The 72089-nt window shown below is 46.1% G+C and overlaps 2 protein-coding genes across 2 annotated transcripts in view; one reads left to right on the forward strand and one right to left on the reverse strand.

Moving 5' to 3' along the window:
- Positions 1-11637: 11637 nt before the first annotated feature.
- Positions 11638-57162, forward strand: LOC8030089 (solute carrier family 13 member 2). Its single transcript, XM_042290488.1, has 15 exons — positions 11638-11739; positions 12304-12453; positions 23553-23668; positions 24473-24618; positions 25769-25788; positions 32773-32804; positions 33016-33054; positions 33972-34103; positions 38732-38851; positions 38945-39025; positions 39138-39245; positions 40314-40494; positions 47543-47704; positions 49876-50013; positions 56983-57162. The coding sequence occupies exons 1-15, from the start codon at positions 11644-11646 to the stop codon at positions 57160-57162; spliced, it is 1701 nt and encodes a 566-aa protein (XP_042146422.1). The 5' UTR covers positions 11638-11643.
- An 8048-nt stretch (positions 57163-65210) lies between these two features.
- The window catches only part of LOC121046219 (cytochrome P450 2J2), a 22355-nt gene continuing 15476 nt past the window's right edge, over positions 65211-72089 (reverse strand). The window contains exon 6 of the mRNA XM_040500220.2: positions 65211-65392. Within this exon, the coding sequence (XP_040356154.2) occupies positions 65211-65392 (182 nt within the window). The remainder of the gene's footprint in view (positions 65393-72089) is intronic.

Raw genomic sequence — 72089 nt, forward strand, 5'->3', positions numbered from 1 at the left:
CCATTCTATCGCAGAAATAGGCTATAACCATGGCTGCCTCAAGAAGCTCCTTGACACAAACAAGGGATAGATTTGCAAGACAGACTGAGGCAGTCATTACCTTTGCGGCACGCTTTGCTTTCATGTAACTGAAAAGGTTTTGAAAAAATGTGTCAGTAAGTTTCGGAGCCAATCGCACCTCATTGCATGGGTAGAATGATAATATGAGACGACGCAAGGACCTCATTGCCAATGCAAGATTTGTGTGCTTGGAGATTGTTCCTGGTTGTTTTGATGAGGTGCGGCACGTCAAAGATAAAGTAAACATATTCGTTCTCAATTTCGAAAAATTGCTTACCCACAGATACCCCAAGTTAGTTGGCCAAGCTTATGTTTGAAGCCCCCTGATCACAAACCAAAACCTATACTGTGAAGCCAACAGCCTTAAGCTCCCGCAGTGAGAAAAATGAGGAGACTGCGGATGACAGACGACGGTGTTGAAGTCGTTGAAGTGTGCACAACAGTGTATGCAAGGGGCTGAACCCACCTCCTGCAAATTCGAGAGAGCACAGCAAGGAAGGCGCTATCTGCAACACCGTTCAACACCGTCATCTGTAAGTCCATGGGCAATGTCGTTCGCAGGGTCATAAGTCAAGTCCTTTCATCGAAAATCAAGGTGCACATACGATCGCAGCCCGACAACCCGACGGAAACAACAGCGTGAGAAGCTCAAGCCGCTCGGTTCAACAAACTCACGCCGAGAATGCAAGCACGCGGGCAGTCACGCGTCACCTTGTTTGACGCAAAGTCGACCGAACATGCTGCAGCAGAAAGCACAGACGGACGGCACGCACGGCACGGACGAACGACGCACGGACGAGCAGAGGCCATGCAGAACGATGCTGAGGCGACGGCGTGCAGGCAAGCAGGCACACGGCAGGCCGTGGCAGGCGCCATTCCTCACGGGATTTTTGTGACGTATTAAATTAAAACTATTTAGTCGTTTTAAGTACTTTAAATAATTCTAAAGCTTAACAATTTCAAAAATGAGTACTTCCCACGTAAAGAGCTCTAACTAATTTTAACCAAATTACAGAAAAGCGCCACGTAGCGCAGGGCATTAAACGCATTATCTGGGCCGTGAATCGGCTTCTGTGTCCTCTTTTTACGTTTACTATATTACTTTATGGTGCCTCCGCCCGCCATCAAAGATGGTACCAATAAACGTGTTTCCACTCACGCTTCACCGAGAGTAAGTGCCTGGATCGAGCGCTGTTCTCACTCTGCTGCTACTCCCTGCTGAAAGCGTGGATGTGGGTTTCGATTTCGGCATCGCTTTTTATGGGCGCCGTGCCCACGTCATTGCCGGCAAATGATTTGCACATTGCACGTGAACTAGAGCGGACGTTGTTTGGCCTGTTTTTTTTAAGTGACTCAACCGCTTTCTTCATTCATGAGTGATCTCTAATAACTGCTACAAATATTAAATGGGCTGTGATTCAGCAATAAATATTGCCACCCGCAGGGCCGAGCAAGCAACGCTCAGTCACGGGCTTCTAAAAGATTCGCGTTCATTCTCGCACCAGACGCAACTTTCCCCCTGCTTTCTTGTTCTCGAAAGTGCCAGGTCATCCTCGCCCCGAGCGCACGACGCTCGAACTTTCTTTGCCGAACTTGCGAGATAGTGACGCACTGTAGATAAGCAGCTGCCTGCGACCTTGTCGAGTCGGTCTCGCTTTCTGTTACGCCGCCGAATCGCCGCCTGCTTTTCTGCTGGATTGACGCTCTTTCTTTACTTATTTTATTTGGCACAAGGTCGCCTATTAAACCTTTATTTTTCAGTTCACTGTTCATCTTCGAGCGCTTCAGCAGAAATGTCGCCTCGAATTCCAAGGGATGAGCGCGTCCAGATCGTTCTCCTTGCTCAGGAAGGACTTTCACGGCTGGAAATATCGCGCAGAGTTGAAAGGACCGTCAAAACTGTCCATAGGATTATTGCAGCATTTCGGGATGACGATGGAAGCTTGGACGATGCCCCCTATCGTCGCCGTCTCCGCGCAACTGCAGCATCAGAGGACCGTCACATCCTCGAGGCAGCCTTGGGCGACCCTTTCCGCGCTGCCAGGGATATCAGGGACGCACTGGAACTCGAGATCAGCGACACGACTGTTCGGAGACGCTTCTACGATGCTGGCCTACACAGCCGTGTAGCTTGCCAGTCACTGCTGCTGACGGAAAGGCACACGCAGCTGCGGTTTGACTTTGCCCATTCTCTTCAGAATTGGACTGTGGGACTGGACCCATGTCATCTTCAGCGACGAGTCTACGTTCTGCACCCATTTAGACCAGCAGAGGTGAGTTTGAAGGGCTGACAACTTCCGGTAAGCTCTATCAGACCTTTAGGCTAATAGACTGTATAGATTTATCTTTCCCCCTGCAAGGTCCAAGGCTATTAGTGACCAAGACTTTTTGAGAAATCATCAGGGGACGGCTACAAGCTTCTTCCCGCCGCTAAATCTTGTAAACTACAAACGAATATTAGCCATACCTGAAGTAATGAAATCTAAGTTCAGCGGTGACTAAACGAGACAACAACGCTTCCATTGCCTTGCAGATACGACCCTCACTTTATCCATGAAGTGGCCGCCAGTGGTCATAGGTGCGTGAATGTCTGGGGTGCCATATCCCGCCAAGGACTTGGCCCCATCTTCAGGATCGACGGGCGCCTGGCGTTTGAAGTTTACTCGGACATAAGTGACCACGTCTTGATCCACTACGTCCTAAATGAGCCGTTTCCGGATGGGGACTTTTGGTTTCAACACGACCTGAGTCCCATCCACACCTCCCGTTCCACCAAGACGCTTCTTGATGAACGGGGCATGCGGGAGCTGCCATGGCCTCCCAAAGGCGCAGACGTCCATATCGTCAAAAACGTCTGGGGCATCATAAAGTCGAAACTGGCCACTCAAGAGCTTCACAGAGCATCTCCAAACGAACTATGGGAAGCCGTCCAACGAGAGTGGAACGACCTGCGCAACAACGACGACCTGGTGCTGCACCTCTACGCAAGTTTGCCGCACAGGAATCAATCTTTAATTCACGGAGAGGGAAACTTCGTAAGATACTAAGGCCCCGCTCAAATCCGAGAGTTTGTCAGACGTCAAACCAGACCTGTCAAGAATGAAGAAAAAAGGGGACCTGGTTCCTGCCTCATGTTTTGCCTAACCGGAAGTCCGAATCCCATTAAAGGAACGGTTGAAATTGCGAGCTGCCCTATGTTTAATGGCGTTCGCGATCGACGTGTGCTCGTGTGACATAAGCACACGTGCTTTAAAATGAATAAGACAATCATCGCGCCATGATAGCCCTCAGTATGCATTAACGTGAATCATATATTGCAAATCATATATAATTGATTGGGGCGGGGCTCGCATGCACGTTCCAGCAGAGCCCTAACTTTTAACAAATTATTTTGGCGTTCACTGCAAAGTGTTAAGCGTCAAAAAAAGATTAATAGTGATGCCCTCTTTGTAATGTGACTAATATAACATCGTAGCCAGTGCGACGCGGTTGCTGACACATCACACAAATGAAACAAATCGTGTTCTTCTTATCAAGAAGCGGAAAGCATAAGTTACTTTATTTGTTCCGCGGCCTTCCGGTTTAGCACCCCCCATATCGCAACAAAAAAATACTAAATCATATTGTCTACTGATAGCGTCTGAAGGGCTTCTTCCCCAATCCTCGCGCTTTCTACGGCGCTCGATCCAGGCACTTACACTCGGTGAAGCGCGCGATAAGAAAGCGAGCTGCCACGGCAGCCGCGTCATGGCGCTGATAGCATAGCACGGACCGGTCGACGGTCCGGCGCTCACCTTCATATTGCCTGCGGGTGTACCAGCTGGAAAGATGTGAAATCAGTTGTTTCTTGAACCGCCGTATTGTAGGCAAACGTGACGTAGGGCAACCCCTCGTTCCACGTTTTGTGATCTACGTCGACGTACATACAGATCATGTCGGCGATTGTATTGTTGAGTCCTTCCGTCAGCCCGTACGTCTGCGGGTGGTACGCAGAGGTACGACGATGGCTGGTGTGACTGAGCCGGATGATTCCTTGGGTCAGCTGTGCCATGAACGATGATCCGCGATCTGTAATCAGAACTTCGGGAGCGCCGTGCCGGAGGACGATGGACTCGATGAAAAACTTGGCGACTTCAACAGCAGTCCCAGAAGGAGGGGCTTTCGTTTTTGCGTGCCGCGTGAGATAATCTGTGGCCACGATTATCCTCCGGTTTCCCAGGGTTGACGGCGGAAAAGGACTAAGTAGATTCATTCTGATCTGCTGGAATGGTGCAGTTGGCGGAGGAATTTGCTGCAGGAGACCAGCCGGCCTCGTCGGCGGTTTCTTGCGTCGCTGGCATTCATGGCATGATCTTATGTATACACCAACTCATGTTTACAAACAAACCGGAGCGCCCCTAGCGGACGCCACCGGCGCCGCGCATGCGCGATGGGGGTGTGGGCAAGAAGCCCGCCGTCGCCCATAAACAAACCATTGAAATGCGATGTTGTCGGCGTCGGTGTGAGTCCCCCTGCTTTTTTCGCGTTCGAATTGTTGATTCTACGCCTTCCTGGCGATGTCTGACTACTTGAGCGGCGTCAGCGAAATTACCGAGGCTCGTTACACCGGGAAACTTCGCGTGAATAATGTGACATGTGGCGATTCATTCCGCGAGGACGCCGCAGTATGTACGCTAAAGCCTGATTCGCATGATGAGATTTCACTCGCAATTTTCAGTCGCGACGCTGCTCGGGCTGCAAAAGCGTGAACCGTAGCTGAGATAGTCGACGTCGGTACAGAAAATCGCAAGCAGAATCGGACCAAGTCAATTAGGCATAGCAAGTCAGTGATGGTCACTCGTAACAATGATCAACATCTGCTTGTATTTACTGTTTACATCGAGCCTGGTTACCAACCTTCAAACTTAAGTCTTTTGAGACCTGCGCTTACTTCGTATAGCAAGTACCGGGCCAACGTTTAATCTACGGGCCGGCGTCGTCTAAGAGAGCAGACGACAAGCAGAAACGTTTGAAAGAGCAGACGACAGTTCGAACGATCAGGCGGCCGTTTGAACTTGAAGACGCACTGAACGTAGTCCGCAGGTGGTCCGCACAACTTGATGGTTTCCAGGCGTTCATGTTGGAATAAAACAAATAAATCTGATGACCACAAGTATCCGTGAATTTAACTCAAAGTGCTTCCCGCCCAAGCAATCGTTGTCCGACGGCATCTGCTTTTCCCTTTTCACGGCACATATCCAGATTTTCGGACGAACCGAGCACGTGAAAACTGACCTTCAAACGTTTCTCGTCTCTTTTGGTACGGCCCCAGTCCCGGCGTTTTGACGAGAAGGCAGGTTTTTGGCTAGTTCCCTTCAAAACAATGCAGGAATACACGTCTGGCATGGGGACTTCTGCCCACAGCCCCAGACCGGAAGTGCGACCGACGCGCCACCACCGCGCCGTGACGTCACAGAGATGAGTTGGTGTATAGGTGGACGGTCTTGGGGAGCTTGGGCCAGTAATACTTTTCACGAATACGGGCCAGCGCCCGGACGTCGGATCGTCGTGACATGCTTGAAAGATCTCCTCTCGAAGGTGGGTTGTTGTTGTTGTCCCCGAAGTTTTCTTTGGAGAGTACACCTTGTCGAATGGCGAAGGTCGGCAGGGTTCGTGAGAAAACACGGGGCACGCTACTCCCGCGCCCTTCCCTGGGTGCTCAATTAATGCGCGCAGCTCAGGATGGTCTCGTTGACGTCGTGCCAGGTCGTTGGTGGTCACTGCTCCTAGGAAGCACTCGCTGTCATTGTCCTCTTGTTAAATAAAAACGTAACCATATTTTTAGTTGATGTGCTTGAGGTAGAGTTCCAAGCGTCAGATACAAATTTAAGTTTAGAATGTACATAAGTACCAAGGACTCTCAGCAAACCATGACGCAACGTTTGCAGGGACTCGCTAACGATGGAGTCCATGTGATAATTTAAAAAAGGTGACAATCCACAAAAAAAAAAAAACGATATAACTTAGTAGTGTGTTCTGTCTAGAGTTTTACAAAAAGAGTGCTAGTGCTTTATTTCTAGAAGTGAGAAAATAACGACCGGTCAAACATGGGACCCACAAAAGGTAGGAGAAACGTCAGTTTCCACCTCGGCCACTTCTATCATCTATAACTTGATAACAAGAACGACAAAATCTGCCTAATTTGCCATTTCCGCTCTCTTTTATTTCAAGATGTAGCCTAGAGGACTGCATGGGCCTACGAAACACTTATTTTAAAAAAGAATGAGATAGAGGTTGGTTTTAGCGTATTTTGATCGCGTGAATCTGAATATCATGTTCGTTTCCCACAAATATGTAACAAAGAGCGAGAACACACGAAAAACCTCCGACCAGCCGTTACGTCATAAGAGGACATTTCGGCCGCATATCGCGTGTCGCTCGATGGCCGCGCGTGCAGTTGCCAGCTTGCCAGATATATTTCTTCGCAATGGTACCGGTCGTGACGTCTTTTTCTGGCCGCTTTAAATTATATCGAGAGTACGCGTGCATAGCTTTGACAGGCGCTGAAGATGCGCGAGAGCGGAGATTTTGAAAACTCCTTTTGTGACGTTACGCTTCGGGAAGAAGGACCCTCGGTGGTACTCTGAAAATGATTTTCTGCAGCCCGCATGCACCAAATTAAAAATAATTTCGATATTACAGATCCTGGAGGTCAAATAAAGGCGAATTAAGTGTGCTTCTTAAAAAAAAACACACACACTTTATCTTTGCCGCTCGCCGCTGCATGGGTGCATCACAGGCGCACCGCGCGGCATTATCTGTACCCAACCAGATCCTAGCAACGCGGCGCCGCGCGGAAGTGGCGTAGGGACGCCAGCACTGGTTGCTATGGATACTGCCGCGCGGCGCCCGTTTTCATCGCTCATGTGTCCTCTGCTTTAGCCAACCCAATCGCGTGCTTCATCTCCTAAATCCAAAGCCGCATTGAGAAAATGTTGGTGCATTCGATACGGTCAGGGAATACTGCTGCTTGTGCTGTTTCATTATCGGCCTGTCGCTTAAGCTGCACGCACGAGATCACAACTTTAGCTTTAGACACATCTTTTAAACTACCTTTCGTTGTTATCAGTTAGGAGGCAAACACGATTCAGTTAGATTATTGTAGTAAAAAAACAAATATATAGTAGTTCATTCGCTCCCTTTGTATGTTAATATCGATGCAGGTGCATCCCGATTCCCGTCTAAGATCCCGGTACCTGTTCGGGCGCGGGCTTTCGGATTGGCCCGGGCCCATGCAGGGCTCTCCGCAGCACTGTGTGTGTGAATATTTATAGGCGTAAATTTGTACAGGCCCTTGCCTCGCCTTCGTCCTATCAGGCTTTGATAAGAAGCTTTTAGGTCTTGGAGAGGATGATAAAGAGAATTGGTGGCTCTCAAAGCTGAAAGGGAGTCGGTTCTCGCAACCTGGCCAATCGAGGGACAAGATAGCGGCGTTTGAGTCGTAAACACACGAGCCCAGAGTTTTTCCACACACGAACTGGTTGAAGGTAAGCAGAACCTTTTTGAAAATACTTGCATTACACCCGATTGAAATAAAAGCACGGTGTATAGGAATTTCGGACGCAAGAAATCACAAAAACGACGCAACAGGGAAGCGCAGCTAGCATTTGTGCTTGGTGGTGCTGCTCTATTGCACCTAAACGATAGGCTTGTAGGTCAAGTGGCGAATTCTAGTTAACTAAACTCATAATAACATTCACTTATGTGCATTTTTTCTTCTATATGACATTTAAAAGCGATATAGCTAGTGTTCCACTGGAGCAGTATTCGTTTTATGCGCCTAGTTTTGTTTTAAAAAATATGTTTATCTATAATGCAGTTGTGAAGTTAAGTTGCGGAAAACATGAGTAGGTGAAATCGAAGCCTTCTCATTTATTAAAGGGCTACTCCACATGGTTTGTCATTGTCTCCGATTTGTTTGAAATTTTGGTAAAATCACCAACAAACATCGCTAAAATAGTATCGCAAATATCAGGTCAAAATACTGTTTTTTCGCAAAGTTATTGAGTTTACAGTTTTGGGTTCACTGCGTTTTTCAAACTGAAAGTCTCTTCTGACAACGACGAAAAAGTGACGTCAGCGGAGGCACGGGTTCACTCTGTGGACTGTACAATTTGTTCCCAACTGATTCCAAGCAGTTTCGTGGTGTCAAATGAATGATTTGGAAGCTCGCTCCTGTACCAGCGCTCCAGCACGGAACAAATGATTGGTACATTCTATTGTTTGACTGCTTGCTCGGCTGGCAAGCCTGCCTGCCCCTTACGTTACGGCACTGACAAGTGCGGGTATATTTGAATGTTTGTTTTTGCATCATTTCATTTGCCATATTAAAAAATAACTATTATGAATTCACGATATTATATAGCGTACCGGAAAGGGTAAGGGCCGGGGTGCCAGAAAAATGTAGTTAGTTGAGGTCGCTAAAAAACCTGTGGAGTACCCTTTAAGGTAGAAGCGTAGAAATCTGGGCGAGTTGGTGATGCATTGGAATGTGAATACAGCGCAAACAAGCGACAGACCAACAGAAGAGTATGCACACAACAAGGCGCTGACTTAAAACTGAGATTTAATAGGAAAAAAACATTAAGTCCGCGAAAAAACCACAACAATCCACCACACCCACGTCGTCACACACCACGTTCCCATTCGCCGAGATATTCTATCTCTTTTTGATAGAGGGCCACAGAGGGGGCACTGACACACGTGCCCTCCCTACATCGTGATATGTAAAATGCCTCCGTTATCTACCCCGTCCTTTTGTTGTGGCGTCGCATCATTATTGTTGTATGTTCAAACTTAGGGGCGCAGCCACACGTGTCGCAATCAATCGCCCAATGACCGGCAGGGGACGATCTCACAGATAATGCATGCTCTCTTAGTCTATCGTTGACTCATCTATCAGACTGTCCAATATACTGCTTACCACACGATAGCGGTATTTTATACACAATTCCCACTTCGCACTTTACGAACTGCTTTTTATGCTTCTTTTCGCATCGCGTTTCGTGTACTAGCTGCTCCCCTATCGATTCTACCACAAAGCTACTCCAGTTTCTTGGGAGCGGAGAAAAGAACCGAGACATGATGTCTCTCCGCCACCTTCTTAATCCTGTGGCTGACCTTGTGTATGTAGGGCACAACTACCGATCTCACTGTCGGCTTGCACTTCTCTGGCACCACGGCCGTCCCCCGAAGCCTTTGCAGTAGTGATTCACCCACTCCTGTAAATAGTGCTGATGGGTAGCCCCCCCCCCCCCCCCCCCACCCTCTTCAGCCTGTTCACCTGGGATGTAAAACCCTCCACCATCGTGTATGGAGGGTTTTACATCGCTTCAGCAATCACATGTAGGCTGGTGTTATGCTCCCAGACCAAAGAAATTGCTGCTCCCTCACAGGTCCAGCCATTCTAAGGTGGTTAAAAGAGGTATAGTTTTTACCTGTCCCCGCGGATCCTTGGCGAAGTCTTGTCCACACAGGATGGTGGAGGGTTTTAAGTCCCAGGGAAACAGGCTGAAGAAGGGGGGAGGGGCTATGATGAGTCCTCCTTACAAAAGTGGGTGAATCACTGCTGCAAAAGCTTCGGGGGACTGCCATAGCGTTGCAGCTAGCACACGCAACGCGATGCGAAAAGAAGCATAAAAAGCAGTTCGTAGAGTGCGAAGTGGGGATTGTGTATAGAATACAGCTATCGTGTGGTAAGCAGTATATTGGACAGCCTGGTAGATGCGTCAACGATAGACTAAGGGAGCATGCATTATCTGTGAGATCGTCCCCTGTCGGTCATTTCGCGATTCATTGCGACAGATGTGGGTGCGCCCCTATGTTTGAAGAGACAGCAATGATGATTCGACAGAACAACAAAAGGACGAGGGTAATAACGGAGGCATTTTACATATCACGATGTGGGGAGGACACGTGTGCCAGTGCCCCTCTGTGGCCCTCGACCAAAAAGAGAGAGAATATCTCGGCCAATAAGAACCTGGTGCGTTATGACGTGGGTGTCGTGGATTGTTCTGGTTTTTTCGGTAGCCTTCATGTTTTTTCCCATTAAATTTCAGTTGTAAGTCAGTGCCTTGTCTTTGTGTATACTCTTCTACTGCTCCGTCGTTTGTTTGCGTTGTATTCCCGTTCCAATACCATTTTAAGGAACGGTCATCTACTGAGAAAAACCGGCAATTAAAAAACAAGATTGAAAACCTTTTATATAGGTAACGTAGCTCCAGTGGCACAAACGCAATCCTCGAGCTTTACTTCGTTTTACTCTTATCAGACAGCAGCCGACACTAAGAGTCGACGGGAACAACCAAGCACTGTCGCAAGCGCACCTTCCCATCTTTCGCCGTCTCTTTCCGCGTAAGCTATCGCCGGCCAGAAAGAGCCAAACCAAACAAGACAACGTTTCAGTCTGTACATTGATGTTTTTGTGTCCGCCAACCTTTGACTACGCTCGTACTTGAGGGGAAACGAAGTAAAACTTTGATTACTATTGTAGACAAAAGTTATAACCACAATTGCGCGTGTTTAGAATTTTGTTTATAGGTATTGCTGAACTTCCAGCTATCATACTTATAAATGTTCACTAGATGATTTTTTCCCAGCGTCTAAATATACAAACAAATTAATGTTGCTTCGAATGAGAAGTTAATCTTGCATAAAACTGGATGATGATCACACCACTCTACTGCGCTTGTATCTCGCACTGGGAACATGAGCCAATATACCAAGAAGGCTAGAACATACTATCTTTCCCATAGGATTTACCAGCTTCTCACTTTGTGGCATTTTTTTTTCATAGAAGTTACCTAGTGTTGTCATTTGGTCGCATCTCATTCCCACAGGCGTGTGGCAAGGCGGATACGCGATGCTCTAATCAATAATAACAAAAAACGAATTTTCAGTATCTTTTTTCTAATGTATAAATACATTTGGAGGGTATTTTTGATAATTTATCATGCCCCAATTAAGGTATAAACAAGGTAAGTAATATAAGTAAGCACTACTGAAGGATGTAGGACAGGGTGGTGGCTTGCTTGGTTAATTTATAGTCGTCTTGCAAACAATCATATTTTCAGTAAATAACAGCGAATGACATATGGCCACCCTGTCTTGTTTGTAATTGGGATTTACCCATTTTGATTACAAATGTATCAATTTTATGCTATTTTTTATGTTTTCTAAAAATGGCACCAGGAGTCTGCCCCGCCCCCTCTCCCCTCCCCCCAAACCATTATTCGTGAATTATGTACAAACGTGTCCACATCTCACAGAATTATGCCATGAAATTGATAGATGTTGCTTCTCCCTTGGTTTAGGGATACAAGAAATAGGCTGAACTTCTTTTACAGTCTAGCCAAGTAACCAGTCCAGTTTTATATGTGTAACACTTCTGATATTTTATTAACGTGTTCCACTCATCCCTTCAACGAGCGTGCATTATGAACTGTGATGGTGACTGATTGGACGGGATACTCTGAAGGATGGTGTCTCATAGGCGAAAAACCTGCATTATTTTGCTTTTCAGAAACGCCGCTTAAAAAGACACACATGTTCCTGCGGAGTTTACGACGATCATGGCGGCTATTGTACGTCATCTTAGTGCCACTGTTACTGTTGCCCATTCCATTCAGCCTGGGAGGAAAGGTAAACGTCATGGTTTATTCTTTCGCTGCGTATTTACTTTATTCCAAATGTTTTTGATTTTTTCATATATGTATGGGAATAGCTTTGTAAGGATACAATAGTGCAAACATCTTGCGTAAGCAGCACCTTGTTTAACTACATTTGAGCGACTTTACTGTAATGATAATATAAATCAAATATCTTATTTGCCAATCATGAGTCTGAAAATAATTCCTCAATGATGCGCTAACTAGGTAGAAACGGGCTGCTCCCTTGTCAGATAGACTTTGGGAATAAACACATGACTGTTCCGGGATCTTGTTGATAACGCGGTGGGACCTGTAAACTACGTCTATAATTCATTTTATGAAGCGATAAATCAGCATCATAATTGCGGAAGATCAGGGGTGAACTCATCGAACGACCACTTGACTTCCCTCACGACTAAGCTGTCATCTAGGTGGTGACCATGAGATTGTCGCATGGTGAAGCCTATTATCAGAGGCCTAATTATCCCATGGTGCATTTAAGAAGGCCCATATAGAGCTTGTTGAGTTCACTAACGATGAGCTCTTTCCCGTAAAGGCCGGGTGGTGTGCCTACATTCTTCTCTGGATGGCGTTTTATTGGACGGCTGAGGCTATCCCACTTCCTGTGACGTCATTCATGCCAGTAATCCTGTTCCCACTCTTTGGAATTCTTTCGTCCGCGAAGGTGTCTACATTTTACCTGAATGTAAGTATCATCCGCCTTGAAACTGGCAAAGGCACATTCCGTTTGCTCTTGTTAAAAACGCTACCAGTACGTAGCTACAATGTTCACGTTCATTAAAATATTTCTTAGTTCCTGAAAATGTAAATTATCATTGAGTGTTGCTCACAGCTGTAATCTCAATTGTTAATAGCCTGGATGTGGGCATTATTTGTCTTAGAGCATGTCCAGATAAAGATCTGAGTCCTCCGCCAATCCACACACAAAAAAAAACTCCAGTTAGATTTGTTTAGGTGTGTCTTGTGCTATAAAAACACACATTGAAGAAAACGCCACATTATATTCCTACGTTTAGTTTGTTGGACTGTGAACGATTGTGCAGAAAGGAAGGAAAAGAGGAAGCTGTAACCAAATAGAGAAGAGCGCATTAGACGTATATAGCTTATTTTTCATCGTGGTGTATTATTTGGTCGAGGTATGAGACGCCTGCGACAGGCCCCTTGCATCAAAACGGAATTTCCGTCAGGCCAGCGACTGCAGCCATCCTCGCAGAGCGCTGGAGCAATGCCGGCCCTGACCATCACCATCCGTAAGAGGGACCTAGCCCTGTTCTTTGTCCCCGCTTACCAAGATGCCATGGACTGCCTCTGTGACTACGCCAGAGTGAGCGCCACAACCGATGGGATGATGCCATGAAGCTTGGAAACGTAAATGTTTACCTCAAAGACACGGCAATGAGTATAACAACAACCAAGATGCCTTCGCCTCTTGGGTCAGTTTTAAGGAAACATTCTTTGGACTGTTCGGAATTTTGACCCAGAGGGAAAAACTAGCCAAGGTACGCCTCGCACACCGACCACCAGGACCCAAAGAAAAGCACATTACATTGAGAATGTGCTGACGCTCTGCAAATTGGTCAACGCCACCACGACAGAGTTTGACAAGGTCGGACATATATTAAAAGGCATCCCAGAAGACTGGTTTCAGTACCTAATAGCCTGGAACGCCACGGCTGTCAACGGTACCACAGAGGCATGCTGCCGCCTCAACAAAATCAAACGCGCCTGCATTCCAACGGCAGCAGTGATTCCAACATCAGCTTTCCTGATGGCACCTTCATTGCGAGACCCCATCACCGACAACGTCGGAATCCTCATCAATGACGTCAATCTCAATGAGCTATGCCTCATGTTTCCAAAGAGTTCTCCTTCGCTTAACGGTCCCATCGACACCACTCGCCAATCTTTGAGTAACGTAATACGGGAGGAGATTTCAGCAGCCACTCCACAATTTTTTTCTATTGCCACGACCTCTCTTTAACGGGCTCATTTGATTTTGCGACCACCATCACCCCCACGCAACTTTTATCAAGCTTCCTTGTCTAGCCCACCGTATCAAAGATCTCCGAGATCAAACCCCGTTGCCAATCAGTGGTCTCCAGTCATTCGACGCCGCCCCACTTGCTTCAACCAAATATCATATAACTTCACCAATACTCTTAACTCCTCCGAAAACCCATGGGAGCGGCGGCAAACGTGACAGTGGTTACTCTAGCGGACTCGGAGTTTACGGAAGCAGACGATGCGATGGAAAAGTATAGGCTCCGTGACGTCCTCGAGCTTTGCGAGCCCAGTTTCGTCACCCCAACAGCTGAAACAATTGATTGCGGTCAGTCCGCTTCCTAAAGCGGAATCCGCTAATCGCAACTGCAACGACAATCAAATAACAGCGCACGTATAAACAAAGATAGAGCAGTTTATTTAGCGGTCTCAAACGCCACTCAGGGGATTACACGCGTTTGAAGCGCGTCTTGGAAGGGGAAAAAGGCGTTTAGCTACTCGAACTATGTCGTAAGAGGTTACTGTTGATCCATTACAAACTGAGTTGTCACAATTTCTTACTTGAATACGTGATTATTGAAACGTGTGCAAAGAACATGTTAAGACCACCAGAGCAAGCGCACCAGCCTCTGCAGCATAACAAAAACAAAAAGTAGCGAGAAAAAAGACCACAGAAACACATTACAAACTTTGCAGAAAACATGAGGTCCCCATCCCAGACGAAAATAATAAGAAATGGGGGACAGTCGTGGATAGCGGCAAATTAAACAAAGACGTTAGCAGACAATGCAAAAATACAAGTTACACAGCAAAGGCCTCCTTCAACGACGACAATCGCCGGGGGAAGTTGGTAGGAGCATTTAAAATGAGCCGGTGGTGTTCGCCGTCGGTGTTCAGTCCACAACAAACAAAACAGAAGCAACACAACAAAACTATTAAAAAATAGCATTCTTTTAGTTGCACGTGAGACGTTTGTTTATTTGCTTTCGCGGCGTTGGTAGGTACTAAAGTCAAAATAGAGGAAAAAAATACCGTAGTTCAGCTCACACTGCCCGGTAAGTCGCACGCTGCAATCTGCGACCTTTTATGCTTTCGCATTTCATTTCCCAGTGACTTCGGCAGATTGTTTGTTTGCTCGCTTGACGAAGCAGTTCAGAAGTATATTAAGTACTTGTTGACATATGTGTCGAGGCAATCCTTGCACAGCGTTCCTTTGTTTCGAGTGTCGATCAGCGGCCTTAAGTACGCCTTCAGCTGAACTCTTGTTTGGTGCAGTATATCAGTGAATTCTGTGTCGAAGGCACGGCTGATGCTACCGGCTAGATGACGAACGAAGTCGCAAGGTGGTGTCATTTTCGCATGCGAGTATTTCTCGTTCTTCAACAGAATGCATTTCGACGTGTTCCATGTTTCTGATTGCAGTTGGACATAGCAAGCATGATCCCAGATTTGACTGGCTGACCACCCGGCTACATAAAACTGAGTGTTCATTTGTGCATCTAGTGCATCGTCCGTGAAGTTTTCCGCCATCTCCGCGGAGTTGTCATAACCGTCTGTTAAGGAGTCAGTGTCGATTTTGAAGCCAGACTTGAATAGTTCGAGCAGATTAATTTTAAGTATCTTAATTACTCACGTTTGCTCGCTCTTCGGGAAGCAGAATAAGGATTTTCCAGCACATCGCAAGAACTTGTTTTTGCAGTGGTGGCCAGCACATGGCATTCCTGCCGTCTCCAAGCATGCGCTGGTGTATGCCCGAAGCCGACCGTATGATCAACAAACGATGACCCATAGCGGACATGACCACGTACCCAAATGAAATCCGAGTAGAAATGTATAACGAACTTACACTTTTTAATACATTTATTAAGTATGCGGGCATCTTCCAGCTCCGATTCCCTCAGACCCTGTCTCCGGATGAATATGACACTGCAATACTTCGCTCTCGGCAAAAGGGTTTATTCACTCACTCATTGCCTTGGGGGGTTTCGGGATCGGGGGACGGTCATCAGCGAGGCCGGGGGAGAGTCCGCTGCCCGAGCAGCTTCTCCGAGTCCCAGCGGTGGTCGTCCACACCGCGTCATGGGGACGTCGTCGTCCAGGGTCGCTGTCCGGTCCGCTTGTCGAGTCCGCCACTCGACGTAGTGCCCGCACTTCCTGCGCCAGCGTCCGGCGCCGTCCGAGCTCGCCTCCATGACCGGTCCCTTGTCAAGTCGGCAGCCCAAGCCCAAGCCCTCTTCCTTTGTCTCCGTTGCCCTTCTTAAGACCTTCCCAAGTCCTTCTCCCGCCGACCGTCCAATCGGGAACCTGCCGCGAGCCGATCCTCCGACGTCAGCGCTGGGTGAGGGGGCGCTTGCCCCGTACCTCCCGGAGAGCTCGGACATTCCGCGACAGGCCGGCGACTGGAAACGGGAAGGTCACAGGGAACGAAGGAGCGCCCGACAATACGGCGGCGGGGACCGGCAAGGTCACGGAGAGCGGAGGAGCCAGGGAGAGGGGGTCCCCACACCTCCCCTCCCTCAAGGCTCGGACCCCGGGGGGCCTGAGGTTGCGTGGTCCCCAGGACCCTTGGCAGGGAGCTCGTTCAGCTGAGTGTCGCCGATGACGACGAGCACCCTCGATGATGATGATGGCATCAAACCAAGCAGGTCAGCGGTGAACGTTGATTCACTGGGAAGCTCGTGACCGACGGAGCACGGTCCACGAACTGGTCCGGAGCACCACAGCTCACAACACGGACGGGCACTCAGGCACACACAACACGCCGGCACTTAAAGTTCACTTCCGTCCCTAATGTAACAGACAGCGAAACGCGCAAAAACGAATAGCGGCACGCTATATCAGACAGCGCGACGAAACCAAAATCTTTCGATCGTTGGACATGCCAAGAAATAAAAACGAAACTCTTCATCTCAATACTAGCACGCAGGCAATCATCAAGAACGTCACGCTACACGTTCAAGAGGTACATAAGAGGAAATCTATTCCTGAACTAAAAAGCGTTAGCACTCATTGTATACTCAAATCGTACATACGCCCACTATACAACATTTGCTCCTATCAAACTCAACCGCATTCTTTTAAAACAGTAAGCTATCTACCAGAGCGTCAGAACCGCACACCTCTGACAACAATATTAATCTCCAACACGCTCGCGAAGAACACAAAACCTCAAAAACTAAGAATAACCTTCCGTAAAACAGAAACGGTCACAAATCCAGTCCCGTTCGCGAGGTTCGACTCGGAAGGAACACGCTGCCAACAACCCATGACGGGCACTCATGCACTCGGCGTTCACGCTACCCGAGCTACAAACACGCTACAGTCAAGCTACGCAGCACGCCTTCATCAGAAGGGGTAATCACCTTACTGAGAGGCCGTTGTTCCGTGGTACCGGTTACTTACACCAGTACAAAGGGAACAGTACCTGGATCGTGCGAACAGCAGATCTCATTGGACAGCCTATTTACACGACTATGTCCGTAACGTCTGGGCATGTACCAGACGTTACCGCTTCACCGCTCGGAGGTGACCACCCAACAGGAGCGACGAGCGCGTAACGGCGGTCCGCACCGAACCCCGCACGGGCTCGATAACCGCGACAAGCGCATCGACGCACGTTAGAGTTCTCCCTCGGCCAAACCCCGACACCGCATAACTAAAAAGTCTTCCAGCTGATGTCAACGCCGGCCGGGATCGAGCAATAAAGGTACGCCGTCAACGCGTCTCGCGACTCTTCAACGTTCTCGAATCGAGCAACGTGTCCACACACAAACGCAGTAGGTTACGCACAAAGCTCGCCCCCAGCCAAGTCAACACGCCGCATGACTGAAAAGTCTTCTTGCGACTGTGAGGACAGGCAGGATTCGGACAATGTAAGTATCCCACACACGCACCTCTCAACTTCCGCGCAACGAGCGCGATACCAAAATGCCAAATTATCTAACCGGCCAGTCTTGGAGATGGACGAGCTAATAAACTATATTTGCTCTGCATAAACAGTTTCCGCAGCGTCGAAGTGTCTACAGCATTTACCGCCGCATTCCAACACCCGCTACCCATTCATGCAAAGGCTGCAGTTTGTACAGCGACGGGCTGACCCAACGCACAACAGTTATAGGCCGCCGACGGCCATGCCGCTGCCATAATTTCTAGGCTTCCCGGGCACGTACCCGCCGACGTGAACCGTACGTTTTCCCGGGCCAACCGCGCATCTGTACAGGATAAAACTATGAACAACTCGTCACATCATCGCAAGACCGCCACTCCCCTCGTGCAGGTTTTCACTGCACGAGCACAGCTCTTTCCCCACCTAGCTGTCTTTTCTCCCCTAAATCTATAATTTCACTCCAGCCCAGGTCTCTGCACGACCAATTACGCTCTCTACGCCCTCGCGTCCCAACGCGAACCAAAGCACGGCTGAGAACCGTATCCGGCGGCAGCGCAAAGCGCGCGCTTGCCGCCGCTCCTCCGGAAACGGAGAAAACGAAATTAAAGAGTAACTCCCGCCGCAAGGCTCAACCCTCCATATAGCGGTGTGAGGATCCGGAACCAACTGTGCGCACAATTAAACGGGATCAACCTCACGACTCTACAACCAGATACGCACGGGTCATGCCCATCGCGTCAGACTGGACTCCACGGAGCATTACACACGCACAGCCACTGATAAAGTGAAAACGGAAACTCTGTGGTTTTCTGGATTCCAATATCTACGCACCAGACATCGCGTACCCGGCACAATTTAGTGGGCTTAGCCCCTAAATGTAGCCTCTGGCCACAAGGTACTCGTTCAAAGCGATCTTGGTCGGAACCACAAGAGCGCATCCGTACCTTAAAACGCTGTCAACTAACGACGCTCAAAACCGCGCCGACAGCTCAAGCAAGGCCAACTGGGAGCTAGCATGCGATCAAACCGAGACGCTAGTCTCCTCCCGGACAAAATGCAATGCGGGAATAATTTTCAAACACAGTCCATGCAACCGCCATCCACAATGGGAGCGTTCTCCACCCAAAGCGATGCCTCTTTAACGCGTCCGATCAGTAACAAGCGTTACAAACCATTACATCGATACGCGAACAAAGGCGGTTAGGCGCGTCACATCCCCCGAAGCGTGAGCCGGCATTTTTCCCAGCAGACGCGGACGGCCGGAGGCGTAGGTGGGGTGAAGCCCGACGCTACAGGCCTCGAGGTGCGGTAATTTCGACGCACATAGCGCTCTTGCGCAGCAGGATCAACCTGCCAGCATCCAACGGTGCGCTGAACAGTGAATACTCGAGGCGCTTCTCGTAACGGGGGATAAGTAAATTCCTGACAGGCTGGGCAAAAGGGTTAATCCCTTAAAACAGCGGTCAAAATCCGCGCCTCCTAGTCAGACAGGCGATAATGTCAGGGCCTCCGTGCGGCGCTCCCGCAACGAAACTTCGTGCGGCGCTCCCGCGACAAAGATGACCCCCAAAAAGAGCGCGAAACAGTGCCCCAATTCAACCGGAAACAGGTTAGAAATCGGAATGCCTGCCTGATCAAAAATCAGGACCCACGTTGGGCGCCAGTTTATGCGGGCATCTTCTTGCTCCGATTCCCACAGACCCTGTTCCCGTATGAATATGACACTGCAATACTTCGCTCTCGGCAAAAGGGTTTATTCACTCACTCATTGCCTTGGGGGGTTTCGGGATCGGGGGACGAACATCAGCGAGGCCGGGGGAGAGTCCGCTGCCCGAGCAGCTTCTCCGAGTCCCAGCGGTGGTCGTCCACACCGCGTCATGGGGACGTCGTCGTCCAGGGTCGCTGTCCGGTCCGCTTGTCGAATCCGCCACTCGACGTAGTGCCCGCACTCCCTGCGCCAGCGTCCGGCGCCGTCCGAGCTCGCCTCCATGACCGGTCCCTTGTCAAGTCGGCAGCCCAAGCCCAAGCCCTCTTCCTTTGTCTCCGTTGCCCTTCTTAAGACCTTCCCAAGTCCTTGTCCCGCCGACCGTCCAATCGGGAACCTGCCGCGAGCCGATCCTCCGACGTCAGCGCTGGGTGAGGGGGCGCTTGCCCCGTACCTCCCGGAGAGCTCGGACATTCCGCGACAGGCCGGCGACTGGAAACGGGAAGGTCACAGGGAACGAAGGAGCGCCCGACAATACGGCGGCGGGGACCGGCAAGGTCACGGAGAGCGGAGGAGCCAGGGAGAGGGGGTCCCCACAAGTATTAAAAAGCACATACGAAGATTTTGGGTTATAAAATCAACCGAAAGTGAAAATAGGTTATCGCACACGACTGTAGGAAAAAAAAAACAAAAAAAAAACAAACAATAACAACAAAGTTGCAGACGACCCTCCAGATGTCCGGGCATAGAGTGGCAGACGAACCGGCGGGAGTAGTGAAGGAAAGGTAGTAAGAACCAAGCCAAACAAGTCAAAGCAAAATACGAGATGGCTCGAACGTCAAGTAATTAGAAGAAATAAAAAAGCTAAAACAACAACATAAAAGCAGGAGCAAGAAAGAATGCTGCGGCGTAGCGTCGCCCTGAAAACATAAAAAGAAAGTAGACTGAAAGATGGAGGGAGTTCCAGGACCGTACAACGGGTGCCGGCCTTTATTGTAGAAGTCGCAGAAGACGTTAGTCATCTCACCGCTAACCATCGCAATTTTGTGAACCGTATATAACGTGACCGAAATCACCGTTATTGGAGGTACGACGCTCTCCTCTTTTTTTTTTTTTTTTGCACGCGCGAAAAGTTTTGATTTTCTTGTAAATCCGCTTTTATTAGTCTCAGTAGTAGCGTCAGATTTGCATGTGCACAATCGACTCATTCCAGAGCATGCTGACACCGCAGTAACGTACGTGGTTCAAAATTGCCTTTTGCTTCTTCATCTGGAGACGATATTAATGGAATTAGCCAGCTCTGTTATTCGACCAGACGGTTTTAAGTAATACATTCATGAGAAATGGGAATTGCAACAACAAAACGAATTTATCGATTAGAACAGTAAAGTTGAATCATAGCTATGTTCTGAACTTTTTGTACATTGCCCTTTTTCAAGAAACAGGGCGAGGGTACATTGGTGTTTTGACAGGCTTACATAAGTTCTGACAAAGTGTTTTCTTCAAGAGAGCCATAAGAGTGCACCCTGAAAGCTGTATCACATTTCCCATGCGTTGAAAATGTCCTTCACTCATGAGGTGGCACCTACCTTTTAACATTCAAAGCAGAGAATACACGTGAAAATTTGTTTTCATCGGCTATCTCGCAGGGAGATAGGCAAAACCAATGCGCTGTAAAGAATTCGTCTGCTTGCAGAAACTCCGAGCTCGCCAGGGTCGCAGCGATCACTTTTCGCCTGCGCTCCGCAGGGGTTGCCAGTACAGGCCTGTTTCTCTATGCCAGGGGGCGCTGTAGTGTTCGCGAGACGCGACCACAAAAGAAGCTCCTCCGCTATAGCGTCAGCGAGACGCGACCATCTAATGCCGACGTGAAGCGGCGTCCTAGCGTCCCATCACGCACCTTCCACGGGCGTAAACTAGCGTCTGTCAGCTACCCTCGGCGTCTGCTTATGGTTCACACGCACTAACAGAGCGTTTGAAAGGACGCTACGATATGCACAGTGGAAACGCGACCTAAAAATATCCGATGTTTCTCGCCAGGGGCGCTGTTCAAAACTTGAAAGCTAGAGGTCTATTGGCTTGCATGGTATTTGCTTCAACTGTAACATCCGCGGTCATATTGCTCCATCCTAACACCACCGCATTGCTGAGGAACAGGCGAATGAGCAGTACTTTTACTCATATTGGCCTGACTAAAACTTCAGGTCACAAACCCTATGAATGCGGAGTTCCCCTATTCACCCTCGCTCACCACCTCCCAGATCGTTTCCCCGCAGTCGAATCCAGTTGCCCTATCCACGTTCCTTCACATTGTTCAGCCATTCGGATCAACCTAGAAAAATTGCGTTGCTTGTATGTTCATACAGCCTTGATGCAAGTACGCCTTGACGGGTGACCTGTTTCTTAGTTGTAGATAAGAAATTTATCCAGTAAAGTATAACAGCTAACCTGGGTTTTTTAATGTTCATCACGCAGTAGTGATTACACGACCACGTGCTGGTACGAAACTCATTCAGATCGAAACAGGCAAGGAGTGGGTATCGAACCCATGAGGTTCTGAAGTGCAAGCTTTCGCTCCACGCTCCGAGCTGTGACATGTTAACCCACTCGGTTTTGTATGGTTTGCCTGCATCGACGTTTTGACACCCTATCACTTCGTGCATAGCTAGCTGCAACAATGGTGATGTGTGCACCAAGGGAATTCATGTTTCCCCTCTTTTTCAGAATTATGATTTCACGCCGAGATTTCATGCGCACCATGTTTTGTTTCAAGATCTTTAATACCTTTTTTTTTAATATGCAAAGTGATTTGGTGCGCCAGCTATTTCGGTTTTGCCGTGATGGCCATGTTTGAGGTGGCCCTTTTAAGAAAAGGGAAGATAGCACCTCTACTGCTATCGTACACCATACACCAATTTATGGCACTCTAATTTATGGGCATAGGTATATTAACACGTATATAGGCGTGGACAGAGTTGTACTTTAAGAGGACGCCGCTTCTTCCTTCTCCATGAAGGCAACTACTATAAACTACTAGTTGCACTACAGACACCGAAAATACTGACCTAAGGCTGAGCGTCGATTAAAAACCATATTGAATTCACCTGAGACTGGGGTAGAGAAGAAACATCAAAACGTCGGAAGGAACAGAAAATAGACGCGACGACGTCTCACGTTTCCTGTCTATTTTCTGTCCCTTCCACGTGTTGATGTTTCTTCTCTACCCCAGTCTCAGGTGAATTCAACATGGTTAATATTCACCAGCTCGCCTGCACCCTTAGGATTGTTTTGTCGATTAAAAGCCATAACCTTATTATTGGCCACGCTTTCATAGATTAATTATGAATTAATCGGTCTCGTTTATGTCTATGCATAAAATTAGAAAAACAATCAAATAAATATTTTTATGCTTTTGCTGAATATGCGATAAACGGCGCAATGTACTACTCGGATTACAAGTAAATCACTATGTGTAATTAATAAGAGTTTAAAGACATAACTCACATTCGCATATTATTAGTTCAGCTGCATAACGCAGAGGGTCTTTGATATTCTTCGGCAAGAACAACCTCCTTTGATTATTCACTATAGTCTTTGCTGCGCTAGACGGACACTGGAACTGCGTTGAAACAACCGGGAAGCGTGTAACCTTCTGCACTTCTCTAAGTTAAATATCTCGCGCCTACAGTTTACTTTATTCTAAAACTTCAACTAAGTTTTTCCTTCCTGCAGGTGCACTTTTCAAGGTCTGCGTGGTGGAAGCTTTCAATTTTTACTTTTTTGAGGGGGGGGGGGAGGGGGGTTTGTCAGAACATTTACCGATTAAACGTTTAAATTGTTTTCTCGCGATTAAAACATTAATTGATTAGTCGGTAGGTTCATCGATCAATTGCCCATCCCTAGCCGAAAATGTTTTCAGTTATGGCAAAAAGATCTCAAAAGCGGACACGGGACATCGCGTTCTCAAGTGCGTATGAAGAGGGCCTTAGTCATAATCTGGATTTTAGGTTGCTCTTGTTTAGTCCTTTTTCGCAAAACTTCAATGTGGACGTCCAATATTGTCCTGTATTTATGTAATGCTATCTTGCTTAGGGTATAAGTAAAACATTTAGAAGTGTATGAAACGTGTGAAATGGTAGGTAGTAGGAAGAGGTGCGACACAACATATTCACGAACTTTATTTCACTTTCAGGAGATCGGTATCTTAATAGTGTGTTCGCTAACAATGGCGGCCGCAGTTGAATCAAGTAATTTGCACAGAAGAATCGCATTGAAATCGCTTCTAGCCATCGGTACTAGCAATCTCAGGTAAGAAAAATACTCCGACTTGACGAATGGCGCCGCACGCAAGCCTATTCCAGCGCAATAACGTATTTATTGTTCAGCCTATTATCTGTGTGAAATCGTATAAAAAATTAAAGCCATTTACAACTCCCTGTAACGCCGAATGAGAGCGCAGCCCTTGAGGAGGCGGAGGGAATGGTACTGAGGGGAGGGTATACCCCTCCTCCCTCTTCCTCACCCCCTCATCCTGCCTGCTACTCCTCCCTCCGAGTGGCGTTGGCGTCGGCGTCGCCGTCAGCGTAACCGTGAGGTCACGTGACCTTCAGGACGTCGCGTGACCCTCATGACCTCACGGGGGTCACGGAGGCCACGTGAAGGTCACGTAGCCTCCCCTCAGGGGTTTCCTGAGGACCCCCCTCAGGACCCCCTGAGACTATCCTGAGGACCCTCTGAGGGGAGTCGCGTGACTTCCTGAGTTCACGTGAACCTTCTCAGGGGGGCGACGAGGACGTTTCGGCACGGTACCGAAACGTCACCATGCCGAAACGTCGCTGCTGTTACGCCGACGGCGACAGCGACGCTGCTCAAGCCGGAAATGGGCGCCTAGGAGCTGCGCTCTCAAAATACTTTCCGCCGTTTATCAAAATATCAGATACACCGATTGACTTAGTGAGGGCATATTGACGGATGTACATTTCTGTTTAAAATTAAGGCACACTTACGAATGCTGTTGGCTTTATGTAAGAACAACAACAAGAGTGAAAACAAGGCTTAGTGGTTTAAGTGTGCATTGTCTCGTTGTTTTACGAAGGACGCTTTATATTGCAGGCTCTTACTCGGCTTTATGTTGGTGACAATGTTCCTGTCCATGTGGATCCCGAACACAGCGTCAACGTCAATAATGGCGCCCATCGTTATGGCGGTCGTCGACCAGATGCACGCCAGTTCGAAGCTTTACAAGAATCATCCAGAACGTACGTATACTTTCTCTAACGCACGAGTTCTTAAATGCCCGTTAGACTTCTAGGGTATCCTGACTGAACCTTTCGCCGTAAAATGAGCCTTAAAAATTAGCGCATGCACATAGAAAGCCAAAACTTTCACAGAATACGCACTGAGCAGGTCACGGTATAACCATGTGAAATTTCAAGGCGTAGAGGATTTGGTTTTATTTATTTTTAACGAGAAGAAAACTCCGCCTCAATATATATCATGGTAAGATTGACTTAGTGCACCTTCGGGGAAAGTATGGGATTTCTATGTGCAGGTGGCGAAATTTTCCAGCTCGTTTTACAGCGGAAGGTTCGCTCGGGATGCCTTATACACGTTTTCGTTTTACACCAACTAGAGTCACTCACAGGTTAGAGAAGGCAGAGGCGTTCCCGTTTCCCGCTTCGTTCATTGGCGTTCTTATCGACTAATGGCGTGAAATCATGCACAGCGAAGTGATAACCAAATGCTTGCCACGTCCCGCGTCCCTTAACTTATAGTTGTCTACAGTAAGGTATGTGTTTGGAATGGCGTCTCAAACTGGCATGTTTAGCATCCTATACCGCGCATGCACCAAACCTAATCCCAAAGCGGAAAAGAAAAACGAGGAAACCGGCACTTGGTCATCACGAGTTTCGGCAGAAGTACGAGCGAGCGTGAAGCTCGTTGTAGTCGCAGCGTCGCAACTCCCGGCTGTTGAAGCTTCCCTCCCAAGCTAAAGAGTTGCAGCCGAACGGGCGTCCGCCGCACCCACCTCCGCTGCTCTGCCGCCGCTTGTATCGCGGCGGGCGAAAACGTGGCTGTTTTATGACGTCATCGGGCGTAAAATCGAGGAACCACAAATGAGAAGACGTCCGATTCACCGCTCAGGGACGGTTTCAGGCACCGTATATAGTTTGTCAACATAGCACCTGATAATATGTGGCAAATTTAGTAAGGTCGTCAAGAACCTCGTTGCCGCCAAGTGCCAGGCGACATTTTCATGAACCTAGTGTTCACCAAAAAAGCCGGAGCAACATCGACAACTACTATCGCCAACGAGGTTAAGAAAAGGGCCACGACAGCCTTTCCAGGCCAGAGGGCGCGGCGGCAATTCCCCGGGTGTAATGGCTAACCCTATCACGTGTAGCTGAGCAGAAATGACTCCTTGCACTGTAAGGGTACCAGCAACGTCTGCCTTTTTTTCTTGTTGTTGTTGCCGTGCCCTCGGACTGCTGTTCCTTGAGTATATTGCTGTAACTCGCGACCTGTTATCATGCGGGGTTATCGAATCTAACGCAGGCCCGGATGATGATCATACACCTACGATGTAGAAAAAGGTCAAGGATATTTTGGCTAAACAGAATATGATCATAAATGAACTTGCTGGGATAAAAACTAGACAGAAAACGTTTGAGAACAAATTTGACAAACTGGCCAAAAAAGTTGAACAAATGGAGAATCACAGTTGAAGAGACAAAAGAGCTTAGGAATAAATGACGAGTTTGGAAAAAAATGTTACGTCAGTAAAAAGTGAACTTGTTGAATGCCAAAGAAAGTTGATCGACTTAGAAAACTGAAGCTTAGAACTTAGAAGACGCCGGTGAAACGGCAGATATATTTAAATAAAATGTACTAGAAGGTACCTTCGCAAAAAAACTCGGAATTCGTACAAACTCGGTCGAACGATCGCATCAGGTTGAACGAAAGACGAATAGGAACCGGCCTGTTATTGTTAAGTTCTTCGACTACAATGAAAATAATAATCTTCTAAAAAAAAAATTCTGACTTCTAAAAGGTAGCAAAATAACACTTGAGCACAATTAGTCATGGGGGACGCTTCAAAAGCGCAAACAGCTGTAGGAAAGTAGCAAACGAAATCGTGATAATGGGGAAACTGTTTTTTCTGGCACATGATATAATCAAAATAGGAAACGAAATTTTCGAGTGGGATAACACGAAGAGGCAATTATGTAACGCAACAAAGGTCAGCCAACTAATTGAAGGAGTTTAAAAGGACGCCAAGCACCTTTGAGAACACACCCTAAGGAATCATTGAAGATCTTGAGTTTTAATGCTCGGAGCATCGCGAAGAAACAAGATGACCTGGAACTGATCTTGATAACTCATGATCCCCATGTTGTTGTTAGTACCGAAACGTGGCTACACAGCGGTATTGGTGGCAGCGAAATTATTTCCCCCCCCCCCCTTTCATTCAGGATTATTAGAAAAGATAGAGCATCAAGGGGTGGTGGGGTCGCAGTTATATTTGAAGATTCAGTGCAATTGCCGCCATTACATTGTGTCATCAGTGCCGAGGTATTATGGTGCAGGTTGACGTTGCATGGAAACGTTTTTACTTTAGGCGCCGTTTGCTAGCCACCAAATACACCGCCAAAACGTTTAGAAAATGCATTTGATTACATGGCTCTGCACTTCCCCGATAAAACTAAGATTATTCTCATGGGAGACTTCAACCTACCTAATATTGATCGGACATCCTGTAAAGTAGGTAAAACAGAAGTCGCATCCTCTGAACTTCTGTTAGATATCTCTATTTCAATATGCGACAGCTAGTGAGCGCCCCAACTAGAGCATCAGACATAGGCCATTCAACGTTATATCTGCTTTTTGTTAGTAATGCGATCGAAGCTGATGAGGTCGATGTATTGACCGGTTCTCTGATCATAAAATGCTCGTATTCAATATCCAACTTTCTAAACCGGCGTCACAAAGCATTCGTCCGGGAAAAGTGGTTCGAGATTTTCAACACTCCGTTGATTTTTCTGTTTTTGACTAGCCAGAATGACATTTTTTATGATTTTATTCAACTTCCTTACGTCAGTGAGCTATGGGAAAAATTTAAGAATATTGTATCCCACTGTGTACATCATTTCTTTCGCGTCGAGAGACGTGAGAGCAAAGGGTGTCCATCCTTGGATTACGAGGCAAATCCTACAATTAAAACAAAAAATAAAACGCCAAAGTTCTTATGCCGAGTGAAAACTTCCACGGAGATAGCCGATTTAGGGCGGAAGCTAAAGCATCTTACCACACAAGCTAGAGAAAGCTACTATGACAATGCACTCTTGCGGTTCTTGAAGGAATTCCCACAAAACGTTTGGCGCTTCCCATCACTTAAGAAGGTGACTTCGCAAATCAAAGTTAATAATTAAGCTATTTCTTGTCCCCTTCAAATTGCAGCTGATTTTAACATATTTTCAGTCCGTTTTTTCTGTGTCACGTAACCCATCGGAAGACTTTGCCTATGTTTCTTATCAGCCAGAAATGCCGGATCTCGTTCTGTCGGAGAGTGGTATAGTTAACTTACTTTTGAACGTATACAATAAAAAAAGGCATCTGTCCCAGACAATATTCCGAATGCGTTTCTAAGACTATACGCAGAGTAGCTGTGTCCCGGTACTTAATTGTAATTTTTCAAGCTTCTCTTCGGCAGGGCAATTTACCGGCAGATTGGTTATGTTGGAAAGTTGTGCCAATTTACGATTCTGGGAACAAGATGGCAACTGAAAATGATCGTCCTATATTTTTAACAGTGACATGTTCTAAACTCCTAGAACATATTTTATCGAAACATATTATTCATTACTTGTGACAAAATAACTTACTGCATAAGCATCAGCACGGGTTTGGGCAGGGTCTATCAACGGTCACGCAGATACTTGAATGTACGCAGGAGTTTGCGTCTGTTATAAATGAACGTGGTCAAGGTTATGTAATATGCATGAATTTTTTAAAGGCCCTTGACTATGTCCCGCGTGACAAATTGCTTTAAAAGCTACGTAAATTCGGACTGCATTGGAGTTTGTTAATTTAAATACGTTCTTATTTAAGTGACCGAACGCAATATGTGAGTTATAACAATCTATGCGCTTCCCCATTGGCAGTCTATTCAGGAGTACCCCAAGCTTCGGTTCTAGGACCTCTCTTATTTTTAGTTTATAATAATGGCATGGCGTCGAATCTACCTTCTTTGGTACTTGTTAAACTTTTCGCGGATGACTGCATGCTCTTTTCTAAAATTACTGCAGCTCGCGATCAAGAGTTACTAAATCCGTCTTTGGTTGTAATCAGCTCATGGGGCATGGCTATTAATTTTATTAAGAGGGTGTTTAGGGAGCAGAGAACTTACAGAAGTAGGTGAATTTAAGTATCTAGGTGAGATTTTTAGCAATGCGTTACACTGGAATAGTTCTGTGGACTGTATATGTGCAAGGGCGTATCAAACACTATCATTTCTTAGAAGGCACATGAGACGTGCGAATGAAGATGTTAGATTAACTGCATATAAACCGTATCTTACTCCGATATTAGAATACCCAAGTTACGCATGGGACCCCCACAGGGAAAAGCGGGTCACACAAATAGAAAGAAATGAGAACCTTGCCCTACAATTTTTTTTTCTCGGAATATAGGCGTACGTCGTCTGTTGCTGCATTGGGAGCTGAGGCGCAGCTGAATTGCCTGGAAAACAGAAGAAGAATTTGTAGATTGAAAGAATTATCCATTATGGTAAACGGACTAAGTTGATTCTGAAAAAAGTATCTGTTGCGTTCAACAGCTCGTTCCCGAAGAACGAGCAACATCAAATCAATTGCAGCGTATCGGTACACGATTGATGTGTTCAAATATTAATTTTTCTGCAGAACAACAATTGAGTGGAACGCTCTGCTAGAAGAACTTGTCAGTTGTTGCTGCCCTGAGCTGTTCGAAGTTCAATCAACACTTTTTTTAATTAAGTACTGCGTGTAAAATGTATGAGCGGGCACTTCAAGTTGCCTGCGCACGCTTTACCCGCACAGAGTGCGTGATTATGTATTTACTATATGTTTTTATGTTTCCTCTCGTGCGTAGACCGAAAGGTCCGGAAAATAAAGACGAGCTTAAGATAGCTGGATGTTGTGGCATGCCTTTCAGATCCCGACCACGAAGCCTTAAATACCCAGGACGTTGCAGACCCCGCACTGAATGCTGGTCATTTGGAGAAGCCGAAGTATCCTGAAATAGACACTGAGTAAATTATGTTTCAAACTTTCGCATTTATAGATTAATCTCATAGAAAACTGTAGTCAGTATCAGTTAAGGATGGGGAAACGCCGTATTTTCTCACAGCGGCCTAATGAAAAAATAAATGGTTACAATATAACTCAAAATCCGCAGCATTTTGTACAGGTCGAAGTTAGAGCGCATTGCCAGGGAGACAAGCTTGCTTGGATCATGATTCAATACGTAAGTCATATTTTCAACTGATCTAAACTTATTATTTTTATTTACCATCAAGGTCGTGCGAAAATAGAATAAAAACAATAAAGTGCAGATAACATAATGGCAAAATAAACACTGAATCGTGGTTCCACAAAGCACGAAATATTACGACGAGCATTTTTAAAAGCAGTTCCGTCATGAAGTTTTGCAGTTGGTCGGTTATTATTCTTAGGGTGTACCTCATATATCACAAAAAGTTATATCTCAAATTGAACTAGGTACTTTCAGGGAAAAGTGAAATACGAGCAGAGGAGCGCGTGGCTCGCGGTACAGGCTGCGCCGCCCTGAACTTAGCCTAGGGGCGAGGGTGCGCGGCCTACCCCGATGTGTATAGACCTTTTCAACCTCCTCCGCATGGGCGCTGCCATCTTGGAGTCATGTGACACGGCAGCCATTACGTTGCTTCAACTTGCTGCTCCGCTCTCCCCTCCGCGCCTTGGCAGATACGTTGTATTCGTGTTTTTCGTCGCGTTTCACCGCGCTTTCTTGCCTTACTTCAGAAACTGTAGTCCGATACGTCTACTCGACGACTCCTGAGGTTTGTTTACTAATAGTGGCGGAACATTCTCAGTAAGGAGCGCGTATATTTATATCGTGCATTTCGGATCGCAAGGCGTCAAGCATAGTCAGCACATGGGAGACTATCTGTATCTCCCGAAAGTATCGTTTCTTGTATTCATAATATATCAAAAACAGTTTCTTTTGATTATGTGAGGAAATTCGCGGAGGAGAAAGACAATGAACGTTTAACTTGTATTTTATCTGACGCTAAAAGTAATGGTACGTCAAAATCAAGCGATTTGTTTGCTCATAAGATCACACCTACATGTGTATGAGGTTCTACATCTCGTTTTTGTTTTGCGATGTAGACATTCGGTTGGTCGGTTTACTTATGAAGTTTAAGCTATTGTATACCATGCTCGGTTCCATTTAGACAGTCAATTAAATGATTTATTGATTCCATTTAGATAATCAATGCCCTCCACTTAATTTACTTAACACAAAGGTTGGGACCTCCCGCGTAAGAAACTGCCACACACACTCAACAGTAGCAAGTTTTAGAATAGCGTGCACAAAGAAATAACGTCGTTTCTGTTTGCAAATCCAAAACGCGGTTTGGGTTCGGCGCATGCGCAATATAGACGACGCGCTCTTTTTTTTTTTTTTTTCTTTTGTTGCTTACGTTGTTTCATATTTTGTTGGTATCTAAAATCCGCAATAATTGACGCCGAAAAAAAAAAAGAGCCGTCTGAAATAACAGTTATTTGAGTCCAGGATTGTCGATGGCGAATAGAGGTTTACTCTTTGTGGCTGGCGACGCCGAAATTTATAAAGCGAATTTGTTCTAAGAAATAAATATTTGTTCACACAGGTCTGTGACGTGGTGATAAGCGCTAGCATTCAGCCAAACGTTCCAAGGTATTTCTCCTCCTGCGCCCTTTAATTTTATTTGGCCAATTTTACGGAATACAAACGCCGGATTTAATTTGACGGGCCTGTCACTTATATCATATCTTGAGTAAGCAAATGTTCATATAAAGAAAATGTATTTCCTAGGGCAAATATCGCAAAATGCTGCTTATGAGTACTTTAGCAGGGTTGATAATTTAAGAAACTTTCCTACTCGGCCTGTCAAAATATGCTCTAGTACTAAATATTAAAAAAAAGAGGCCGAGACGATATTATTTGCTTATATCAATTATCTGCGTCATTACACGATACGTTTTTACTCTGCAAAGCTCACCAAAGGTGGGGTGCCTACGAACACCAAACAGTGAGTTGTAAACTGGCGAGTTCATCTGTTCTGGCCGATTCAGCACATTGCTAATCAAGCTGTCGATATGCTTCTTTATATTCACATGTTACTCTCTTCATTAGCTTGTTTTTTCTGGAAACTGGTGTCATTGGGTACGGCCATACACGATGGTAATCTTCCTTGTACTCCAGTCAGGCGTTTCGCAACCGACCATAATCAGATACATCAAAGGAGTTGGTAAGAAAAGCCCACAATTTAAGCTAAAATACACCTCGTAGTCATCAAAGTGGCTCAATACTGCTGTTTCATTGGTTGTGTGCTACCAAAAAATAATCGAATCACAAAATTAAGCAAAAACAACGTAAAACAGCAACATAGCCGCGTTCACTTTGCAATCGAAACCAACCAAATCGAAGCAACCTAATGGCGCCGAGTTCGTCAGCGCCCTCTACCCGCCGGTGAGGCAACTACTGCCCCTCGCTCGGCGCTTCTCAAGCTTGGGCATTGCACCTCTTGGTGCGCTGAAAGCTAACACCGCTTATGAAGGCACTCTAACACCGCTATCTTTGCTAGCTCGTCGCGTGCGGCGCGAGGGAGCTCGTCGCGTGCGGCGGGAGTCTGGAGAGAGCTCGCTGCTAGGAGCAGCTAAAGCGCGCGCTGGCTGAGCGCGCGCGCAAGCTGCTACTAGCGGCGAGCTTCCTCGCGCCGCACGCGTCGAGCGAGCACCGATAGCGGTGATGAAGCCCCTCTATCCCGAGAAAAGTGGCGCCATTCATTGTTGTAGAAATGCTCGAGGCACGTGCCGCGCGCCACTTCTGGGAAATTCATGGCGTCTGAAATCTAGCTCAGTGCTGCGCTGTGCCGCCATGATCTTCCCAAGGGCTGTACGTTGCACGTGCCTCGTGCATCGACGCACCTTACGCTACTTTTGAAACATAAAGGAGCTTTAAAGGGGCGGTGCAACAATTTGCGGACATTGGCTAATTAATTGCGGGAATTGATCCCGGCCACATATAAAGCGAAGGACCGAAAACTATTCTTTCCTGCTTGCCCTAGTTTTCATTAAAAAAAATGAAAAAAATTGATATCTCTGGCACCCCTCAACTCAACATTGAAGCGGCACCAGCTTCGCCTGCGACGTCATTCGGAGTGACGTTGGTTTCCGGTTGGGTTCTTCTGGCTTCCGTTTCCCCAGCGCTCGCCGGCTCGCCAGGCTCGCCGCTCTCCCGCTCTCCCGCCGATTCCTGACCAACATGGCGGCATGGGCGGACGGTCTGAGCAGCGTCGAGCGCAAGATGCTTGCGTATAGTAAGTCAGTTGGACTTGTGCGGCGGGCAGTCGACGCGGCGGGCAGTCGAAGTCGAAGTCGAGGTCGAGACACCAGGAACAATAACGATACCACGATACTACGGACCACGACCAACGCACTCCGTCGAGCGAGGGAAAGACAAAACGTCCGGTTTGCTCGTGTAGCCGCCGTAGGCGCCTCGAGCGTCGACGGATGACGGCGACGGCAGGTTTTGTTGACTTGCGGTAGGTGGCGCCACAAATAATGCATACCCTTTTAGCGGCAATATCAGGCTTTTGTAGCGTTTCTGCATGCCTAAACAACAAGATTTTTTAAACTTAACCTTAAATCAAGCTTATAATTGCCTAACACTATCACTTACAAAAACCACTCCGAATGACGTCACACCACAGGTTCCATTTGCGGCCACCATGTGGCCGCAGGTTGAGAAAAAAAGCGTTTTTTATTTTGCGATTACGCAGCGAAATAGAGGTATTTTGGGGTATGGTGGCACTTTTTCTCTTACTTATGCCGAAGTAAAAAATATAAAAAATACAAGCTGCACATTCGTTCAGTGTTAAAATCATTGCACCGCCCCTTTAAGCGGTAATAGCTTTCAGCGCACCAAGAGGCGCAATGCCGAAGCTTGGAAAGCGCTGAGCGAGCAGGGGCGAGCACACTAGTGCTCGCCGCTTTATAAGTTTTATCTTGCACAAGAGATACACTGGATCCAAAATTACTAGGTCGGGGTAAACAAAAAACGCCGACGTGGCGTTACTGTTAACTGTATCCTACGGCTGATTCATTACGAGCCGTTTAGGAAAAGGTAACGACGCTGGGCAACCCATCTAAACTGCTTTAAAAATTTAAACGTGTAGTGTATAATTTCTTGTACGATCGTTGCGTTTTATGACATTGCGTTCCAAACACTGAATGCGACAAGCCCCGCAGGAAGGTTTAGCTTTTCTTAAACACGCTTTGCTCCGCTTTTATTTTTATACTGAGCAATTTCTTTTCACTTTCTTATTTAGCGAAGATGCCGGGAAGGTTCTGATGCGAAAGACGATGTTGCTCTCAGTGGCATACGCCGCCAACATCGGTGGAACCGGGTCACTGATTGGAACAGCCCCCAATCTTGTGCTCAAGGGACTCTTTGAAGAGTAAGCCTTTTCATCGGTTAATTACTGGGTTGTGCGAATACTGGTTCGTTTTGAATAGCGCTGCGTCATTAATGGCCTTGACAATGAAAGGGAAATTCAAAACGGCCGGTTGTTTCAGCAGTGCAGAAGCTAGGTATGATACTGCTATTCGATTCGAACCACTATTCACGCACACCTAAAACCTAATTATTAAGTTATCAAGGACACTCCGACGTCAGTCATAATTCTGAACGGGGAAGAACATCGCCGTGAGACGTTGCACTATATTTCAGCTGACTCACGTGACAAACCGAGATTTGAAATTGTGCGTCTCTTAATGCGAGAGTGTTAAGGCGCTTGTGTGGCAGAACAGTCAGCGTCGGCGTCGGCGAGACGGGAAAATCATGATTGGTCGATTGGGTCATGACGTCACAACCCACAACGCTCAACGTAAAACGACGTCACGCGTCTAATGAAAGTAATTAAAACTTGACATGTATGCGAACGAGTTTTAAGAGAGGCAATTAGAATCAAGTCAATTGGCAACTGTATAAGCCAGGCTCCCATATACCTTGCTGACAGTGCCAAGGCATTCCTGCGTTTACAATTCTTTTGGTGCTTGCCTTGTTTGTGTGTGCGGATTTTTGTTTTTATTGTTGTTTAGTGTAGCATTGAAATACATTTGCGGAAAGTTAGGTTTCAGTGTGAAGATGGTCGTGTTCTTTGTTCTCTTTGAGCGTTTCTTATCAGTTCGCTAGGCTTGGCCAGCAAGGTCGTTCCAGGCGGGCCTAGGAGAACTCGTCACAAGCCCGGTTGTCACAGGTCAACTGGTCATGGCTGAACTCGTCAAGGAGGCCAACTCGCCATAGGGCATCTCTTACGAGGAATTGTCGTCACGCCGGAATAATCGTCACAGGGAACACTCGTGTCACGGCGTGGACTTTGACTGTAGAACTACTAATTTACTTCTGTTTATTCCTATAAATTCTTTAACTTACCTTGTTGGTAGTAGTGATCAAAACATAGCGCTGAAATTGAAATAAATGTAACAAGATGCCACAACACGGTTAAGAAACAGCAAATGACAAATACAAGTTTATTGAGCTTACACGAAAGCATGCAGAAAGGAGGTCCGGTGAAGTGTGCCTTTAGAACTCTAGTTATGCTCTAATTCACATCTTTATATTTCTGTGCGAGACGCGGCGGTGGTTATCCCGTGTGCGAGACGCGGGCCATCTTCAGCCCGTGTAGTGCTTGTTCATCTTTCAGACACCTCAGGAAGCTCCAGAGGTTGGGAAGCATGTAGAAAAGACAATACGTACTGGCATATACGTCGATGGAATATTGTATTATCTTGACACGCACATTTGTTATTCTGTGATATGTATTTTTAAACCTTCTTTTGTTTTGGCACGGGAAGAAAAGAGGCAGCGACGGAACTGGCTGTTTATGCACAATTTGTATGCTATAAGATAATAATCTAATTATGCACATGAACGAACCGTACTGATTAAATGAGAGAAGTAATAGAACGCGTAGAAGAGCTAATAAACGAATGAGAAATTAGGCGTTTAAAGTTCGTTCTGGTGATCGGGATTGGTAATACTATGAATTTGTGAAATTTTGCTACAGCATATGACGTTCCAAAAGAGGAATGTATTTTTCTGGGAGGCTTTATGACATGGCGACTCGTATAAAGTATTAGAGTATCATTGTGATTGTGGCTCACTTCCAAGCTTAAAGGAAAGGACGTAGTTACCTGATGAAAAACAGCTTCGTCTTGGCAGTAGCGCGCTTGCATGCCCTACTTGCACAGCTTCCGGTACACCTATTGGCACAGATGAAAGAAACATCCTTGAACCCTCGCTTGAGAGAAAAGCCTGCGACACGCTGCGATCATGGCCGCCTCGAAGTCACAGTAGATTACCTCGACTTCCACACTTGACATAAAGCCGGAGAGCATCCAAAAAACTCTGGAAACAAAATGAAAGTGGTGTTACAGATTGCGACATACGAAAACTCAAACCATACAACATCCACAACGAAGCTTACAGCCAGTAGGTTCCTACTTGTTCGGAAGCAAAGTGTACAGAAGCCGGATCACAGCAGAATGGTTTCAGCCCATGCACCGTGTACACTTCGGTAGAATAGCGACGGCGTCACCTTGAAAGTCCCGTCCATGAACCACGCCCTCGTACTAGAGAGGCGGTAAAAAATTTTCGCAGTGCCGAAAACCGAAGGACGGTCCTTGTCTCCAGAACCGCCCTCACGAGCAAGGGAGGGCTTGTCCTGTAGCCCTGACACCTAGAAAAGATGGAAAACGTATTGCTCTAAATTGACGAATTGGATAGCAATTTATCGTACAAAGACTTGAATTCCGTTGTCTGGTATAATTATGTCTTCTGGGAGTTTCGGGAGAACGTCAGGATTTGGTGTGCTTGTCTCTGCTTCCGAATGGTACGTTTCAGCGTGCTTGGCGAAGGCATCCGGGGAGCCGTATGCTCACTGACAGTAGCGGCAGTTTCAAGTAGGATCCGATGTGGTGGGTCACTTTCATTCTCTGCAATAAAATAGCACACAACGAACCAGTTTAGAAACTACACTGACACTTCACAAAATACAAAAAGACTTAATATATTACCTGCTTTTCTCTTCGTGCCCTGACGGACTTTCAGTATGTTGGTCGCAGTTGGATCCCCAGCATGAGTGTGAGTAGAAGTTACGGCCACTACTACATTAATGGACACGTCAGTAGTTATCGTTTCTTTGCAGATAGTACGATCCCGACATACCCAGTAAATACTAGACCGGTATCTTCTGCTGACTGTATAGGAAAACCCCTCGTAGAATAGCAGCAAAGCCCCACGCTGAGTTTTCGTTACTCTCATACTCTCCGTGCCCCTAGCAAAGACGTGAAATTTGTACAGAGTGCAGCGTTTTTATAACCCGCGTTCACGTTCAGTTATGCGGAAATAATTAAAATCGGGGTTCGCAGTTCTTTTATTAAAAAAAGCATGACTAGTCTAAGCATGGCTATTCTAGTTCTAAGGAAGCGCAGGTCAGGCTGCGTTTGTTACACGCGGGTACGCAGGTATACCCTTTCCCTTTGTATACACAAGGAAAAGGGGAAAAAGAAGTTTGCTGCACGAGGGGACCGCAGTCCATTTCTGTAAAACAAGGTCAAACATATTCACTCTGATACGGGGTAAGCCTTGCAACGAGTGTTCCAGTGAGGCCCCCCTTGACGAGTGTTCCTGCGACGAAAGGACCTGGTACGAGAGGGCCGGTGCGACCAGTTTTCCTGTGACGAGTTTTCCGGTGACGAAAAGAATTGTGACGAGTGGACCGATTCCCATAAGGGGTGTACTGAAGAAACTTATTTGCTGAGTACAAAGAGCTTTATATCTATATTTTTAGAGCTCAACTGAGAGGTGTTAAAATCTTAAAAGTAAAGCAAAAACGGTGGCCGTAAATTTTTTCTTTCCTGTATTAGCACGTTCGTACTTTGCACCACTTTCATTCTCTGCAATAACATAACATGAGCTCGCCCCCAGGTGGAGTGCTAAAAACAAAAACGCTGACAACGCTCTAGTAGAGGCTAGCAACGTGGAGGTTTATCGCGATAGATACTGATGGCCTCAAAATGCATAAACCATTATGATATTATTTTTGTATATAGAAGGCAAGTGAACGTAGTCAACACCTCCCAGATAAGAAAGCTCAAGTGCTTGAATGCGTCACGAAAAAGGGCCACCATGAGGCAGAGTTTGGACACAACTAGGGCGTCAGTGCTCGGCTAGGGGTCCTGTTCTCACTGATTAGATACGACTCTTAGCCGAACACGGACGCTGTAGTCGTACCCCATCTCTGCTCTTCGGTGGCCTTCCTTAGTGACGTAGAAAAATTCAGCACTTAGGCGTTCTTATCTAGGAGGCGTTGATTTAGTGTGGTGAACGAAAGTCGATTATAAACTAAAGAATTATCTGTTTGTTTTTTTTTTTGTTTTTTTTTTGTTGTCTGCTATTAGTTTGCAGATCCCTACCGATCATGTGTAGATATGCACGAACGAATAAGAGCCGACAAAATTAAATAAATCTTCGTCCGCATTAGAATCTTTTTTTTTTCTGAATTAAAAAGAAGTCTTCTTTCTGGATTGTAGAATAATTCACTTAGGGTAACCAGATTTATGTCTTTATATGTCACTAAAAATAACTTATAGCGAGTTAACTACGTAGCTGGAACAAATTGCACTTTCTGTAAGTAACCTTGAGATGTCGCCACTGCCAAACATGACAATCTTTATCATCGACTTGTTTCTTCTTTTTTTGCAGTTTTTATGTTTACTTTTTTTAGTCTGTTTGACAAATACAATCGTCGATCGTCAGCGTGCACCAATCTTCACTGGGTCTGGTTGGCAAAAGGGGTATGGGTGCCTCTTTGCCAATCGAGTTGCGTAACAATTGATGCACGGTACCGTTCTCCTTCTCATTGGTTAGGATGAGTGAATATAGAGGCTAGTGATGAGCGTTTTGAGTACATCGAGGGGCAGCATTGGTGCATGGGCTTTTGAGAGTCTACGTTTATGTTCTGCGCACTGAAACAATTCACTGAATAACAATTACGCAAAAAAAATCCTATACCTATTTCAGGTTATTTCCAATGTCAACGGAGCTGACATTTGCAACGTGGATGCTGTACAATGTACCGACCATGATTTTGTGTGTTCTACTGGCATGGATTTATCTACAGTGGACCGCGAGGAGCGCTCTGTGAGTAGTGAAGAAACAACGTTTCATTTCCGAAATACAGATGTTCTATTTGCTTTCTTCGAGAAATGACTAATTGCGCTTATTACATTACAGCCGGGACAAGTCTGCTGACGCATTGGAAGAACGAATTAGGGAAGAGATTTTAAGGAGATACAAAGAGCTTGGATCCTTCAGGCATGTCATTTGTTAGGCTGTTGTGTAGTAATATTCCTGCACCCATTATCTTTCGTGTTGAATTGTTGCGGTCCTTATCCCTTGCCGAAATATTTTCTCCTTATCCTTTCAGTTTTCCTGAAACCGCAGTTTTGACCTTGATGATTACGATGATTATCCTGTGGTTCACACTAAAACCACAAATATTCACCGGCTGGGTGGAGCTTTTCCCATACGCAAAGTAAGTGGTGCGCGCAATAAAATACTAAAAAAAAAAAAGGACACACCTTAAGCTTCTACTGATGGACTTCCCCATCAACGCTTGATGTAAAAAGGGAATGGCCTTCTGTAAGATGTTATTTTGCTTTCAGTTTTTTTCCCCGGGTACTTTTCATTAACGTATGAGGCATAGGCCCGGGGGGGGGGGGGGGGGGGGGGGGGGGGGCCTTACCTAGCGGTAAACTCAATATTTAATTTCAAATCCCTGTAGCCGACATATTTAAGATAATTAAAAATATATATCTGATTATCGGTTGTTTACTTTGTTTACCAATTATTAAATAATATGTCTTGGTTTCAATCAATAATTACCGAAAATAGCTTTGCAACGTTCCTGTTATAAGTTCGGTTGCAAAAGGGACATCCCAGCCGGTGTCTGTCAATTTTTCACAGACCATTCTTTTTGCTTTTTTTCAGTAATTGCGTTGCCTCGAGCATAGCCGATTCACTCGAGCATAGCCGATTCACTCGAGTATAGCCGATTCAAAGGGAGAAGTCTCTGCGTTTATCTCTTGTTAACTTACCTGGAATTTCCTGAATTATATATTACTTCCAAGATAGTCGGCAACAGTACAAGCTAACGTGTGAGCATTCTAATTTATATTCGTGCGATATTAGCGTAGTTTGACCTTTTCTTAAAATTACCTGCTGTGTGCATTTTACCGATTAATGTCGCATGATTACTTCGTTTATTTGAAAAGTAGGCCGATCCGACAACCGTATTTTATAACACAGAATTATCTTGATTAAATGCTTTCCAACGAAACAAACACTTAGTTTCCTTGCCTTTACGTCACATGTTTAGAATAAAAATGTCGGCTACGCGTGATACAGAATTGAGGCGGATGTCTAAATATGGATGCCATTACGAAGTGCTCGAAGGAGTGTACGAACTTTCATTCATGTTGAATCCCATAACCCAAAGGCAGGTTGGCCATACTGGAATGTTTCGGGGCAAACGGAGCGATATCGTTTACGGGAAACTAAAGATCATCTCAAAAGTGTTTCGGGCTTTACACCCTCACCGCAGGATGATTAAACCAACGGTTCCCGCCATGGCCATTACCTTCTTACTCTTCATAATACCAAAGAACCCCAGAAGTCCCTCAACCAGTCCTCCTCTTTTGACCTGGGAAGAGGCCAACGAAAAGGCGCAGTGGGGGATCGCCATTCTCATCGGCGGAGGCATGTGCCTCGCCGAGGCATCTAAGGTGAGTTGTCCGAAGGGAAGGAAGAACTGTATGAAAAATAATCGGATCAATTGTTGGTCGGATACACCGTATGATTATTCGAATAAAGTTACACTCACCCATTTCACTCGTGGGCACCTATGGTGGTTAATTTGGAACGTCGCGTACCCTCATCTTCCGCCGTATTCACAGTACCTTCACAGTGCTCGGCTCTTTCATCTGACCTTGATTCTTTTGAATCAAGGTCAGATGAGAGAGGCGAGCATCCGAATTCGCCGATAGAAAGCAAGAAATTACGCGTGGATTTTTAGATTGCAGCCTGTGCAAGGGCCCTCAGCATGACATTCAAGGGCACTCAAAATCTTGTCTCAGTTTCATATTTTAGTGCCAATGTGATCTGTACCTCGTCGTTTGCTTCTTACTTCCGGAAACTGCAGTGTGTTTTCATGTGCTTTGTAAAAAAAAAAATCTTATGCGCCGGCACAGTTTATAAAAAATAAGAGTCGTTTACACATCTCGGTAATGCGAAACTAGAGCACAGCTCTTGAAAAGGAGGAGGGGAGGGTACGGAGCGGAGGGTATATTCCTCCTCCTCCGTACCCTCCCCTCCTCCGATTCCTTTCCCCTCGTCCCCCTTCCTCATCCTCCTCCATAACCTCCCCTCCTGCCACAATTTCGCCGCTAAATGTAGCTGGAAAATTGACGCCGTGACCTGAACACCAATTCAGTTTCCCCGCTAAATTTAGCGGGGAAAATAGCGTCACATGACCTCAACACCACATGAGTTTCCTCGCTAAATTTAGCGGGAAAAATGACGTCACATGATGTCGGTTTCACGCTACCCATGAACAAATTCAGTTTCTCTGCTAGATTTAGCGGAAAAATTGCCGTCACGTTACCTCAACACCAATTCAATTTCCGCTAAATTTAGCGGGGCGACGCCGCTATCCGCGGAAACGGGCGCTTAAGAGCTGCGCTCTAAAAGGACTACTCTAAGAAAAATTTGTGATGAAAAACTCTGTGACCCGCGTAATACGTCCAGCAAATTACAAAGCCACTAAAACCACCATGCGGCCAGGGGAAGCATCAGCACGCTCCGAGTTAAAGTGGCACAAGAACACCACACGGAGGGAGCGCTTTAACCCGAAGCCGCGCATCCCGACGGAAGAGCGACGCAGGCCAGCCCCTCCGTAGGTCACTTCTTTTTTGTTTTTCTCTTTGCTCCCTGCTCATCGCTCGAAAGTGTCCTCGTCGCATGACTTCGCCAGCACCCCCTTTTCCACACAAAATGCAACCCCTCAAGTTTGCGACCCTCAACTGTGTAAGTCTTGTGGCGAGAAGAAGAAAGCATTGGGTGCTGGACACTATTCTGCACGACCGGGTTGATGTCGCTTTTTTGCAAGAGACCAGGAGTTGACACGCTTTTCTGATCGTCACTTCCTCGTCTGCCTGTCCAGGGCATTTGGACAGATCGGAGGAACGACGATAATGATTCGCAAGAAGAGAGGCATCGTAATCTGCCCCGAGTGGGAGGGAGACAGGAATAGACGGGTGTGCTGTAGAAATGCTGCACTGCGGACAGCTTTACAAGCTTGTATCTGTGTATGCACCTAATGACGCGACTGAGCGGCGGGACCTTTAAAAAAGTTTCGCCAGTATCTCGACACACCTTGTCGAACGATTATCGCTGGCGATTTTAATTCTGTGATGGCCGAGAGGGATTGCTCGAAGCGGCTGAAAGCGGACGTCAGCCGGGTGGAACAGCGAAAACTGCTCCGCGACTTCGACCTGGTAGATTCTAAGAACAACGAGAAAACAGTCGACCCGACGTACCCTCATTCACATGGAAATTGCCATGCTCGACTAGATTGTATCTACCTCTCGGGAGAATTTTTAGCAATGACGCCCGTGTTCTCGGACCACGCTCTGGTCACGGTAAGGCTGGGCAGACCCGTGCCGTTCTTGGCGTTCTCGGACCACTCTCTGGTCACGGTAAGGCTGGGCAGACCCGTGCCGCGAACCCGGAAGTCCTCTTGGTGGAGCGGCATGGAAGCTAAACGAAAACCTCATCGAGCGAGGAACAACTGCGTACGCAGATAAAGGACTTTCTCGAGGGCAAAACGGGAGGTGCGCCCATGAACGCGGTAACCTGGGAGGAGCTGAAAGAGGACGTCAAGCTCAAAGCGTTTCGGCACAGTCAGGAAAAAGCGGCGCGCAAAAGGGCGGATAAGCGCCGCTTGACAAAAACCCTGGAAATCCTCATCGCAGAGGAAAATCGTTCCCCGGGACTCTTCACTCAAGATATCCGCGATTGCAAAGGCAGTATTCTGGAGGTTCTTGAGACGGAGTACCGCGGTGCCATGGTCCGAAGCAGAACGCTGTTCCTCGAGAGAGATCAAGAGCCGAGAAAAATATTCAAGACGAAGGAACGCCAGCACGCTTCACGCAACAAGATCGTGAAGCTCCAAGTAGGTGACGTCGAGGTTACCGGGCAAGAAAAAATCGAAACGCGTTTCTGCAGGCCTACACCGACCTGTTCACGAGAGTGGAGGACGACGGCGTTCTCCAAACGACTGGAGTGGCGCTGCCCGAGATATCCCCAAAGGTCCGAAAACAAATGAACCGGAAAATAACGGCATCAAAGGTCGAGGAAGCCATCAAGGAATTAGCTCCGCGCAAGTCGCCAGGAGTGGACGGGCTCGGTAGCCAAGTCTACAAGACGTTCTCAGCCCAGCTGTGTCCTATCTTATCAGACGTGTACGCCGAAGTGCTAAAGCGAGGACTGCTGCCGGCATCCATGCGACAGGCGGTAACGGTGCTCATCCAGAAGAAAAGCTCAAAGGGTACCCCGAAGATCGACCATTTTCGGCCCATCAGTCTGCTAACAAGCGACTATAAAATCCTAGCCAAGATTCTGGCCAAGCGGCTGGAGTGGGATCTACGGGACGTCGTCGGAGAGTACCAGGCCTATGGCATCAAGGGACGGGCCATCAGCACCAACCTGCACGCGATGCGAATCGTGTGCGAGGCAGCGCTGGTGTTGAAGCGTCCCGTGGCTGCGCTTCAAGTAAATCTGCGCAAAGCCTTCGACCGGGTCCGCCATTCGTTCCACTTCCGGCTCATAGAGGAGTGTAGGATCGGGGCGCGACTGCTACGGTATGTGCAGCTGTGCTACCGTGACATCACGGCGCGGCTCCTGGTCGACGGCAACAGGCAACAGGACGGCTCCCATCGCAGTTACCCGATCCGTGCGACAGGGCTGCCCGATGTCGCCTTTTCTGTTCGCATTGTACCTGCAACCGCTGTGCAGGGCCATTATCGGTGACGCGAGCATTCGTGGGGTATCCCTAGCGTCGGGTACGTTTAAAGTGCTCGCCTTCGCGGACGACGTCACGGTGTTGTGCTCGTCAAGGACGCAAGTGCGTGCTGTAACCCAACACATCGCAGACTTTTGCAGCGTCTCGGGTGCGGCGATGAACACAGACAAATCTGTCGGAGCCTGGCTTGGAGACTAGGACTTGAAACCGGAGCAATTCCTCGGTGTCACCTGGACGACGAACGTTTCGAACTATCTTGGGCTCAGCTTAACCGTAGAGCAACTGAGTGGCCGATGCGGTGGTTTGGACATTAATCGCCTCAGAAGCAAGGTGCTTGACTGGCATGCCAGGGAACTCTCTTTGTTAAATCGCACATTTATTTGCAACTCTGTTTTTTTTTTCACGACCGTTTGGTACGCGACACAAGCGTTGCCGTGCTCCCAGAGTGACGTGGCGAAGGTTCATCGATTTTTCGCAACGTTTATCTGGGACTCGTGTTTCGAACGTACGAGGCGTGACAACCTATTCGTAAGCCAGAAGGAAGGAGGGTTGGGTCTTGTAAACGTAGAACTTAAAGGGATACTTCAACGAAATTTTATATATTCCCGTCGTATTCAAAAATAGGTTGAATATGATCCACAATATCCGTAAATGACAATCGCACGTTTGTGTTTTGAGCCTGGTGGCTGTATTTTTCGTTATAAACGGCCCACTCTGGCAAGCGCCCGGAGAAGGCCCGGCGGAGATCACGTGACATCCAACGCAATCGTGACGTAGGTCGTCTCAGGACAAGCAAAGCTACGGCGAGGCTGACGTCGAGAGCATGGCCTAGTCGTTCCTGCCACCGGAGCGGCTGCTTTTGTACGAATTTTGAGTGCCGGGTTAATCTTCTGTAATCTTGTGGGGGGACAATAGCGAGCTCTGCGACACACAAAAGGCATTCTCGGGAAGTGGGGAGTTTCTCCTTCCACTCTTCTCTCGTCGTGGCCGGAGGCGAGACAACCTCCGTCACTAGCTGTCAAGGTTCCCAGACGGGCATTACAAGCGAGGCGTTAGCGACATCCACCAGGTGCTCTTTGCTAATCGTTTAATTCGTTTTAAAATTCCTTTTCGTGACTTTTTTTAACAAGATATTGGTATGTTCGAAGTAATGCTGCTTTTTTGAACACATATAGACAAAAAAATGAGCGCCGAAATTTCGTTGTAGTATCCCTTGAAGCTGAAAGTACAGCGTTTCCTATTTTTCCGCGATCAATGCAATCCTCTCGTGATTTCTGCGTTGAAAGAGCTGGGAGGAAGCTTTTTGGGGCCGTGGCTCAAGGGAGACACTGGGGACTTCCGGGCACGTGTTCTGAAGTTCTACTAGGAAATAGCAGCGGCGAAGGAATTTTTTCAAGCCCGCTTTTCCGTCGAGTACCTGCAGAAAGTTTAAACTAAATTTCTATACTGGAACACAATTGATTTGCCCATACCGCTCCCACTGTATCGCAGCTTTTCGAGATGTGCGGATAAAGCAGATGTATTTAGTCGCTTACATAGATACCCTGTCAGAACGGCAGTCAAGAATTTTTTTTACGCTTCCATTTCGAAGTACTGCCGGTCAAGACGTGGTTGGTTAAAAAAGGTTTCTTTGAACCGTGGTCAACAAATTGTGCGTTGTGTCCGTTTCCCAGAACACTTGAACATGTGTTTTTGTACTGTGCAAGTGCGGAGCTTTTTGGGGCAGAACTTCGAGCAGTGCTGCAGATAGATCTCTACGTAGAGTGGAAGAGCGCGAAGTTTCTGCTTTTCGGCGACAGTGCGCAGAGTAGGGCATGGGAGCTGAGGACACTCCTCGGTCTACATGCGCTGTGGCGGTCGAGGACGGATCACTTGGAGGTCCGAAAGGGATCCAAGCCCGCCTGGCAACACTTTTGTGAAGGCTTTCTGTACGTGAGCAGCCTTCTTGAGACGACGGAGCAACAAGGGCTTGAATGTTGGTCGCTATTTGGAACGCGTTTGCATAACCGCGCTCTGAAGGCTCAGCGGTAAATAAGAATTCCCGGGCCACTGCGCCAGTGGCTGCATCAGGTGCATGTGACGCTACAGAGAAATGATTGAGCGAGATACATTTTGAATTTGTGTGCGAATCACGGTCCACGCCTGTCAAACAGGGCTCACTGACATGATAGGTGTATGGCAACCAATGTGATCATTTTACAACTTTGTAAAATTTTTTTTGGGGAAAAAAAGAGGAATTGGCGGCCGAGTGGGCTAGCGCACACCAGCTCGGAGCATGTGGAGCGAAAGCTCGTGCTGCAGAACCCAGCATTCTGGGTTCAATCCCCACTCCTGCCCGTTTCGATCTGGATGAGCATCGTACCGGCGTGCCGTTATGTATCACCACTGCGTAATGCATGTTATAGACCCTAGGCTAGCGGTTGTACAGCTTTGACTAAATATATCATCTGCAGCTGAGAGATAAGTCGCCCGTTGAGGCAGGCACATATGAATTTACCCACAACCCAATTTTTTTTTAGTCCCTTACTAAGAGCGTTCTTTGTGAGCCTCTTCAAAGCAGTAAAAAAGGTGGACCTATTAAAACGAAACCCCAAAACAGGACAACTAGACCTTTAGTTGTACCCTACATCCACAAGTTCTCCCATAGCCTCAAAACAGTAGCCAATGGGGTCAATGCTGAAGTGATGTTCACCGCTCCGAACAAGCTCTCCAGCGTATCTAAACAAGTGAACACTTCTTCGCACATAGCTAAGAACTGCACAAAAAAAAAAAAAAGAAACACCGCATTAGTTCTGTTTAGTGCTCAGAAAAATTGGTGCACTCCTTTCCCCTTTCCTGAGCAAAAAGATACATCGTGCAGACTGTACGGTGTATCAATGATCGACTATGTGAACACAGCAACAACATTACCAATGTAAAATCGGGACATCTATGTCCACACCGCCGGTATTGCAAGTGTGCAGTGACGGTGCAACTACAACGTTGCACTATCAGAAGCAGACATGGTAATCGAATGACTAGGGAAATCATTGAGGCCGGACATATCGATAGGCTTGACGGTAAATGTGTAAGTACTTTCTCTCACCCTGTCAGAAAAATACTTAGTTTACCTGACCACCAAAAAACAATTGCAAAAATGTTGTGCAATTTTTGTTGTTGTTGTTGTTTTCCCCAAGCAGATGATTGCAGACAATTGTGTGTATGGTTTAACAAACGAAAAATAAAACAAAGACGAAATACAAAATTAAGTTGTGAGTTCTAGGGTGTGTTTGATATTTGTGCGCTCAGAAATCAGTGGCACTATACTAAAATACTCTAAAATACATCCGTTCTGCGTGACGCTCTGTCACAAAGAAACTGAAAAAGAATTCCGGCGCTCGGCGACGATTCTACAGCGAGTGATTTGCCCCAATTCATAAAGCTTGAATCATTTTAGGAATAACGTTACTACCACTGGGGAAAAGAGACAGGCTACTTGCAATCGACAACAGGACCTTATGTGACAGCTATCATCAAACGCTCGCAACTACAACTGTTACCATAAGCGAAATCGCCAAAGGCAAGATATCAACTTCCAAATGAAGAATTACTCGTCTGAAGGTACTGGGAACGATTTTTATTTATTTTTATTTTTAATTCTTGCTTAGTGGAGCACTGTGTTTGTATTAAAGACAATTCTAAAGTGAGTCGCTTCCTGTTTGCACAAATAATGAGGTGAGGTTTTGAGAAACAATACAAACTATTGTTTGCAGGAATCCGGGCTGTCGTCAATATTGGTTGAAAACCTCAAGTCCCTGGAAGTGCTCCCGACAGCCCTGACGGCATTAATCCTGTGCTTTGCTGCTTCCATGTTCACCGAGATCACAAGCAACACGGCAGTCAGCTCCATTCTTCTTCCCGTCGTCTGTGAAATGGTAGGACATTATCAGAAGAATACAGTCCATTAAAATCATCTGGTGGACTAGTTGTCGATAGATCTTGATAAAATTAGCGCAAAGACAAGAGAGGAAGAACGCAAACACAAGATAGAAAACTTAAGGGCTGGCCACAGCGTGGCCAGCCATCAGGCTTAGATGTTACCCCCTTTTTCTTACCCCCTTTTTTTCACTATTTCTTATTGATATTTCTCTTTCACTCCCGCCCCTTCTTTCACTGACGATTTCTTATGTTTTTTCATTCGTGTGTTTAATTATTTCAACTGTCAGTACTTCTTTTTTTGCCTTTCTCACACTTAGAATTAAAGGCCAGTTGTGAGTAGCGCTCTATCCTGTCTCTGCGTCCTTCCTCCCTTGCCATCGCGCTAATTTTACCAAGAATAAACAGCGCTTGGCCGAACCAACCATGAAGCGTATGTTTGGTTGGCCGTTGAATTTTGAAACCTCCATATACTTTTCTATTGACTAATGACACGTGCTCAAAAAATAACTTAAGACAGCGAACGTCTCAAACATTTTTCACTATCTCCGCCCTGAACGCAACTTGAAAATTCGCGCGTTCATGGTCCTCGCCAAACTCACCAAAGTGGAGAAAGAGTATCACTCGTCATAATAGCAAAAATCATAATTATATATTTCTAAAATTATATTTACGGCTATGCGCCAGGACTGCTGCTGCCCAGAATTGTTTAAGAACAATTTGCTTTTTATTTAAACTATGCTTTATTTGTAACAGTAAGAAAGCACAAAACCAACAGAAGGACGTCCTTCTGTTCGTTTTCTGCATTCACTACATCTGTTCCAACTCGCTCGTCAACATCTTCATGCCTTATTCTATATGAAAATATGTTTCATTAAAACTTGATTTATTTAAGGAATAAATTGTTACTGCGGAGATTGTTGTTGTATATAGCCGAATGAACAATCCCTCTTCTTCTAATACTGATGTTTATTCCGACCCAACAATACACGAATCATCAGGTTGCTGTAATGTATTGTAACATACGAACTACAGGATAAGCTTCATATACATGTTTCAGGCAATGCCAAATGTGCCGAAGTGCATTAGAAAGTAGGCGGAGCTTTCTTTTTTCCTGGCGCCAGTCTTCAAAATAGTGCTGACGGATGGTTCACCTCTTCCGTGAAGCACGAAAAACTGTACTTTTGTATTGGTTCGCTGTAAACCCCATATCTCTCCAGCTATTACTAGCAAAGTCTTTACGTTTGTTGTGATGCCCCATCGAAGTGTAGTGACTCCCAATCTTTCATCTAGAAACAAAACCAGGCCTGGCTGTCTCCCTCAGCTTAAGAACTTTTTCCTTTATCAGTCTAAGTGACCTCGAAGCAGTTCGATCACTTAAAAACACTATCACTAAAGCAAAGAAGTTCGCACGTCTGAAAAAAAAATGTTATTGTCAAATACCTTTTAGGTTTACCTAAAATAGATCACTTAGTCGCGTACTGTTTTAATTAAAAAAAAGACTTAAAAAGGACCTTGGCAACGATATTCAATTGGAATGTTTTTCGCTCTACACGAGCTTACTGGCACACCTAGGACTCAAGGATACTCACACGCAACGCCATTGGCCAAAAAACTCCTTTGTTGAGGTGTAATTTCAAGGACAAAATCGATCATTTTCATTCAATCTCTCCTTTGCAATATTTGATGACGTAACTCGGGGATCGCAGTACACCCAAGTGACGATATTTCAATGCGGTTCATAGATTGGACCCGAGCATTGCGTGGGCACTCGACTTGGGCTCGTGACAATTGCTAGCTCGAGAAGCATTCGGGTTGTGACCCGTGTCCAATTGCTGCAACGACGACAACAGCCGAGCAATAACAATGTCTGGAACTCAGCGCGTGTCCTGCGCTTTGCCAACCCCAGCGCGTGGCTATGATCAACACTGGCGGCATATAATCGGCTCCAGATCACGTGGCCGCTTGTTCTGGCTGCGAGTTGAGGGGGTGAACGCTGCTCGTTTTTCTTTAATTTTTTTCTGGGACTTCTATTGCGTGGGGTGAAAAACGAACGCGTGTTTCATAGGTCATTAACGTTAGGGATCCGTTTTAAGCGGTATTTGCGCAAAGTACGAAAATTGTTGCATAGCTCCTTTAACGACGCGATTTACACCACATTCCGTTACAGGCTGTGGCACTCCAAGTTCACCCCCTGTACCTGGCTCTGCCGGTGACCATCGGTTGCTCCTTCTCCTTTATGCTTCCGGCCGCAACCCCACCAAACGCTATCGTCTTCGGCTTGGCCAAATTAAAAATATTAGACATGGTGAGTTGGACGTCAAGAAAAGAAAGCGTCGGTATTTGTTTTAGAGCGCAGCTCTTAGGCGCCCGTTTCCGGCTTGAGCGGCGTCACCGTCGCCGTCGGCGGAACCGCGCGGTGCCATTATGGGTAAACTTCCCCGCTAAACTTAGCGGGAAATTTTCCCTTCTAAATCTAGCGAAAAAAGTTTCCCCGCTAAATCTAGCGGAAAAATTTCCCCGCTAAAGCTAGCGGAAAAATTTTCCCGCTAATTTTAGCGGAAAATTTCCCCTAAATGGGAGGCGAGCAGGAGAGGAGGAGTTGCATAGCCTCCTCTCCGTACCTTCCCCTCCTCCTCCTCAAGAGCTGCGCTCTAATTCGGTGTTACAGGGAGTTGTAAACGGCTTTCATTTTTCTTTAAGTACGCCAAGTACTCTGCAAGTTCATTGCTTTTTTTTAAATCTTAATAGGCCAGCACAACTGCCTCTACATTTGTTAACTAATTTATCTACAGATGCTAATGCCTTCTTATAGAAGTAGTTTTTTGTAGGACCGTGTTTTCAATGCAGAACCAGCTAAACTATTACTGGACGAAGAGTGTGTTGGTGTTTGTCGAAATCAAAGAAAGGATAAACATGTCGGACAAAGACGACACAACCACATCTTGGTCATGTAAAGTAGTACGAGAGAACCTTATACCATAAAAGTTGTTATCGACATATACGGGAATATATTTACGAGCATTCTGGTTACATCGCGACATGCTGTGCACTGCTGATGCACTTAACGCACGCACATCTCACGCATTAAAAAATTTATAGCCCTGTATTACATTAATTCCGTGCAAAACACATTTTCTATTCCATTCATATCATAACGATGACACTTAAATAAAACAGCACTGAACGATCAAAAAGTAATGGTTCCCTTCGCCACAATAGTACAGTCAGAGACACTAACTAAGGTCGAATATTATGTTATCCAGTTACACGGAGGCCAGGCAGCTGTTGAGGATCAATTCAAGGAAATAACAAACAAACAAAAATGTACAAGTGACTCGTCTGCTCTAGCATCACGTGCCGGAACTATTGAAACGGATCTTGCAATTTGTAAATCCAAAGTAAACTTGAATCTGTTGCTTCCGAGATAGCACATCTTAAGCAGCGTTCCGAGGATGCTGAGAGTCATTCCCGTAGATCTGCCTTACTTTTTTTTCCTGTTTGGACTTCGGGACGCTGCTAGGGAAACGTGGACCGGTTCAGAAAAAAAGGAGCGCTCGTCGTATGCAGTGCAAAGCTTGGCATACATATTAACCCCGATACACTCGAAAAGGGTCATCAATTGGCAGGTTTGACACTACTAAAAACTGCCCATTATCGTAAAATGTTCTCTTTTTAAACATAATGAAGCGTGCTAAGATCGTGCTCCAGGCTAAAAGACACCCAATGTTTCTGTTAGCGAACACTATCCATAGAACGACACAACTCCAGAATGAAGTTCTTAAAATTTGCTCGTGCCCAGGGAAGTCATTACAATCTTTGCCTTGATAAATGGCATGTGGGGTAAAAACGAGTTCTATATAATTATGATACTAACCAAATCTATGAACGGAGCCCCTAGTAGTTTGATACTGCCATAATAAACCTGCGAATTCGAAGTTAAAGGAAGTCGTTGCTAAACGACCGCACCGTTTCCAATCTTTTTCGAACAACATTTCGGTTCTCTTTATGAATATAACAGGTATTTGTTGCAATCGCGATCACTTGTCATCAATTATTGATGCGTCATCAAGCGATATTGTTTTTTTAACCAAAACTTGGCTCTCGGGTGTTGTTCGCGATAATGAAAGACGACTCTGTTCAGAGTGATAGGTTTTATCGATGTGGATTAGCTTATAGGCAGGGGGAAGGAAGGTTCTAGTCGCATTAAATGAAAACCTTGAACGTTGGCATGGAGAAATTGCTGCCTTACTTGAACTGGTTTGCATGTGTTTAAACTCTAGCTATATAAATTGTTTTTTGTGCGCCTGTTATCGTCCGCTTAATGCGTCCATTTCTTTCTGCTTTGACTTCCATGATGCATTTTGCACAATTACAACTAGGTTTCCTCTTGCACCCTCGTTCCCACTCGGCGATTTTAACCTTCCCCTCATCGAGAGGTCTGGGCATGTCCAATGCCTAGTTGCAACTCTTTAATCTACTCCGACTTCTTCAATCTTTGCTCGGAGTTTCCTTTTTTGCGACTTGTTGCTGAACGCATAGGAGTCACTGGTCCTGCGGCCACTGTACTATACTCCGCGACAACTTTTCTTGGCAATGCAGTGGAAGGTACAGGCCCGCGTCCCCCCTCCCATTTTGAGCGTGCGCGGGCTCTCCTCCTCTCCCCGAAAATGGGGAAGGAGGAGAGCCTGCGTACACTCAAAATGGGAGAGGGGACGCGGGCCTGCACCTTCCACTGCATTGCCAAGAAAAGTTGTCGCAAAGTATAGATCTCATTTTCTCCTCTGACATTCCCCTTTCCTTTACCATAATCTACTACCGGGCATTAGCGATCATTCTAGTCTACATTTCAGCTCACTTACTTCAATGTCCATTTCAAGTAAATGAACAAAAATATTTTTAATATAGTAAGAAAGATAGTGATTCAATAACCTGGCTTCCTTGATTACTTTCTTCTGAAGTTCTCAGAACGTTACGTTGAAAGCAATGGGACCGTATTTTAAGATAAATCAATCTCTAATTAATGTGTTCATTGCATACACATCTATTAAGTCTAATTCCTGGTCTACCAAATTTAATGTAAAACTAAAAATGCCTTAATAAAACAGAATGAAAGACGTTTACAAACCTCTGCAACGCCGAGTTAGAGCGCAGCTCTTGAGGAGGAGGAGGGGAGGATACGGAGGGGAGGGTATACCCCTCTTCCCCCCTCCATACCCTCCTCCCCTGCTCGCCTTCCCATTTAGACGGAAAATTAGCTAAAATTTCCCTGCTCAATTTAGCGGGAAAATTTACGTCACGTGACCTCAACACCAATTCAGTTTCCCCGCTAAATTTAGCGGGGAAGCTGTGATGTCCCGTAATGGAACGTGCGCGGTTACGCCGACACCGACGCCAACGCCGCTCAACTGGGAAACGGGCGCCTAAGAGCTGCGCTCCAAAATTGACGTCACATGACCTCAACACCAATTCAGTTTCCGCGCTAAATTTATCGGGAGAAATGACGTCACATGACTTGGTGTCACGTACCTCCTATGAACGAATTCAGTTCCTCCACTAGATCTAGCGAGAAAATGAACGTCACGTGACATCAATTTTAATTCGATTTTCCCCTGAATTTATCAAGGAAATTCAGTTTCTTCGCTAGATTTAGCGGACAAATTCAATTTCTCCGTTAGATTGAGCCAGAAACTTGACGTCACATGACCTCGACACCGATCCAATTCCCCGAATTTAGCGGAAAATTTTCCCGACAAATCTAGCGGAGAAACTGAATTTCCTTGCTCAACTTAGCGGTTAAGTTGGTGTTGAGGTGACGTGACGTCAATTTTCCCGCTAAATTTAGCGCGGTTACGCAGACGCCGACGCCATAAAAAACACGGAAGCGGGCGCCTAAGATCTGCGCTTTAAAAATAATAGAAACGTTCTTTTCGATTTTGCAATTCTATCTTGTAGTGACGCACGTTGGAAAACCTATAACTCAGCTGAGGATACTTATAAATTAGCGATTAAGGACGTCAAGCAAATTGTTTAGAGCACAGCTCCTAGACGCTCGTTCCCGGGTTTCGCGTTTCGGCAGCAGCGTAATCGCGCTAAAATTAGCGTCCAAATTGACGTCACTTTACCTCAACACCAATTCAGTACCCCGCTAAATTTAGCGGGGAAAATGACGTCACATGACTTGTTGTCACGTCACCTATGAACAAATACAGTTTCTCCGCTAGATTCACCGGAAAAATGGACGTCACGTAACCTCAACTGCAATTCAATTCCCCGCTAAATTTAGCGGGATAATTGAAGTCACGTGAGCTCAATACCAATTCAGTATCCCGCTAAATTTAGCGGGTAAAATGACGTCACATGACTCGTTGTCACGTCACCTATGAACAAATACAGTTTCTCCGCTAGATTCACCGGGAAAATGGACGTCACGTAACCTCAACAGCAATTCAATTCCCCGCTAAATTTAGCGGGATAATTGAAGTCACGTGACCTCAATACCAATTCAGTTTCCCGCTAAATTTAGCGGGGAAAATTACGTCACATTTCTTGCTGTGACGTCACCTATGAACACATCCAGTTTCTCCGCTAGATATAGCGGGAAAATTGACGTCACGTGCGGAGGAGGAGGAAAAGGAGGAGGATGGGAGGAGGAGGAGTAGGAAAGGAGGAGGAGCTGGATGGGAGGAGGAGGGGAGACGAGGTGGAGGGGTAGGGAAGAGATAAGAGAGGAGAGGGTGAGTAGGGGAGAGGAGGAGGGAGGGGAGAGGAGCTGACATAAGGAGGAGGGGAAGAGGAGGAAGAGATGAGGAGGAGGATGAAAGGAGGAGTAGGGGCAGGATGAGGGGGAGGGGAGGAGGAGTTGAGATTAGGAGGAGGAGTAGGAGAGGAGGAGGATGAGAGGAGGAGAGCACGAGGAGCATAGGAAGAGGGGAGGAGGACGGGAGACGGGAGGAGGAGAGGGTACGGAGGAAGAAGAGGGTGCATACCCTCCCTTCCCTACCCTCCTCTCCTCTTCCTCAAGAGCTGCGCTCTAATTTTGCGCTACAGAGATTTGTAAACGTCTAATTTTTTCATGTGACCGTACCATTTTAGAGTGTTTTGGAGTGTTATGAATTGAAACAACAAGAGGGTACTTTCGTCCAGTGAAAACAATTTTGTTGTTATTTCAAATATTTATGGTACCTTTATTCTAGATGATATATTGTAAAAAACGTTTTCTAAAGCAATAATTGAAAACGAGCGTGTTGGTGAATAGATACGAATACTTGAAAGGATAAAGCATCTAACACGGGGACGGAAACAGGACTTCTTACAGAAACAGGACTTCTTTCAAAAGAAGTCCCCGTCCTCGTCCTCGATGTTTTATCCTTTCAAGTACTCGTATTTTCTAAAGGTGATGACTGCTAGCAACTATGCACCCTAATTATTACTTTTCTCCCATAGGTCAACTTGTTAATGATTATGACGGGATTACAAATCTGCTCGATAACTTAAATGTATCTTATTTTGGTGTTGACAATGTAACCTCAACAATTCTTAGGAGTACCAGAAATTACATCTCAATTAATATTTTCAAGATTTTTGAGCAATTTCTTGCTTTTGGTGTGTTACCTGAAGAGTGGAAAATAGGGGAGGTGGTTCTACTTCGCAAGTCTGGTTATAAAAATAGACCTCTTAACTACCGCCCCAGTTCCTTAATCAGCACACCTTACAAAACTTTTAGAGCACATAGTATTCACTAATTTGGTTAACTGCTTGGACTTTAACTTTTTTTTTATTTAACCTAAGACCATCGCGCTCGTAAATCTCTTTCCAGTGTGACTCAACTACTGACCTTAACTAATGATCTGCTCTCCATACTAGACCTTGGATCCCAGATTGACTGCGTCTTTAGATTTTTGTTAAGCCTTTGACAAAGTTTCTCCTAAACGTTTACGTTTCAAACACAGTTAACTGAACCTCGATCCCAACGTTCTGTCCTAAATTAGATCTTTTTTAACTAATCTTTCTCAGTTCGTTAACGATAGTGATGTAAATTCTTCTTTCCAACCTGTTACTTCAGATATTCAACCTGGTATTTTGGGACCCTTATTGCTTTGAATTTATGGAAATGACTTACCATTGTGTGTATCTTCATCTATCAGCCTTCTCGCTTTTGATTGTGTAATTTATCGGGAAGTTACTTATTCAAATTTTTTACAAGTGATAGCTGAATGGTGCCACATGGGGCATATTAACAAATGTAAAGTTATGAACATCTCTTGTTGAATCTCTTCAATTTACTCAATTTCAGATATCCCTTTTAAATCTGTAGCCTGCTACAAGTACCTTGGTGTACACACCACTTCTAACATGCCATGGAAAACGCATACTGGTCACATTATCGCTAACATTAATTTTATGCTTGTTACCTAAGGATACATGTTAGGTTAGCCCCACTGTCTTAAAACTACTAATGTATAAAACTCTTGTCCGTTCTAAACTAGACTACGCCGCAGCAATCCAGAATCCAGTGCTCAAAACTCTCATGGCATGGCCTTGTGGTCCTACAGAATCTCGGCGCCCGTTTTATATCCATTATCATCGCACAGCTGGTGTCTCAACTATGAAAACTAATTGATTACTTCCCCCTATTTTATACGCAGAAAAATATCTCATCTCTGTCTTTTTTATAAAATAGTAAAATGTATCATTCCAATAGTTCACTGGAAACAAACTTATGTTAAATCCGGCTTTCGTTTCACAGTTTCCATCAACTTAAAGTCGAAATTACTCATTGCATTACTTCAGCTTACCACAACTCATTCATCCCTAGAAAATTTTCCGAACCTTCCTGCACATTTAGTATACATACCAAGCTTACATTTATTTAAAAATCCGATGACGGCTTGCTTGTGTTAATATTAAAACCTCTCAGTTTGCTTTGTTCTATAATTTCATAACTTAATTTTGCTTAAATTTTCTGTTTTGTATCTTTTAGTGCGTGGCTTATAGTGATCGTATATTTCTGATTATACACTATTCTTGTTTATCCGAATCCACTATGTAATACCTTCGGGCCTTTAGGGAAATGAAATACATAAATTAATTAATAATTTATAGCAGTGTTCATCCCTACTTTGCTTTTAAGATTTCCGACATTTTTAGAATTATTGCCCGCCAACATTTCTTTCTTATCTGTTTTTTCCTTATGCGCAAGTCCTTAGATAAGCTGGTATTGAAAGGCTGCCGGTCTTCAGAGGCTAGAGCGAAAGCGTTCTGCCTTCCCGTGCAGGCCAAGCCGGGATTCATCATGAACACAATATGCGTCCTCGTGGAAGTGGCCATGATCCACGCCCTGGGGTTCCCAATTTTTGGACTGACGACGTACCCCAGCTGGGCCGATCACCCCAAGTCCGGCTCTGGAGCCGTCGCCAACAACACATTGGTGCCTTCTACGGACTCATCACACTAAAGCGACAAACAAGCACAACTTTCTTGCGGATATGCAGGTTAAAGTTTTGATCACACTTTTTAATGCGAAGCTTCACCAACATGCAGTGACAGAGCATGATAAAACAAACTACACCGACTTGACACAACAAAAATAACAATTTAAACAGACGTTTTGTCCCCCATACAAAAGATATCCTCAGCGATGCCAGAATGAGAACACTCGTTAGCAAGTATAGTCTCAAGTCGCGCAGTTTTCTGGGCCAGCCAGAGTTTGTTTTTTATCTGACCATTTAAGGACCTGGAATCCTTAAAATCAAAGGTATAGCTAACCTGATGTCCTACGGCCAGAGTAGGGGTAGTCTGTCACTAAACTGCGAAACAAGTGCCAGAGTTAGGCTTCGTTGCCTGGAGGTTCGTTTGTCCCGTGGCTTTTTGGGGACTCCGTTTTCTAGGAAATTTCAGGATGAAATGCATCACTTCTGGTTGTTCGATTTCCATGTGAAAACTCTATGCCTAATGAGTTCAATAAGTGCGCGGATTAGGCTTCACTACAGGTGTTTGGTTGGTACATTGCATTTTGGCTCATATCTGGCACTGTGGCAACTATGGGGAGAACCAGAGAAAAGCCATAGAAAAGCCAAAAATAAGTCCTTTGGCAGTAACACCTTGTAGCAAAACCTTATTAGGCCCAAGTTAGGTCCCCATAGGACTTCCAAACTTTGGCCAAGTTAGGCGTTTCTCTGACGTGCGGCCTGGGGAGCTAATTAAGGGCGTGAGCGTAAATTCTGGGAATGGGACCAAGGAAAACGGTGCAGGCCGACGAATCACTCCGGACACATGATTCTAAGTATCGTCTTAGGCCCCACCTTTCTTCTCACGCCAAGGTCCACGTATACTCGAAGTCAAAAATTGTGACCCGTCACCAAGCAACGGAGACAAATTCGCCCTTCGTCTTGGTCTAAAGTCCCCTGAATGAGAGACGAACCGTTCCAATGAATTGTTAGTTTTGTTAAGTAAATTCGGTGTAGTTTGTTTCACCTCGACGACTCCATGCTTTTGAGACTTTTTTGCGCAATAAAGCATATTTGCGAACAGAGGATATATACTACCTTATAAAAGGTCTCAGGTATGAAAGAAGCGAATTTTTTTTTTTTTTTTTTGCTCATCAACACAATTCATTGATTCTTCGCCTATTGCAGTGAGGCATTCAGACCGTGGTGTCTACAAAAACAGTTGCTTGAATTTGTTTTCTACAAAGATTATCGTATCCTAGTCAGTGTTAGTTTAAGAAGGGCCGGACGTGGCGAGTTCCGAGCAACCTACAATCGCTCCTCAGCATACTGAGGCCAACGAGAATGCCGCAAAGGGAATCAGGGAGTGCGAATATCAGTAAGCCAGGCCTTGCGTTTCCTTGGCTCTCAGTGCATAATGCAAAGCTCGATAATTGTCACAAGCCTTCTTCGACGCCAACAACTGCAATTGAAAACATGGTGCGCTGCCGATCAATATTTAGCTCAAGTCTTAATGGGACTAAATCCCAATAAAATTATAATTCCATTTCTTTTCTTTTCATTACTAAAGCGAGAATTTTATCTCTTGCTCAAATATCTTCGAGAAGCCTATATATCTTTCTTATCATTCTTTAAAATCAAAAAGCACGTAATCGTCTTTGTCCCTGGAGCACTATAAATACACTAAGCGTGAGGCACTGTACAGCACCCGCTACTCTAATACCTGCAAAAAACATACCTAAACATTTCTGTGTGTTTATTTCGGTTCAGAAAAATGGCTTACTAAATAGCCACCTTAAAAAATTTTAATATCGCTTTTACTGACGGCTCTGTCGCGCACGAAAAATCGGTACCAGATTCCTTTATTCCTTTCTATCTTTCTAGATTCATTTATTCCACTCCACCTGCCAACCCACGTGCCAATCTATACCATAGAGCCATTAAAATATACGCTAGAGGTTCATGAGGCGCTAGCGTCTATGTGACATCCTGGATGCAAATTAAAGCAGACAGTCACACCTGGAGGTTGAAATAAGAGGAGGCGACATACCGAGACCGACCCAAGCCAGCCGTACGAGAAAAGTGAAGCCTGAAGTAAAGGTCACGGAAGCTGGGAACGCCCTTAAGGGTGTCCAAGTCCGTCTAATAGCGTCCAAGGGTGCACAGGTCCGCCCAATAGCGTCTTTTGGTTTGGGGTGTCGTTACGGACGTGCCCCTCCAAACCGGAAGTTTCTCTTGGCTTACCTCTGGTGGCGTCAGGTCGCCTCCAAAAACCTTTCTACCTCCATGCAGTGACCAATCTACTTTTGCGGAGCTCCTGTGCATTCCGACTAGAAAACGCGCGTGTATTTTCTTTCTTCGCCGGGAAATAACATGCTTTTGTTATTTGGGTTTTACCGAATAAAATGCACCTTTGTTATCATTGTAAAAGTGTAGTTGCATTAGTTACAGTATTTTCTTCATCGGTGAACGAAGTTAAGCTTTGGTATATTTTAGGCTAAAACCTTTGTTCCACATCAGGTGGGTAAAAAGAGGCGGCGGTTATAAGCAAAATGACATTCGAAAGGAATGTAGAGTGTGTTCAGGATTCGTCAGCATTCCGGTGTCGCGTATGTATTGCTAATATTCCAGTCCTGTCACTGTATGAAAATGACCCCGTCGCACACCTTTACGAGCGGTTAAAACATTCCTAACCTAAAGAATAATAAAGTACCTGGGCAATGAAAGGTCTTTTATTTTATTATTTCCTATGCCGGCCAGCTTTTATCGTGCACCTGTTTTCTGGCTTCGCCCCATTTTCAAAGATTTCGAGTGTGCGGGTGATGTTCTCAATGAAGAACAAGCATCTTCGCACAGATGCACGAGCAGAGAAAATAAAGCGGTACGGATTTATTCCAAATGCGTCTATAATTCCTTGGCCTTCATTATTTTTTTATCGTCTTCATGCACAGAGAGTTACTGATCCAGAGTTACTGCAAAGTTCTTAACGTTTCTCTTGGTTTTCAAGGTGTCCCTCGTTCGTCTTGTACTCAAATCCCCTCTGCCGAAAAGCGCCGATGCTGTGTACGCACTAACAGTGTCCAACAGTGCATACAAATGCATGTATGGAGGTGTTTTAGCACTGTGCATAGTGCCATACATTAGAAAGAAACACACCGTAACTGACCAATATTTTGATTTAAGTGATTCAGAAATGTCCTACGCTATTTACCGCGTTACAATTATTCCCAATATTTGCTCTCATAATCGAGCGCAAAGAACAAATGCTCCCGCTTTTCCCCATAGGAATCCATTACCACGAGTCTCTTTTCTAGTGGTTGCTGTCTGCTTCAATTTGCAACAGCACACTAGCGCCAGCTTGACCCCCTTTAGCGTACATTATTATGGCCTACAGTCAGTGAGAGCACAAGGAAAGTAGGACCTTGGCCAGTCCCGATATCATATTTTATTTTTATTTTTTATACTGACAAGGCCCGAAGACATTACCACTTCGCAGCCAACGAAGTTGCGGCATTGACCGATAAGACGCCGAAAACAAGTCACCAAACAAGAGACGTGAAAATGTTAAGACACGCCCTGTTTTCTTGGGCAGTGAGTATTGCAGTTATCTTCGCACAACATTCCCCATCTCTGATAAGGTTCCTGCGACATTGTCGAACTCCCAGTCGGTGCACAAAGGCCTAAGTGGAGACGCCGAACATCCCTACCTAAGGTATCTTATTCGCTCCTGCCGACGTGGAACCAACGAGTCCGTCTTACCTGTGTGCGCGCAGGAATAACGAGTTGCAGCAGTGACATAGCACTTCATTTCAGCTCGCAAATGCCGGAAAGGGGGCGTCTTCCAATGTACTTAAGGAATCTCTCCTTCACATGGGCACAGGTTGCACCGCATATGTATCGGGAGCGAGGTAAGATTGACAAGTGCAGCCGTAGAATCTTACCTCGCTCCCCATCTATATGGTGCATTGTATTTATTTTTTTATTTGAATACCTACAAAGCCTAAAAAAGGCATTACAGTAAGCATTACAGTAAAAAAAAACAGTAAAAAACAGCATTACAGTAAAAAAACAGCATACATGACCAAAAAGGCAGAACAAATATGAAACATCGTTATACACGGAAGGAACACAACAAATCCGAATCTTAGAGACACTTGAATATGAGATGTAAACAAACAACTGGAGTTCGTCAAAAAACAGCTCAGACATTTAGATTTTTACAACCTCATTTGGTAGTTTTTTCTAGACATTAATTGACCACGGAAAAAAAAGAACATTTAAAAACATCGGTTTTACATTTAATTGAACGAATCTTTTTCGAATTATCATTTCTGAGAGACAGGTAAGCAAGCTGTATGAGATATGTTAATGTAGAGTGAAAATATTTTCGTGAAAAATGTCAAACAAAAGTTTCAAACGGAGGCATTCAAGTCTCCGACTCAGAGGCCTCCAACCCAGATACGACTTCAGTTCAGTAACACTTACTCTGAAATCATAATTTCCCGTAACAAAACTGGCAGCGCGATTCTGGATTTTTTTCAATCCGATCTTCCAAATTTAGTATATAGCGGTCCCAGATTGTATACGCATAATCAAGAATGGATCGTACATGTGAAAAATACAAGGTTTCTTTAAGCTGTGATGAAGTCAACCTAAAATTAGGTTTAATAAAACCTAGTGACCGACGAGCCTTTACAGTAAAGTAGTCAACATGTTTGTCCCAAGTTAGAGCTGATAAAAAAATAACTCCCTTACGTACTTAGCCTAAGTTAAAAGTTTAACCGGCGACGCACAAATAGAGTATGATGAGGCAAAAAAATTATTTTTCGTAGTGAACTTGATGTGAATACATTTCGATAGACATAAAACATGCCCCATTTAAAACACTAAGCCTCAGTCTTATCTGAGTCGCTTTGGAGAGCAAACATGTAAGGGTTGCTAGCGACGTCTCTGTATAAAACACAGTCATGGGCATATAATCTTGTGTTAGAGGAAACGTTTTCAACTATATCGCTAATAAAAATGAAAAACAAGTGCGATTCTAGCGCCGATCCCTGAGGAACACCAGAAGTAGCATTTGCATACGGGAACTGGATTTTATTTATAAACCAGAACTGTTTCTTGGAATTCAAGTAATCAACTATCCAACAAATAACGTTAGGATCAATATTAAGCTTCTGACATTAAAATATTAGGAGAGCATGAGGAACCATACCGAAAGTTTTCTTTTCTAAATCCTAAAAAAAGCAGTCGACGTGCTTACTTCTATCGAATGATAGTGCTATATCATGATAGAATTCTGTTAACTGCGTCGTGCAAGATGACCCGGTGTGGAAACCTTGCTGAGCCGGAGTAAAAAAAAAAAAAATTAGTGCTAGGTGATTCATGATCATACCTCGGCAAACCTCACTCATGAGGGCCCTCACTCACCCTCACTCACTCTCATCTTCACAGGTGAGGTGAGGTTGAGTGAGTTTCTGAACCAGGAAAATTCATGAGTGTGAGGGTGAGTGAGGGCCGTGAGGGCCGTGAGGGCTGTGAGGGCGGTGAGGGCTGTGAGGGCGGTGAGGGCCGTGAGGGCGATGAGGGCGGTGAGGGCCATGAGGGCGGTGAGGGCCGTGAGGGCCATGAGGGCGGTGAGGGCCGTGAGGGCCATGAGGGCGGTGAGGGCGGTGAAGGTCGTGAGGGCCATGAGGGCCATGAGGGCCATGAGGGCGGTGAGGGGTATGAGGGCCATGAGTGCGTGAGGGGCGTGAGGGCGGTGAGTGGCGTGAGGGCCATGAGTGCGTGAGTGGTGTGAGGGCGGTGTGTGCGTGAGACGTGTGAGGGCCATGAGTGCGTGAGGGCAGTGAGTGGCATGAGAGGCGTGAGGGCCGTGAGGGCGGTGAGTGCGTGAGGCCCCCTTCAGATCGAGCATCTTTCTCAGCAATTTTGGTTAATGGCGGGTTGTTCTCTAGCTTTCCCTAGATCGACATGAATTGCTGAGATCGGGTCCGGCTCGAAATAAGCAAGCAACTCGGAGCAATTCGAATACGTTTGAAGCGGCTGCATCTAATCAGGGACGCAAAATTTTTACGTGATACCTCGTGCCAGTGATGATGACACCGAAAGACTTGGTTCTCGTTTGAAATCGATCGGTTTTTTTTTGGAAATAAACTGTTTCAGAAAGGTGCATTAGTATTCTTAATGAAATTTAAATGCAAAGAAAAAAACACGTTTATAACGCGTAATGGTGTCTAAATAGTGCAAGAAAAATAAAATTTTATGATGACGATGGCAAATTGCAGCAATTGGTTGCTGCGTGTGATCGCGGGTGGCGCGTGTTGCTGGTGTTGCGACGTAAAGTTTCTGGGCGAAATTGGCCCATCTGAAGCTGGCCTGAGTGGCGTGAGGGCCATGAGTGCGCGAGTGGCGTGAGGGCGGTGAGTGGCGTGAGGGCGGTGAGTGGCGTGAGGGCGGTGAGTGGCGTGAGGACCGTGAGGGCCGTGAGGGCGGTGAGGGCCGTGAGGGCGGTGAGTGGCATGAGGGCTATGAGTGCGTGAGGGCTATGAGTGCGTGAGACCGTGAGGGCCGTGAGGGCCGTGAGGGCCGTGAGGACGGTGAGGGCTATGAGTGCGTGAGGGCCGTGAGGGCGGTGAGGGCGGTGAGGGCCATGAGGGCCGTGAGGGCGGTGAGTGCCGTGAGGGCGGTGAGTGGCGTGAGGGCCATGAGTGAGTGAGGGGCGTGAGGGGCGTGAGGGCCGTGAGGGCCGTGAGGGCGGTGAGGGGCGTGAGGGCCGTGAGGGGCGTGAGGGCCGTGAGGGCGGTGAGTGCGTGAGGGCCGTGAGGTTCAGTGAGGGTGAGTGAAGGGCTGAAGGTGAGTGTGACTGTGAGGGTGAGGGTGAGTGAGGGGCTGAAGGTGAGTGTAGCTGTGAGGGTAAGGGTGAGTGAGGGGCTTAGGTGAGTGTGGCTGTGAGGGTGAGGGTGAGTGAGGGCGACCTAAAATGCCGACCTCTGTTCATGATATTGCTGTAAATCATGTGCTCCATTGTTTTACAGGATTCGTTCGAGAGAGAGATAGGCCTATAGTTCTCAACCAGATTCTTGGGACCAGACTTGTGGATCGGGACAACATTTGCAAGGTTCCAGTCAAGTGGTAAAGAACCAGAGTTTAAGGATGCAGTATATATAATGACCAAGCAACAAGAGATAATATCAGCACAAGAATTTAAAATAGTGTTTGGAATATGAAATGAAATGAAATCTTTATTTCCAGAAATTTACTCTGGCGGGCCTCCAGGCAAAAAGCTACCATATGGTAACTTGACGGGGTCTGGGGCCCTAAAGCAAAACAAGCATAGCAATCTGGCTGAAATGTATTATACATTGAAAATACTTGTTGTACAGCATATAGAATTTCTCTTATCAACGAGGCATGTACCTAAGTAACAATAAACATAGTAACCAAGTGAGAGCGCAGGCGCGTTCGGCAGCAAGCATATTATGCAAAAGCGAGAAAAAAAAGTCCTACAGATACATCCGCGTTAGATAAAACACTGATACAATTCAGCTCTAGTCAGAGAGTATATATCTATATTTTATAGATGGTACCTCTTGAGTAGAGACGGTAACATATGGCGAAGGGATTGTAAACATGATTCGTGCGGAAATGAGGAACATACCATAGCATACATACCATCGGGACCAGACGCTGAACCGTGATTTTATTTTTGGTTAGCAGTTGAAAAATGCCTTGCACATAGAATTGAATTTCGGGAATGTATACCATAAGATCAGCAGCAACATCTGAGTGTGTGCAGTGGCACGTGGTGACATCCGCAAACACGGACCTAAGGTAACCATTGAAGGTCATAGCCTTTTTGTTGTCATCTGATACAAGGTTACCATCGACGATCAAAGACGGATCACCTACAGTATCCTTGCGATAAGACCTTCAATTGCGTATAAGTGAGACGAAACCGTCAGAAGATCATTCAATTTAAAAAAATACGGAGTACGCGTAAACCCCAAAAACCCTTTTTAAAAGGTCGACTCTTCCAGGTGCGTTCTTGCAGCGGCTATGGGCGAGTGACAAAGCGCAACATCTTCAAAGAGGTATCCCTACAAGGTGTGGTCGGGCATTCGAGGTCAGGCAGAACTGTTCCCTTATCAGGAAACACGCTGAATCTCTGCAGAAGGGTTGATAGGTACAGAAACATTTCGACGTACCCCAGCTTCTCTGCCGGACATTTTCTTTTGCCTAGAAGCAATTATGAAAAATAACACTGTTTGCATTAAGAGCACCGTGCCAGAAAAATGCATGAGATAACAGATCATGACATATCAGCACACAACAAATAGCATGCGCCGCAACAGCACGTGTCAAAACAGCACGCATCAAAACAGAACGGCGTCAAAATAGTACAGTGACTAAACAGCGCGCGTCAAATTAGCTCGGGGCAATAAAGTACAGCGTCAAAAGGCAAATCATAAAAGAGTGCCAAAGTAGCACAGGGTAAAATCAGCGAAGTGACAAAAACGTGGTTTTATGCGAAGAGAAACAACCTAGCGCCCCTCACTTTAAAACGCTAGCATGGTGACGTCACTGTTGAGGAACGCAGCGGCAAGTATGATAATCTCATTAACGTTTGTTTAATGACGTCTTGGAGACATTCAGAACCATGTTAGCAACCAAGATGGCAGCATGCCGTCAGTGCTTGGGTACACCCGCCGGCAATATGAAGGTGAACGCCGGACCGTCGACCGCCCCATGCTATCAGCGCCATGACGTGGCTGCCACGGCAGCCGCGTCATGGCGCTGATAGCACGGAGCGGTCGACGGCCCGGCGTTCACCTTCATATCGCACACGACTGTACATCGAGTGTACGTACACTTGCGGGCCGTTGAGGAGGAACCGGGCTTGCCGGGAGCCCCACTTTCCATCGCAACTCTAGAGCTGCCATGAGCGCGTCTTTGACCAACTCCCCAAGACCAGCAAAAGCGCAGAGGAGTTACACAGGACTCTTCAGTCCTTCCTTTGTTTTCAGCATGCAGTCCCACACCGTCTCATCGACGCTCTGAAGAGAGATCAAAGCCTCACCAAACAGAAGTTGTTAGGCTGCCAAAAAGAATGTGCTGCGTCAGGCTCGAGAACCTACCTTAATAAAAGTATCTATATAACGCCCCGTGTATCTGGGCCTCTAAGTACTCATTCATATCAAATTAATTTAGAGGAGACAAATTATTGGTACGTTTAAGTATTCTTTCTTTTTAAGAGCTATATCAAAATGGAACGATCTCCCCGGAGAAATATGATTAGAGGGATACTTAAACGAAATTTGAAATATACCAGTCGTGTTAAAAAGTAGGTTGAATATGATCCATATATAACCGTAAATGACAATCACGCGTTTGTATTTTGAGCCTGGTGGCTGTATTTTTCGTTATGAACGGCCCACTTTGGCAAGCGCTCGAAGAGCAGCCGGAAGAGATCACGTGACATCCGATGCAATCGTGACGCAGTATGTCTCGGGATAAGCAAAGCTACGGCGAGGCTGACGTCGAGAGGATGGCCTAGTCGTTCCAGCCACCGAACCGGCTGCTTTTGTACGAATTTAGAGTGACTGGCTAATGTTCTATAATCTTCTAGAGGGACAATAGCGACTTCTGGGGTAAGCAAAAAAGACTATCGGGGAGAGGGGAGTTCGTCCTTCCCCTCTTCTCTCGTGGTGGCCGGAGGCGAGACAGTTATCGTCACTACCAGTCAAGGTTCCTAGACGGGGCATTACAAATGAGGTGTTAGCAACAACCACCAGGTGCTCTTTGCTAATCCTTTAATTTGTTTTAAAATTCTTTTTCGTGTATTTTTTAACGAGATATTGGTGTGTCCGATGTGATACTGCTCCTTTGAACACATATAAAAGTGAGCGCCGAAATTTCGGTGTAGCATTCCAACTTCTTTCGCAACACGCATATCTAAATTCTATAACCAGTATTAACGAACCTTGCCCTCTGCCAGTGCAAAATTTTTATATGTTTTTGGCATTTGAATGAATTGGCACTCCCGTGACTCCATTTATTATCTGCTCATGTGTTTATGTCTTTTAGAGCGCAGCTCTTAGGCGCCCGTTCCCGCTTGAGCGGCGTCGGCGTCGCTGCCAGCGTCGCCGTCGGCTTAACCGCTTGGTGCATTATGCGAAATGTCCCATGATGCACCGCGGTGGCGTTTGGGCATGGTGCCGAAACGTCCCCATGCCGAAACGTCACCGCGGTGCATTATGGGACGTTTCCCATAATGCACCGCGGTGAGGTTTCGGCACGGTGACGTTTCGGCGCGGCACTTGCGCCGAAACGTCATTTTGCCGAAGCGTCACCCTACCGAAACATCACCGTGACGAAATGCCACCTGACGTTTCGTCACCGCCCCGAAACGTCGCGTGACGACGCGCGTTTTACGCGTGAAAGAAGCGGGAGGGAAGGAGGAGAGGGTACGAATGAGCAAGAGGGGCATACCCTCCCCTGAGTACCCTCTCCTCCTCCTCCTCAAAAGCTGCGCTCCAATCGGTGTTACGGGGAGTTGTAAACGTCTTTTTTTTTATTTGCCTTTGTTCGATGTTGTTTTTGCGCGCACAGCAGCGTAGGTAAATGTCATGAATGACAAATGATTAAGCAGCTAATAACTGGAGAAACTAAACGTTTAGTGGGGTGAAGTTGTGCTCAAAACAAAATAGAAGAAGGTTTGCGCAGCAGATGTTGACGTCTGCCATATAGCAGGATCGAGAATTGGGGCGAGATTGACTCCGGCGCGCAACGCGGAGCCCCTTATGTACACGCGTGGGCTTCTGGGACAATCGAACATTCGAACCTCGAATAAGTAACATAGTTCTCGAATACACTAAAACAGGACACATACAGACATAACAAAATGCTCGAGGTACACATAAGCACTTATGAGTTGGCAATGCGAAAGCATGCACGTCGTTCTTCCGCTTCCTTATTCCGTCTGCAGCGCATTTGCGTCGACGGCAAAGCTCGCCCTCTCCTCGCCGCTCTAACCTTGGACGTTTTGTTTTACCGGCGCGCTGACGGACACACAGCGCCATGGGGTGGCTGTCGTTTAAACTGACGCGCGCCAATGGGAGCCCCGTCGACGCGCGCGTGCCAATGGGACCGAAGCCGAAATCTTTCAGCTTTACTCCACTCCTTTGGGATTGGGGAAACTAGGTGCCGTTTGGCTAGGCTTTTCGTGTGGTTTCATAGCTGGGACTCGGTGGGTTTCATAGCTGGGATTCTTTCTCCGAGCTTCACTCGGAGAAAGAATTTAAGGCGCCGTTTGGCGCGGCTTAAAAGCGGATGACGTCGGCTTGCTGCATGGGACAGTTAATGCTTTGGCATTAAAAAAGTGCGTCCGCTTTCAGGCCTCTGCCCTTGACCTCTGCGTGGAAGCAGGATAACGATTCGGCCACGGGCGGGCTGCCTACTTCACTAACTGCGCGCGCGGCAATATTCGCGACTCCAGCAAAACGGACGGCACCAAGCGGGAAAACCGGGAACCAGCCGGTCCAGGTCACTCCGCGCCCCTCCGCGTCTCCGGTGGCTTTCGCGGACACGTGTTGTCGGCGCGGTGGCGAACAATGTAAATTGACGAAGGTCCGAAAATTTCTTAAGTTTGCCCGAGCGATCATTAGTGTGGTGAAGCCTCAGTAGATTGTCTTCTATTACGTGTTTGAAAACCCGTTTACTTCATAACACACGGTCGCGTGCTTTCGACTTCTTGGATGGGGAGGAATCACGGAAAAACGTTTCGATTTCTTGTCTGTCTCGAATCACATTCAAAGTGACGACTACTTATTAACTGATAAGTGGTTTCCTTATAAGGATGTAGAACAGTGGACTCAGGACGACAGACGAGGCATTTCACTGGAGGGAACACCAATGTTGCAGTCAAGTGAATGGGAAGGTTCGATAGCTGCTTTTCTTGAGTTTGGTTGTATTCGGTTAGCTTCAAGTTTGAGCCACACACGCCGGTCGGTGCGTTGGCTATTCATCTTGGCTGCTTTTCGCCAAAAAAAGCCTCTGGACCACACTGAAAGAGTTTGGCTGATATCGCAATTACTTGATTCAGGAAAACCTGCTCGCTGCAAATGATGAATGAGGGAAATTATCTGTTTTCAAAAGGTAAGGAAAGCGTCCCGCAACGTTAGAAGCTGTCACGGCATTTCGATCTATCGCGCCACCAATATTTATATTATACCCCGTCGAAGCCAGGAGCAATATACGTCTACATTCCTCAGGGTGACCGGCCACAAAAAATACTCATTTTCTCCGTTCAGGATTCGAAGCAAAGTCCAATGCAGAGAGGTTCTGCGTGAATCTCCAATGAAGACTCTGTTCAGTTTGTCTCCGGGCTGCCAGCTAGAATATCTCTCTTTCTGTCAAATATACTCTTGTTCAGAAGTTCGCCGAATAGCTAGTGAACTAAGCTCATATTTCAACCCGAAGAATATACCAATATTGCTTTAGTGGGACATAGTACATAATGTAATACATAACCCGCTCGTCAAAGTGACTTCTCGATGCTACTAAAACCTGAATTGAAATACGCTACTTAGTGGGGCGCCGGCGGGTTAACATGGTCCTTGGCTCAAGAAGCGTTTGCTTAATTTTCGTGATTTTACTGCAGACTGTGTTGTTGACCGAGCAGACGACTGGAGCTGTTTCTTAAACGCGGATACGCACAAAAGCTCGTTTTCGCGGACAGATAAGTCGCATGGTCGAGGCATGCGAGTTAGCTGCAAATTACTCTCTGTGGAACAACTCTGTAGTCATCGCCGCCTTCCTTAGATGGTCAAAACTGATTAGTATATTACCGTCTCTCCGGAGCCCATAGTTTTGGTTTTGAACGAAATCTCCGAAACGAAAGTTTGATATGAAAAAACAAAACAAAAAACACCGGGAAAACAAAACTACACACTAAACATTGTAACACCCATAATCGTGTAAAAAGGGTGTAAGAAGGGTGTAGGTTAGGAAAAACACCCTTTTTACACGCTTTTTACACGATTTTTGAATATCGGTGGGTGTAAAAAGGGTGTGCTGACGTTTTACACCCTTTAAACGCCCTTTTTACGCCCCACTTGCAGCGATGGTGTCTGAAATCGTGTAAAAAGGGTGTATGGGCGAATTTTACACCCTTCATCCACACGGTGTGAAAGAGGCGCAATGGTGATGCTGTCAAATACACCCATGATTTCATAGCCGTTCATATTTATTGCTTTGGTGAAACTGTTGTTGATGTACGGCGGTACAAACATCGAGTATAATTAATCGCCACACGGAGTCGCGTATGATTAGGAAGTGCTAGAGAATATTTTTTGCAGCTCCTATTGAGCTCTTCGTTCGACACCAGCCTAAAATTACGTTTCGGGCGTGCATCAGATTTATCGGGTCAACCATGATTAAAAAAAAGTCATCTCCGCTCGCAAAAAAAAAAAAAAAGAACGAAGACGTTAACCATGTTGAAATAACCTGAGACTAGGGTACAGAAGAAGCATCAAAACGTAGAAGGGACAGAAACTAGACAGGACGACGTCTCAAACTCAGCTCAAGTTGAGTTTGAGACGTCGTCCTGTCTATTTTCTGTCCCTTCTACGTTTTGATGCTTCTTCTGTACCCTAGTCTCAGGTTATTTCAACATGGTTAATATTCACCAGTTCGCCTGCACCCTTACGATTGTTTTCAACGAAGACGTATAAATATACAACCAAGGCAGCACACAGTATTGCGCTGTTATGGATTTAAATCGGAAAGATTGTGCCGATATTATTTTGGTCTAGTCAATATATGTAAAGAATGGCATGGGTCGCGTCGACGCTATCCTGACATACCGTACGTGGCGCCGTTTTTGGTTCACTGTCAAGAGTGTCCTGCGTGAATCCGCTATCCCGGCGAGGTATTTCTATTTCTTGACCGCCTAAAATCCGACGTAAAAAAACAAAATAAAGCAAGATTAAGCGAAATAGAATCTGCTTACTTTTAACCTGTGAAAGACCTTTTAAGCCGAAGACGTGAACAAACTGTGGCGCTCTCATCTCGGATATTACAAACTCACCTGACTGGGTTTCGCACTGCTTATAGCCCATTCACTGAGACTTTATTTCGGAGTGTAGCTCTGAAGAAACAATGTCGCAAGACAATCGAAAGTGCCGGATTATTGACATCCCCAGGGACGCGACTCATCTCTGCGTAATGACGCCAAAATATCTAGCTTCCTGACGTTTTTTTGTTGTTTTTTTTTTCGGTTTTTATTTGGTACACCTGAAACCGCGTCTTTGACGGCGTTCAAAATTGTTTTTCGTATTTATCTTGTGATCTCGCGGTCCGCAACAGAGCATGCGCGTCTACATGAGTGGCAGTTTGAGACGCTCAAGGTTGTACTACGCAAAGCAAGTCCTGACGAGTCCGATTTCGCGACCTTCCCTGGGCAGGGCGGGTGGCAATACAAAGCAGCAGAGGGAGATTAGCTGCTTTGTCCAACCCCCTTTGACCTCGTCTTCTGATAAGCCTCCAAACCTTCTTTTGTGTCTTCGTGTTGCTGTGAGCGAGTTCGAAGGCCGCTTCTAGCAAATCAGACGGGTGGCGCGGAACACGTGACCGCTCTCCGTAGGACAAGGACGCTTGGACGAAAATTTGTCACCTGACTCGCTCTGACGCGCTGATGGGCTACTGGGGCCGTAGTCTTTGCCGTATGCCAAGTCACGGTGAGTTGTAGGGGCCACGTAGGTCCAGTTCACAAAAAGGGGGGCGCCCGTCAGTGTATTCCTGTTTTTCGTGCGGTTCAGTCGCGGCCGTGATGTTTCTTCGAGAACAGCCGGAATACATCCATGCCAACTTTTCGGAAATGGTCGTTTATTTCGTCGGAGTCCATGGAATTATTGTGCTGTATTTGTTGGACGCG

This window comes from Ixodes scapularis, unplaced genomic scaffold, assembly GCF_016920785.2.
Source record: "Ixodes scapularis isolate PalLabHiFi unplaced genomic scaffold, ASM1692078v2 PGA_scaffold1__304_contigs__length_218370807, whole genome shotgun sequence".
Taxonomy (NCBI): Eukaryota; Metazoa; Arthropoda; class Arachnida; order Ixodida; family Ixodidae; genus Ixodes; species Ixodes scapularis.

What these genes read in the sequence shown, in the direction of transcription:
- LOC8030089 (XM_042290488.1), top strand. Translation starts at nt 11,644, where the DNA reads ATGTTCCTGCGGAGTTTACGACGATCATGGCGGCTATTGTACGTCATC. An exon ending in TGTCTACATTTTACCTGAAT is followed by an intron (nt 12,454 to 23,552) that starts GTAAGTATCATC and finishes TTTCACTTTCAG; the next exon opens with GAGATCGGTATCTTAATAGT. An exon ending in TTCCCGTCGTCTGTGAAATG is followed by an intron (nt 47,705 to 49,875) that starts GTAGGACATTAT and finishes ATTCCGTTACAG; the next exon opens with GCTGTGGCACTCCAAGTTCA.